We start from the raw sequence: 72,089 nt of genomic DNA on the forward strand, positions 1-72,089 counted from the left end.
CTCCTTCTACTTCTAAGGGCTGTGCTCTCTCCCTTCAGTCCTTTCCTGACTGAATCCTTTTTCATCCCTTACATCTCTGCTCAAATGGCACCTAATTTGAGATGCCCTCTTTAATTATTCTGTCGAAAGTAGGCCCATCAAGCTATTTCTCATCCTCAGACAAGACTATTGTTTACTTCACAGGACTCTTCCACAGTCTGTAATTATTATATTTGTTGACATGGTTATCCCTAATGAGGATGCAAGTTCAAGGACCCTGTCTTCTATACTGGTGACTCTCAAGCTCTTAGCAAAGTGCTTGGTACAGACTAGGCATTTAGTAAACATTTGTTGACTGAAAGGATGAGCCTCGGTAGGCCTCATTACCTTATTCAGTAACCCAGAGATAAAATTACAACCTGCTCCATAGAGTTGTTAATGAGGATTAAATGAGAAAATCTAAGAGATCAATACAGTTAGTCACTGTTATTATTACTAATACTATTCTCCCATATTAATACTACTAGTAGTAATAGTCATACTAGTAGTGCCATTATTCTTTTCAAAAATTGGCAGATATAAGGAAATGAAGATCAGAAATGTAAATAGCCTACTCAGGATCACTTAGTTCGTATGCAGTGAAGCTTGAGTTTTAAGAGTGAAGAGCTGGAAATGACTACAGGCCTCAAGCCTGAGTGATTGGAGGAAAGGTGTTCCCAACGGCATAAGTAAGTTTTGGACGGAGGTGGCTCTACAGGGAAGATGTGCTGTGCTGAGTGGAAAGCTGGATATCTAAAGGAAGCCTAATACACTGTTGATGATATAGAACTTTTACTCAGATGGGAAGTCAGGAGTTCGAGATTTGAGCATCAGAACATATAACCTCTCCATCATGATCACAACACTGTACTTCAAAAGCTGGGCGGGTAGAGTAGGTTAGCAGAAACACACGCACAACCGCACACACTCCTGGAGGCCAAAAGATGTGCACTCTCTTCAGATGGGCCTCTCCTCTCTCTGATCTACCCACCCTTCTCTTCACCCTGCTGCTCACAGAAATTTCCTTCAGTGTTTTCTGGTCGCAGGCTCTTCTGGAAGTATCCCAGATCAGTGTTGGAGGCTCACTATGAGGTCCTCAAGAATGTGATATACTTCAGGACTGTAAAATGGGTCTTTACCATCTAATGTAGGATTGGGCTTAGGTGCTGTGAACTTTTTAGATTGAAACACCAAAACAAACTACAACAAAAAACTCTCTCCTCTTTTACTGATATCTGTAAAAATAACTGAAGATAATATAGCACTTATCATGTGCCAGTCACTATTCTAAGTACTTTACATATATTGACTAATTTGTTCCTTATAAAAGCTCTATGGGGTAGATGCTATTATTTTTTTCTATTTTACAGTGGGGATCGAGGCACAGAACAGCTAAGTAACTTGTCTAATGTCACGAAGCCACTGAGGAGAACTGGGGCTCCTACCCATGCAGTAGGAGTTTAGCACTGTTGTTGTAAGCTACTAGGCTACACAGCCTCATCAGTGGGCTCTGTCTCTCCATTCATCTCCCCAAAGATCCATAGTCCATCTGCGGTGAGGAGGAGAAGGAGAGTTTTAGGGAAAACTCTTCTGCCACAAACATATAAATATTATGCCTGAGTCCCTGAAAAGAAAGAGTAAAATTGGAAAGAGAATCCAAGCACTTGAGGAAAGGGCCAGAAAATGTTTCTACTAGGGAATAAGAAAAAGAAAACTGGTAAATATAGGAGACAGATGAAGAATAAAAGATTAATGAATACAGGAGAACATGAAAAATGTAGTACCCTGGACATCAAGCACCTCAAGAAGGGGAGGAAGTCAACAGTATCCAAGTCTCTTAAATTGGAGGAAGAAAATTACATTCACATATAACTTCAAAGACATGTTTTAATACATTATAAAATGTAGGAGCTGGATCACTAGCAAAATGAGTGATGAAGTGTAAGCTGAAGGTGCACAATCCCTTCCACACATTTGATAGCAAACAGAAACAAGCAAGTATGGTTGCTAGAGAAGACAGCAAGTAAAGGGAAATATTTTCTCCATTTGGGAAACCTGTATATATTTAAAGGTTGAATGTATAAAGCAAAGGGGGTGGAAAGAAAGTGAAGATGTAGCAAGGGGAGAGAATAACCACAGGCCTAAATGCTGAGGTGAGACAAAAGTGACCTAGAGACTTAGTACTTAAACCCGGATGCACTATGGAATTACCTGAGGGCTTTCAAAACAATTGACACCTAGGTTCCACCTCCAGAGTTTCTGATTTCCCTGGTCTGGGGGTGCCTGGGCCTCAAAATCCGTAACATTCCTTACTTGTTCTAACATGCAGCCAAGTTTGAAAATCACTGGTATAGGACACCAAGGGACCCCCTCTTCTTGGAATGTGAAAATAATAATAAAGCAAAAGATGTAGAGAGAGATGATATAAATTGAAGACAAGTTTAATTGATGAAGCTCACACATATTGGCTTGGATCATCTCAGTAAAAAAAAAAAAGGAAAGAAAAAAAACTTAGCTTGATGGTTGGATGATATGTGGAGAGGGAAGGATGGAATGTGAAGACTGATGCCCCTCGGACAGCCCCTGTGAGGACACTGAAGAGGCTCCTTCAGCAGAGAAGCACTAAGCAGCATGGAGGGGAAATGACATGGCTGCGTCTGAGTCTGTCTCAGTCTTCGCTGAGGCCGGACTTTACACTGGTCCTCTCGTAGCTCCACTTCACAGACAGATGGAGATGTTGAGAAAGCTGATGGAGGGTGGTCCACGGTTGGGTTGGGCTGAGGAAGGCCAAAGAAAGAGGAAGTCAATTGAGCCCGGAGTCCAGTGTTGTGCTATGTTGGCTAGAGAACAAGTTGAGTAGATTTGGAAAGTGGGAGGGAGGATCAAGAAGGATGTTGTGGTTAGAGAAAGGAACGCCCACAACTGAGATTCCACATGGGAAGTAGTCCTTTGGGATCCGTAACAATTAGGGCACCTAGAAACATTAAAAATGCAAGTACCTCGGGGACCACTTTGTAAAGTGTGTGATTGCCTAACCACTATGCTGTATACCTGAAACTCATGCAAAATAATATTGACTGTAAACTGTAATTTAAAAATTTTAAAAAATGCAAGTACTATGTTGCCTCTAAAGCTCAATGAAGTTTGGTAAAATGAACAATAGACAAAAATTCTTAACTCAATGAGTGGACATAGCTCTGCCAACAGCAAGCTATGAGATTTTCAGCAAGTTCCTCTGTAGAGCTCCAGGACTCTGGGTCCTCATTTATACTAGGAAGAGGCTTGCCTAGATAACGTCTCCGGACTTGCACACCCGAATTACTACATCAGTAATAATATTAGGTTGCTTAGCTGCATGCCTCATCATCCTGGAAAAAAATGTTCTTCCTTATTATGAGTTTCTTCTTGTCTCTTCCCCACCCCAGACATTGTTTTTTCTGTTGTTGCTGTTCAGATACCTTTTGTCTCCATTTGCCTATCCCCCAAATGGCCTGTAGCCATCTTGATATTAGAAATAGGGATCTTGAAGGGGAAAAACCTGAAGGTTCCCATTTGTTTTCTAGCATTAAACTAGCGCAAAAACTTACTGGTAATACACTTAGAGAGATGGAGCCTTATTAAAACCAAAAACAAGCCCCTCATGGGAAAGCTTTCGTGCACTGAAGCATAACTCCTCATTTGTGTCAGCCAAAAGTTGCACTGCCTTATATTATGAAGCATTTTAACCAAATTAACGTATCACATTACCATTACAAGTTTCACAATTTGTATCCTAGAGTTTTCTTCTTTTTTTCTTTACCGAAAAGCTGAGTTTAAGGTAAGACATTAACCTGCAAAACCAGCAGGCTCATCTAGCACACTGTCAGCCGACCCACTTGTTTCATTTTAAATGAAACTAACCTTTGCTCTTAACTCTCTCTCCTTCTCTCTCCTAGTGGTGCCTGCTTCCTGAAAATGTCATTCAGGTCAGAGTTTTCAGATGCAACTAGAGATGGTTTTTATCTTCCTAACCAGGTGCTGCATTTTGGGGACTGTATGGTATCATAATGTTTAGACACACAGGTTTATGAGTGAGTAGAGTATATAATGACAGAATTTTCTATAAAATGCAGACATCAAAGAGATTTTGAGTTTCTTAGTTACCACTAATCTTGGTTATAAAAATATGTATCTATATGTATATATCCAGCCCACTGATTTGCAAATGAAATCTACTGAAATGCAAAGGAAACCTTATTCAACAGTTATGCTATTACTATCCGTAGCAATGTTGATTTATTTACACTATTCCATATATTTGCACATATGCTGAGTATGTATTCTTCATAGCAATTCTCAGACTGTGCAGGCGCTGGCTGGTCATTCACTCATTCAGTCAGTCAACTGCCCTGTCTCGTGAGAGGGGCAAAAGGCCAAACTGCCCTTTGGGCCAAATGGCCAGGCAGTTTGAGGAAAGGCCAGGTGTTTACAGAGGATAATTGCATAAGTCGTGGGACTCAGAAGGTCAAGAAGTGGTGCACAGGGACTCAGAAGTCTCCGTCATAATTTATGAAACCGATTCACAGTAGTGTGAACAGCCCAAGATCTGCAGAAACCTGGCAGCCGGAGAAGGAGGATGCTGTTTGAGAACCACCCACTGGGCACCCCCTGGGATTCACTGTTGGCAGCTTGCTGGAACAGCATATTCACAACTTGTAAAGGAGAAGGACTCATGTTTAACATCAAAATATTTTGGGGATTCCCATGCTAATTTTTGTCCTCTCTGCATCTCTTAATTGAGAAATGCGTAGTGATAAAAATCAACTAGGAATCGCTAAAGCTTTGAAATGAATTTATACTTGACTAATTCCAGCAGTACCACACCAGTTTTCAATGTGCTTCCATAGCTGCTCTGTGCACATGGATTGGACCCTTTAAACATTTCTCCTTCACAGTGAACACAGTGTAAGCTTTGTCTGGGAGGCCATGCACTGAAATGACTTTGCAGGAGGATAGGAGTTTCTCTTCCCGCTTCCAGTGTGCTCTGTTTTGCTTTCTCTTATTTCTGCTACATGATTAGTCAGTGGTGCCATGTGTAGGGACTTCCAGTGGTGTCCTGCCCTTGCCACACACACAGAGGTACGGTCTTCCAGCCACTATTCAGCCCTAGCCTGGGCTTGTGACCACCTTCGCACGGCTCTCCACAAAGGAGGCCAGCTCCCTCCGTGTGCCCACCCACCAGGCCAGCAGCGCCCTGGAAGATGACTCCCCACAGACCTCCCAACAAATACACCAAACACTCCTGACCTTGCCCTGTCTTAGTTCGGGCTGCTATAACAGAATACATTGACTGGGTGGCTTAAACACTGGACATTTATTTCTAGCAGCTCTGGAGGCTAGAAGTCTGAGATCAGGGTGCCTGCACAGTCAGGTTCTTGATAAAGTACCGTACTTCTTCCTAGTTTATACATGACAGGTTTTCTTAAAGAGAGGAAAAAAATGGCTAGATCTCTTTGTTGTCTTATAAAGATACGAATCCCACCAGCAGGGCTCCATCTGCCTGATCTAATTATCTCCTGATGGCCTCACCTCCAAATACAGTCCTCTGCCACATAGTGACATTTTGGCAAAGGATGGGTCACACACACAACAGTGGTCCCATGAGAAGAAGAACCCCGTGGAAAATTCATAGTAAAGGGTTTAGCTGAAGCTTTCTCAGACCTCAGGGAGCTCCTTAAAAAGTTTAAATTCATGGACCCCAACACCAAATGGTTTTCATTAATAGAGAGGAATGTTTATGGCATATTATCTGTGTACAAGCAAATCTATGACAAAAAAAAGAAACAAACCAAGCAAACCATGGACATATTTCTACAAAGAGTGACACTTCTTCAAGAAAAGACATGGCCAGACCCTTCAGGAAATTTTCCAGAAGAAGCCATTTTCATCATAGGAGATGATAGGTCACCTAATTTCTAAATAGGAATTCCTTTTTATCACACTGCTAATAATATCATCAGGGCTTACTTATTAGGGCTAGGGCAGGAGGATTTTTTTTTTTATCATTTTCTGTGACCTAGAACAGATTAAGCAGCATATAAATCATCTACTTTTAGAAGATATTGATGGAATTAGTCTTTCAAAATATCCACATCTTACTTTAGAAGGATTAGATTTTAGGGAACATACTAAGTTCCTTTTGGATTTTCCACCTGATTTGGGCTGCTTAAAGCCATTCCTTTGTTCTTTCTCAAAATTGGTGAGGGTATCTGTTTTGGCTCCATATAAATTTTTGAAGTATTCATTCTATATCTATGAAGTATGCCATTGGTCTTTTAATAGAAATTGTGTTGAATTTAGAGGTTGCTTTGGGTAGTATGGACATTTTAATGATGTTAATTCTTCCAATCCATGAACAGGTGTATGCTTCCATTTATTAATATCTTCCTCAGTTTCTTTCTTCAGTGTTCTATAGTTTTCCTAACACAGATTTTTTACCTCCTTGATTAAATTTATTCCTAGGTACTTTTGTTGTTGTTGTTGTTGCTACAGTAAATGGGATTTTCTTTTGTAGTTTCTCTTTCTGATAGTTCATTATTAGTGTACAAAAATGCCATCAATTTCTGAATATTGACTTTGTAGCCCACAATTTTACTGAATTCACTTATTAGATTGAGTGATTTTTTTGGTGGAGACTATAGGGTTTTCTATGCACACTATTATGTTGTCTACAGACAATGACAGTTTTACTTCCTTCTTTCCAACTTGGATGCCTTCTATTTCTTCTTCTTGTCTGATCACTGTGGCTAGGACTTCCAATACTATGTTGAGTAACAGAGGTGAAAGTACACACACTTCTCTTGTTCCTGATCTTAAGAGAAACACTTTTAGCTTTTGCTCATTGAATATGATGTTGGCAGTAGGTTTTCTGTATATGGCCTTTATTATGTTGAGGTATGCTCCCTCTATTCCCACTTTGCTGAGTGTTTTTATCATAAATTGGCACTGGATTTTATCAAATGCTTTTTCTGCATCTATTGATATGGCCATAAGACTTTTGTCTTCCATTTTGTTTATGTGATATATCACATTTATTGATTTGCAAATATTGTTGTACCATCCTTGTATCCCTGGAATAAATAAATCTCAGTTGGTCATGATGTTTGATCTTTTTAATGTATGCAGGATCTGGTTTGCTAGTATTTTGTTGAGGATTTTAGCATCTATATTCATCAGAGGTATTGGTCTATAATTTTCTTTCTTTGTTGTGTCTTTACCTGGTTTGGGGATTAGAGTAATATTGGCTTCATAAAAAGATTTTGAGAGTCTTTCTTCTTCTTAAATTTTTTGGAATAGTTTGAGAAATGTAGGAGTTAGCCTTTCCCTAAATGTTTGGTGAAATTCCAGTTTCCCCAGGGCTATATAGAGGAAGTAGGAGGAGCCGATACAAATTACCAAGCCCCAACACCTGGACGGGTGCAAGGGCCTCCCGTGTAAAAGGTCTGTCCAGAAAGTATCCAGTTACACACTGTGAAAAATAGAGACATTTATTGAAGAAGATGCAAGATATAAGAAACATTGTACACAGGACTATCATGCTTCAGTCCTCTTCCAATTAAGCACCTTGGGACCTCACACAGTTCTCCCAACTGCAGCACATTGTTCCTTCTGCTCTGGTAGCAGAAGCCACAGAACGAATTTTGCCATGATATGTTTCATGCCAAGATCCTGCCTCAAAATCTCAGACACAGTAGTTTTTGGAATCCCCAGATCAGCTTCTTGTTCTCACTCTGTCATTTGCCAATATTTGTTGTCTGTAGGTCATACAGGTTCATGATGCACGGGTCAGTGGCCAGCAGTGATCATGGAACACTGCGGATGGCTCCTCGAAACCCGAGAAAAACATACACAGAGACAACCAGGTCCTGTGGGGGAATAGGAACAGCAGGGCCACTCCTCATGTGGGGAGCGCCTTGGCCACCCTCTCTCCTGGAGGGTGCCATGGCCACTCCTCACGTGGGGAGCGCGCTACTTGGCCACCCTCCCTGGTGGGGAGAGCGCCCTGTTCCCCCTCCGGAGAGGCTTTTTATTGGTTTCATTTGAATAAGAATTCAGGTAAAAGCTCATTACTCATTGCTAGGAAGTAAGGATCAAACAATAGATAACAAGGAAGTCTGAGAGCCTATTTTGAGTCAGGATCAAAGAGCTGTAAAACTTTGAGGAACAAACTTACTTCTTCCTTGGACCCTTAACTGAGCGCATTCTAAACAAAGCAGGTTTCACAGGATCTTACATATTCTTTCTTAGGCCTGATCACCCAGGGAACCCACCCTTTTCAGCACAGGGCTGCACCACCCTCTGTCATTGTTTCAGGCTTAGGTGGAGCAAGGGAACTAAGGCAACCAAGAGATAAGGAGATTTTCTCCCCTACGATGAGGACTCAGGCTATGTCAAAGCTGAGGAGTGAGGGTCCATCACCCCCTTTTGCTGTAGTCCCCAAAGTCCTTTCTTGGGGGCCTCCCATGTGATCGTGCCTGTCTTAGGTCATTCCCCCCTTGGGGAATCTTACCCATCATTGGGTAACCAACCAAGCATTGGGGTTCAGTTATGAATGAAGCAGCAGAAACAGCGCTCCTGCCAGGGAGATAAGCTTTTGTCTCCTTGCTGGCTTACGGTCCAAGGCCACTCCCTCAGCCTTAGCCTTGGTGGGGGTTACAGCTTCTGATACCAGCCAGGGCAGTTCCCAACAGGTTCATCTTTCTCAGGTGTTCTGCCTGTTGCAGGCCTTACAGAAAACGGATCACTTTCAAGAGACTCTCGACCATCTTTGTGAAGTATTTGTGCCACATTTTTATTTGAGCTGCACTCAATTGCATCATCCCCAAAGTCTTCTGAATTATCTGAGTAGTTTCTGAGGAGGAATGTCCAAGCTTAAAGCAAAATTTGATGCTTTGCTCTACTCACTCAACCATTTTGAATGTGACGGCCACACAGTACTCACTCAATGCATCTACCACCCCCACTGACTAGTACAATGAAGTCATCATTATTCACACATGTACATTCCAGTCCATTCTCCTTGGCTGCCAGTTTACATCAATGTTGCACAAACCATTCTCCTTATATTAACAATAGCTGGACTTTTTCTGGACAGATCTTGTATATCAATACAAATCCCATGTAAAGATTTTTCACAAGTCCACCCTTGATAGGGGTCATGAAAATGACTTTCCCCACAAGGCCAAAATTCAACTCCATAGCCATGGGCTATATCCAGAACTGTGGCTTGTTGTAGCATTTCTTCAATTATTTCTAGGTTTCTCTCCAAAATGTCTACATCAATTTACACTCCGATCTCCAGTGCACAAAGGTTGTCATTTCCTACTCATTACTGCTAGCACTCGGTGAGAATGGCATATCTTGTTTTATTGCACTTTGCTTTATTGTGCTTCACAGGTGTTGTATTTTTTATAAATGGAGGGCAAGACCCTGCACCAGCAAACAGATTACAACTTGATTTACTGTGATACTTGCTTTATTACAGAGGCCTGGAGCCAACACCACAGTATCTCAGAGGTAGACCTGCACCTGATTTCTAATCTTTATTGTTCCTATGGGGGTAAAATGGTTTCTCACTATTTTTATCAAATTCCTCTATCATCGAGACTCACCATCTGTTAATCTGCTTTTTCCTTCTAGGAATCTGTGTTCATTTTCTTCCAGGATATTTCACTTGTGGTGGTAGTAATTGCTCTTGTTATTTTTACTCATTTGCAGGAGTTCCTGTGATTTCTAGATTTATTACTTGTCAGTTACAACTATTGCAAATATTTTTCTTAACATATTATGTGTCTCTGAAGTTTCCTATGAGGTCTTGTAACAGAAATCTTTCATTTCGACATAGTCAACCTCAACTTTTTACCTTAGAGTTTTCTAATTCGTTAATTTATAAATTTCTTTTTTTCCCTACCTTTTATTTTTGGTTTACTTTGTCTCTTTATTCTTCAGAATCTTGAGTTGAATGCTCACTTAATTCAGTTTTTTTAAATTTACTCAGCAAATGTGGGTTAAATAAATTATTGCTTGGGTGAGAAATATTTTTGAATTAAAAATTTACTTAAAAATTTAATGTATTTTTCTTCAAATCTTTAGACGACATACTTTGATCTGAGTAATATTTCCCACCTAATAATTTGGAGATGTTGGGTGCATTTTCAAAAGAATATTTTGTTGTAATTGTACTAAAATAAATATATTACTGGAAGGCACAGTCTGAATATCATAAAGAAGAAAAGTAGGGTTTCTAATTAGCAAGTGAAAAAAAGTAATTCAAAGTACAAATGAAGCCCAGCCATTTCTTCCTACCTTAATGCTCACTTTCTTACTCTAAGCTGTTAACTTTTAAAACTTGGGATTGTTTGAAGTGTTGGTTTTACTTTATTTACGCATATTTATTTGTTTAATACTGACAACAATTTTGTGGGGACACTTGAAATCATTTGATGTAGAAAAGGTAAGAGTAGAGAGGGAAATTGAAAGTCATTTCCTCAATTCATTGTTATAGAAGTTTTTAATCATTGCAATAAGAAAAACTCAATCATATGGAACCTACATTTCCACCAATGCAGCAGATACAAATTGCAACTTAAGAGAGCATATGAAATATAGAAGGTGAACTATATTTTATTCATTTGTTCATTCCCCAGATATTTATTAAGGGCCTATGAGGGGCCACTCTCTGAAAACTGGGAGTGTAGTATAGCAGATAACAAAGTAGACAAGATCCCCACATAGCTAGAGCTCTTGAGAGAGAAAGCATGCAGCAAACATACAAATGAATAAGGTAATTTTAAATACAGGTAATTGCTGGGAAGAAGATAAAACATGGTGGCCTTTGAGCCCAGAAGCTACTCAGAAGAAGCAGCCAGCACCATAGGGGCCGCCTGGAAGAGCAGCTGGATGGAGTCACAGCAAATGTGAGTGAACCCAGCGGTACCCTCCCTCTTTATCCAAAATGCAACGAGAATAAGCTTAGTAGATTGGATGGCTGTGAAGGAGAGAAGCTGTTTGTTCCACAGACCTGCTCATCACAAAGCAGTGCACAAACGGGACTGTGTATGACACTCCTCAATCATGGTGGGAGACGCAACAGGCAGAAGTGACTTTTGTGCAGAAAAGTTAATTCTGGGAAAATAAAACTGTTTATAGCTTGCTTATGAGGGATCAGGTGTGGTGTGAGAGGAGAAATAAGTGCAGATGAGGATAGGTTCCTCAACCAGTAACGCCCATTTCACGGGGGAGTCAGAGAGGGTTAGCATGGCGCAGGTCTCAATACACGAATTTAAGTGTCTCAATGCAGCATGTTTCTTCCGTCCCTAACTTGCCATCCAGTTAGGGGGTTTTATTCTCAGCCCTTCTCCCTCCAGGTTCCAACCCAGCTGGCTCTAAACTCGTATTTCAGGATCTTTCCCCAAGTACCTAAATTTCTCTTCTATTTCTTACCACAATTTATTCCACCCAATCCACCATTCGCTTAACATTTATGCTCACATCTAGACCCTCAGCAAAACAGAGGACCCTTCAGATACAAAGGTACCTGAAGAGGTACCTTCGAAGGCAGTGAGGAGTTAAAAACTAGAGCAAAACCTGTTCGCAATTATATCTCTAATTGTGCTTTGGCATTCTACCACATCCAATAAAAATACTGCCGTTTCTTTGTGTTGTTAGGAGTTTACAAGCTACACAATCAGCATGTGTTACAGCAACTTTGAGGTCCTGACAAGTGTCTGTCCAAGTCGTATTGACCAAGTTGGTTCTGAAGCTGATTCATTTCGCCTTTCCTTGAGTGACCTTGTAAATTACTTAGTTGGAATATAAGGTTTGTCTCATGGTGCTTCTTAGTGTATTATTTTATTTTTTGTCATTCATGTAATTTCAATTCTTTAATTTTATTCAGTTGAATTTATAAACATGCAGCTGTGAGTGGTCATGAAATGTTCCCTGGCCATGTTTCTATTCCATGTTTCTATTTCATGTATGTAAAGCCCTGATTAATTTCTGCAAAGCCAGTAATTCAAACCTATTGAAGGCTTTTTTCTTCAGAGCACATCATGAAGTAATTTTTACTTTCAAATCACAGCATTAAGAATTGTATAATTGGCCCTGGCTGGCGTAGCTCAGTGGATTGAGCGTGGGCTGCGAACCAAAGCATCGCAGGTTTGATTCCCAGTCAGGGCACATGCCTGGGTTGCAGGCCATGGCCCCCAGCAACTGCACATTGATGTTTCTCTCTCTCTTTCTCCCTCCCTTCCCTCTCTAAAAAATAAATAAAATCTTAAAAAAAGAATTGTATAATTGGTTAAAAGATAGAAAATAATGTGCATACATATATTAACAATGACGTATTTTCTTTCCTGAGTTGTGAGTTGAGAAGGCAATAGATAGTCATATTTCTGAATAGATTTTTATGAGATAAAACATTTTTGAAATGCCTTGTTTAAACAATATCAGCAACAACAACAGATTTTAAGAAGTTTAAATGAAAATCTGGCCAAAGTGTTTACCCACTTTTGGCTTCTAAGTTTTACTTTTGTTTGTAACTGGGATTCTTGAAATATTTAATTTTGTAAAACTAAATTTTGAAATGTGACTATTCTCTTCCTTCACACCACTTCCATGAAGGAGTACATACATTATTTTATGTTTATTTATGTCTATGATTATACATATTTGCACTGCAGAGGTGCACGTGCATTTAATATTTTATTTTTAAATGACAACTAATCTGAAAGTAAAATGAAATTAAAACCATATGTACAGTGCCATCTAAAAAGAGAAACTATCCAGAAAAAAAACTTTAGAAATGTGTAAATTTATATGAGAAAAATTTTAAAGCCCTGCTGAAGAACATAACAATAGACTTTGAAGGGGTTTGGAGTATGCCACTCCAAAATAAGCTACTCTGACATAACGATTATTTGAGGCTAAAGGCTATTGAAAAGAAGCAAACACACAAAAAAACTCTCTGCCCTCCCCCATCTACCAAGAAGGGTAAGATGGTTCTTAATCACCAGACACAATTCTAGACTCTTATCAACTCAGAGAATCTACATAACAAGCCTTACTAACTAGTCCTTATCTTCCATTAGTTTCCCCTATATATTTACCCTCTCACAATTTGCTAACCCTAAAAGCTAAACCCTTTCTTTACGTTTGTTCTGTAACTTCTTGATAAATATATTTTATTGTTGTTGTTGTTAAGATACTACATAAGCTCACATTCTAACCACCCCTTTGAATTACTCATCACTGTGGTTTCTCCCACATGATGAGCTTAGCACGCATTAATAAACGATTTGCTTTTCTCTTGTTAACCTGTCTTTTGTCCGTCTGATTTGCAGGGTCTGGGCTGAGGAACCCAAAGGGGTGGAGGGGAAGTATGTTCCTTCCCTACAGCTTCAGTGACTATAAAGACATATCATGGATATCATGGATAGAAAGGCTCAATAACAAAAGTGTCATTTAAAATCTAAATGTAGCATTATCCTGATAAAAATAACACTATAAAATTTATGTGGAAAAATGTATTTAAATAGCTAAAAAAACAGCCCGGGGCCACAGGATAGCCACTCCCCCCCACCCTTTTAAAATCCAATTATAATCCAGTAAAAGCTCAAAGCTGGTGTATCTCTCCACACCATGCCCCTCTCCTTTCTTGGACAGTGAATAAAAACTTTATTCTCCGATTCCCAGTCAGGACACATGCCTAGGTTGCAGGCCATGACCCCCAGCAACCACACATTGATGTTTCTCTCTCTCTCTTTCTCCCTCCCTTCCCTCTCTAAAAATAAATAAATATATACTACTACTAATCATTTTTTTAAAAAAACCTTTATTCTCTACAAAAAAACAATTTTTTAAACCCTAAAAGATGAAAAGGTATATAGGAAATTCAGTTTACCAAATATTAAAAATACCACAGACTTAGTAATTAAATGTCTGGTATTGATACATAAATAGAAAGACCAGTAGAATAAATTTTAAAAAGTTAAAAAGACACAAATACATTCAGAAATTTGGTATGTAAGAAAGGTGACATATCGGTAAAGATGGATACTTAGATTAAGGGGACACTGATTATCCATTTGAACAAAAGGTAAAATTGGATCTATACCTCACATTATAAATCAGGATGAGACTTCAATTATAGCAAATATTTAGAAGTAAAAATAAATAAATACATTAAATTGTAGAAGAAAATATGGGTGAATTCCTTGCTAAACTTAGAATAAGGAGAGCTCTAATATGATTGATATTTAAGAACTCATAAAATTAAAGAAGATATATTAAAGCACATAATCTCTAAAAAAATATAGCATGGTAAATATACCATAAATAAAGGAAATGACAAAATGATAAACTGGAAACAAATTGAAAATAGTATCAATGACAAACACTGTTCTCCCAAAGAGAGAATTAATTCCTAAAGATCTGCCAGGAATTAAGAGATAACCTAATAGAAAAATGAGCAAAGCAGATGAACAGACATTTCACAGAAAAAGAAATATTCATCGCCAAATTAAAAAAATTAATTTGAGAAATACAAATTAAAACTATATTACCACAAAGGCATAATTGGGCCAGACCAGGTGAAGGGGAATCTCATAATGCCTGCCAAGATTATAGGTTCAGTAGTCCTTGGGCCCGGCAACCACATCTGGGCATCTTTCTTACAATTATATACGCACATATGGTAAATGAAAATGTATAAGCCTACTTATTGCGGTAGGTGGACCCAAATAAACCAGGACTCATCTAAATAATTAATGTACAAAAAATACCTTGAGGACATTTTCTGTACTGCTACACAGAGGTGTTCAGGCTAGCCTCTAAAGCAACAAAAACAACGTGCAAAACAGTGTGTAGTGTAGGCTACCCCCTTTGTAATAAAATGAAGAGGATGGGAAAGAATATATTATGTATGTATCTATTTGTATATACATAAAGAGATACTGAAAACATAGACAAATAGGCCAAAAACCCAAAACTAACACCAAGAGTAGAGAGCGACAGAGGGTAAGACAGACAGGGACAGGTGAGGAGCGAGGTTTCTTTGCATATGCCCTCTTACATCATTTGAAATTACAAACCATGTAAATACATTACCTTGGAAAGAATCCTGTGCTCTTGGAAACAAGAGGTTGTTTTCATTGCAAATGAGAAAGAAACAGCAGGGTCATGAGCCCAAACAAATTCTTAGTTTCCATAATTTACAACATGACTTTTTTAGCTATTTTCTTCTTTGGAATAAGACATTTTGGGCTGTTTTTTTTCTTTTTATGGTATGAGTTATGGTGGATATTTATATTTAACCTCAAAATAGCACCCTCCCTGCTCACTCACACACTCACACTGTGCCCCGCACCTGTCACCACCCCAGGTACCATGTCCCCACTGGGCCAGTGAGGGCCTTCACCTGACAGCTTCCTCCAAAGCTCTGACCCCAACTGTGATCACCACTTCATCAGATTTGTGTTCAGTTTGTACCATGCTGAATCCAAGAAATAAAAACTCATCACTCTCATATATGTTCAAGATATAATAAAAAGGAAAAACACAAATACTTTGATGATGACTTAGAATAAAATTTCGAAGTGAGGAGTGTCGTCATTGATCTTCTTCTGTCTCTCTTTCTAAGAACCATCTGCCACCTTGTGATGCTTTCTTCCCTAGGATACTCAGCTCCCACCCGGTACCCAGAGTCTCTTGTAAGACTATCGTTAGTAAGAACAGCTCCAAGCTTACCGTGTACTCATTTATTCTTTCTCCTTCCCTTATTCCAGCCGCTGCTTTAGAAAGCTGATAGAATTACTTTCAACCTTTTTATGTCAATGGAACCTGAGGCCCAGAGAATTAAGAAAATTTCTAAGGTAATATTCCAAATGATGAAAGTCAAAAACTCAGGTTTAGAACCCAGGAATGCTTCACACCTTAGCGCATCTCTCCTGCCTGACCCATACATGCATCGTCCCCACTTCCTCCTCAAGGAGCAAGAAAGATTTCTCTCGCTCTCTCACCTGTCCAATATTCTAAGGGAGCTATTGCTATGGAAATCCATCTGATAAACTAAATGCATACTAGTGATAATAGCCAATAAAACCTTACTAATGCCCTATCATAATATCTAAGGTTTATCAAGCACTCACAATATGCTAAGCACTGAGTAAAATGCTCTATTTATGCAATATTTTAATCACTATCACATATTTAGGAGGCGGGCATTATTACCTTCATTTTACAAATGAAGACACGTAGGCACAGAGGGCTGAACACTCCTAGGGCACGGTTAGGAAGTGGCAGAGCCTGCAAGTGGCAGGCAGCACATTTTGAACCTGGGGGCTTGGCCATCACACGAGTCTGAGTCCCTCATTAGTACCTCCAAAGACATAACTGAAGAAGACAGTCTTGAAGAGCACAGCTTTAATCACAGGAAATAAGTCTGTATTAGTGACCTTCTTATCTCCAGCTGGGAGAGATTTTAATGCACGAAGGAGCCTTCTTAGTGTTTTTCCAAATATGCAGGCTTCCTCTGTTCTCAGGCTAGTCTTGGATCCCCTGAAATCAGACCCTAGTCGAGTTTTCAGAATGACTCAAAATAAGACCTTCTTTCACCTGAGGTCTCGAATGAGGGATCCATGGTATATGCCCCCCTATAATTCATATCCACACCCTGACAAGCTGCATCTCTACACGATCTGGTCAGTTGGCAGCATCTAGGGCCAGCTAGTACCTTCTTCCTGTTCTAATTTTTTTGAGTGTAGTTTTTCCTATGGGACAGAGAAGGGGTGTAGAAGAAAAAAGCCATGCAAGCATTTTCTCAAGAATGTTCCAAGGAACTTCAAGTCCATAAGATACTTGGCCCCTTCCCAAAATAGCCAGTTACATCATTTGAGAAAGAGATTCTGATAATCATGGTACTGAACATGCATTTTATCTGAAAAGAAGCAACTACACTCACCTCAGAGATCCTTTATATCTTTTATTTTTCTTCTATTTCAAACTCATCAGAGGAACAAAGAGATCACTGCTGAGAAGCAGAGGAAGAAAAACATTTCTTCTTTGCTGTTGAGATTCCACAGGCTCCGCTATACAGGGGTGGGCAAAATAGGTTTATAGTCACGAGAACCAGAAACAGTTTATTCTTCTATTATTACTTATTCATTAATTATTGTATTATTTTTCCTATTATTATTTTGATTACTTCACATCCCTATTTGTGATTATTTACGATTTGTCTCTTAGGTAACGATGGCTGGTAATTTAACCTACTTTCGCTCACCCCTGTGCTGTCCAAAGTTTTCCCCCTCCTTGGAAGCAACTACTGTTATTTGAAGTGCCGTTTTGGCGATACACCACTTTCACATCTTTTTGGTCTCCTTTTAGATCAATCTGTTCTCCTGTTTCTGTAAGTGCAGTTTTATTAGAACACAGCCACACCCATTTGTTTACCTATCATCGGTGGCTGCTTTGGCCTGAAGACAATAAGTGGGGCAGACACCATATGGACCACAAAGCCAAACATATTTACTATCTGACTCTTTACCCCCAAACATTGGCCAACCCCTGTATTAGAACTTCACCCCCCTCAAGGTGTGATCTCACCCCAGTGGTTAAGGGTTTTTCATGCTGGAGCCAGAGCAAGCACTGCAGTTAGAACCCAGTGCCACAGCTCAGTGTCCTAAACTCTTCTGAACCTCAGCTTCTTTATCGGTAGGACGCTTCTGCAAGAACAGCACTGGCTGAGAGGGTTGTGAGGAGTCGGTGACCTTCCACATGTGTTTGAAAAGAAGCAAGTTCACAACAGGTACCAGCTATCATTATAACTATTATTATTGATATTATCATCAAGATTTTTATTGAGATTTACCAGCCTGTTAGCATAATTAAGAATCTAAGAAGAGTTTTAGAAATAGGAAATTTTCCTTTGTTTACTCTACCATTTCCCAAATTTCTATGACAAAAGAACGCTTTTTCAGTGCTCCCTGGGCACCCTCCAGAGACGCTGCCCTACCTCACGTCAAAGGTAAAAGGGTCTGCCTTCCTCCAGGCCCTGCCCCTCCTCCTTTCTCTTCACTTCTCTTTTGCCTCTTGCCCTTTACTCTTTTCCCTTCCGTGGTCTAGCTCTTCCTGTGACGTGCTTAGTGTCTCAAGCTTCAGTGTTTCTCACCCCTGGTTTCCAGTGAATTGGACTTGTCCTGACATTCATTCTCTGGGGATCTAACTTCCAGACAATCGAAAGCCAGCAACATGACAGATGAGCTAGTCCTTCCTACACACTAGCGCCTGATGATGCTGCCGTTGTGCGTTCTAGAGCAGCCTTCTGGACACATAATGCCTAACCCAAAGCAATTGTTCTGATGAATCTGGGAACTTCAGGCATCAGAGCAATCAGCTAAGAAAAAGGTGTTAAGGCAAGGGCTCATTTGGCACTCTTCCAACTCACAATGTATATCTCTCTATAAACAAAACTAGTCTAGGAAAATTGCTGAGGGAAGAGTTGGGCATTTGTTTTGGTTAGGGCAAGTAGGGAGGAGACCTGGAAACAAATACGCCCCCCCACTCGAATGCTAATGAAACTTTAGCATAATTAAGCCTTCCCATGGGATCACTAGCTTCATCATTGTCTCACCCACACTTTCCTCCCCAGCATTCTATCCCATCCTCTCCCATTTAACTAGCCACAGTATGCCCCTCCTCCAGTTCTTAACATTTTAAATTATTTTTCCATGTCCGTGCACCTCCTCTAGACATTACCTCCCTTAGAGCAATGTACATGATAATTATATCATGTACATCTTAGTAAATCCATGCTGTCTGCTACATATTAGACACCAAAGAGATACCTGTAGTAGGAAAGGAGGTAAAAAGGGAGGAAAGTAGTGGGGGAAGAGAGGGAGGTAGGGAAGGAGAGACTGTTTTACTAGCTTTTGGATTCTCTCCTCACTGTTTTTTTTACTTGAGGCTTCCATTGACTTGCTTTCATTTCATAGCTGGGAGTGGGGCAGGGATTAGATGTGAGGTGACATCTGACACAGGTGGTGTAAACAAGTGGCAATTTAAAGTCTCAGGCTTGACCAGAAGCTGGTGAGGACACATGACCTGGAAGGTCCCCAAGATCTGGGATGTAAAGTAGCAATTGCTTCCTTCTGCAGTCAACCCTTGACAGTCTAGCCATAAGGATTCCCGATCCACACTGGGCTTGCATCCGGGAACGTAAACCTTTGGTGGAGATCCCAAGTGCAGACAGTCCGCATGTGAGGAAACCAAAACTGAGCAAGATGAAGTAAGTACCTGCTCCAGTTCCCACAGTCGGTAAATTGGCAGATCTGAATTCAGATTCAAATCTGTTGGAAGCCAAAGCCCCTTCTTTACCTTTTACATGAAGACACTTGAAAAAAAGATGACTTTTCTTGCAAAAGATGGTTTTAACTACCTCTTGAAAAATATGATTTTAGCCACTAGTGAGAGATAACCAGACTTCTTATCCACCTGAAAAACTGAATTTAATAATACAGATACTTCTTTAAGTGTCCATGGTAGCGGGACTAATGCCCAGAACATACTCGCCCAGTGAATCCACACTTTATCATGATCTGGCCCCAGACCGGTAACAAGCTCTGCTCTAGAGCAGACAAAGAGAACTGGCACTGCTGCCCATATGCGTCAGAACACTGTATGGGCCCATTTTCCACATCTGAGCACCTGTGGTGGATGGATAACTCCTTTGAAGTAAGGACCATGCTCTACGTACCTGGAGTTTCCAGGCTCAGAAATCGTAGCCTGGGCCAGGTCTCCTTTCTTCTACAGAGTTTAGAATAACACAGTCTGGAAGAGAAACTACAACATGAAATCTAATAAAAGACCAGGAGATAAGACTACTCAGCTCATTGGATCAGGAAGCCTTTATTCAATGCCTGTTTTGTCCTGGAGACACAGAGAGGAGCAAGACTTTGTGCCCATACTTGAGCTGCTTGGGGGGTATGAAGCTAGATAAAATACTAATAGAATAATGAAATAGAATACAAGGCACAAAGGATGCCGTGGTGTGGAACAGCAGTCTTCACGTTGGTGTGTGTGCCCTGGGGAAATGCAGGCTTCTTGAGGGCGTGCGGGCGGGCGGGTGGGAATAGTTAGGAGTAGATGTCCAGGCCCTCAGCAGTCACACCTCCACTTTCCTCAAGTTGATCTGCCTGGGAGCTGGCTTTTGATAAAAGTATCATACTGTGTTTCTTTTCAGACATAAAATAACCTCCTCCTGTGATAAAAATCCATGGAGATACTAAAATGAGAGTACAGGGTAAAGTAGAAAAAAAGAATTATATAAAATTCCCAATTGTTAAAGAAAACCTTGCCCATGTCTCATTTTTTTCAAAGAATGATGATGAATGTTAAATGATACAGTCCTGATTTCCCGCTGGATACATTTTTTAAAATGATGTGACATTTTATTTAAAAGTCTGTTGTTGATAACAGGTAAGAAGTGAATCCTTTGCCACTATTTAAGCTTTTGATGACAAATTTCAGAAGATGAAACTGAAAATACACAAGGCAGTATGTAGTTTTTAAAATGATTTTAGGGGATCAAAGTAAAAATGTTTGAAGATCAATGTTGGAAGAGGAGGGACACCTGCGTTAATCCCCAGGACTGGGCCAGGGAATGGGGAGGCTTAGCCAGAAAGTGGACTGGAGGCGGTGGGGTCTCGAGGACTTGGGGCAGCTGTCAGGCTGGAGTGAGGAAGAGGTTTCCTGAGGGGAACCAGCCTGTGCCCAGGCCCAGAGGCGAGAGAGAGCCTGGGGAATTTGACTATGACTGTCATACGGCTCGAACACAGGCGAATGGCGGAAAAAGAGACCAAGAAGGATGGCATAGATCCACCTATGGGAAAAGCAACCTCTCCTACCAATGCCATCTTATTAATTTCCTTTGTCATGATTTTGGGCTCAGGGTGATGGTTGAAAGGGACTTGGGTCCAACAGACCTGGGATTGCACCCAAGCTCCACTCCTCTTGTCTGTAAGAAGTTGAACAAATGATCTGTCCCCCCACCATCTCTCCATTGTCCCCAGTCTCATTCTCCTGCAGTACAGTTAATGCCTGGGGGTATCAAACATTTGATGATTTCATTGAAAAATGATGCAAAAAGAGACTTCTGGCCAAGATGGAAGCATAGGTAGATACACTTTGCCTCCTCATACAACCAAAAGAAGGACAACAAAAAATTTAAAAACAAAAAATAACCAGAACTGCAGGAAAATTGAGTTGTAGGGAAGTCCAATAACCAAGGAGTTAAAGAAGAAACATTCATCCAAACCAGCAAAAGGGGCAGAGACAGGCCGCCAGGGTGGAGAGGATGCAGGGCAAGGTGGCAGCTAGAGGACTGCTGCCACTTAGCAGCATAAGTGGTCCCATACTTAGATGCAGATAAGCCAAGAGGAACAACTGGGGAGTGAGACAGACCATGCAAGCCAGGGTTCCAGCAGAGGGAAATAAAGCCTCAAAACCTCTGGCTATAAAAACTTGTGGGGGTTGTAGCAGAGGGAGAAACTCCCAAAAGAATTTGTTGGAGAGATCCATAGCGTCCTAGAATGTATACAAACCTATCCATCCAGGAATCAGTACCAGAAGGGCACAATTTGCTTGTGGGTAGTGGTGGAGGGGACTGCAAGCCAGCAGAGAGCCAAACAAGTGGTGTTGATCCCTCTCACACCCTTCCCCCATATAAAGTGCCACAACACAGCAACGTGGGTTGTCCTGCGCTGGCAAATACTAAGGCCCTGCCCCTTACAATGTAACAGATGCTCAGAGACAAGGAAATATGGGCCAAATGAACAAACAGGTCAAAACTCCAAAAATAGAACTAGGAGATGAAGAGATACCCAACCTATCAGAGGCAGAGTTCAAAACACTGGTAATCAGGATGCTCACAGAAATAGTTGAGCATGGTCACAAAATAGAGGAAAAAGTGCAGGCTACACAAAGTGAAATAAAGGAAAATGTACAGGGAGCCAACAGTGAAGGGAAGGAAACCAGGACTCAGATCAACAGTTTGGACCAGAAGGAAGAAATAAACATTCCAACAGAACAAAATGAAGAAAAAAGAATTCAAAAAAATGAGGAGAGGCTTAGGAACCTCCAGGAGGTCTTTAAATATTCCAACATCCAAATCATAGGGGTGCCAGAAGGAGAAGAGGAAGAGCAAGAAATTAAAAACTTATTTGAACAAATAATGAAGGAGAACTTCCCTAATCTGGCAAAGGAAATAGACTTCCAGGAAGTCCAGGAAGTTGAGTCCCAAAGAAGTTGGACCCAAGGAAGAACACACCAAGGCACATCATAATTACATTAGACAAGATTAAAGATAAGGAGAGAGTCTTAAAAGTAGCAAGAGAAAAGGAGACAGTTACCTCCAAAGGAGTACCCATAAGATTGTCAGCTGATTTCTCAAAAGAAATCTTGCAGGCAAGATGGGGCTGGAAAGGAGTATTTGCAGTCATGAAAGGCAAGAACCTACATCCAAGATTACTCTATCCAGCAAAGGTATCATTTAGAATGAAAGGGCAGATAAAGTGCTTCCCAGATAAGGTCAAGTTAAAGGAGTTCCTTATCACCAAGCCCTTATTATATGAAATGTTAAAGGGACTTATCTAAGAAAAAAGAAGATGATCAGAAATATGAACAGTAAAATGACAGCAAACTCACAACTATCAACAACTGAACCTAAAAAAACAAAAACAAACTAAGCAAATAACTAGAACAGGAATGGAGTCACAGAAATGGAGATCACATGGAGGGTTATCCACGGGGAGGGGCAGTGGGGAGAATAGGGGAAAAGGTACAGGGAATAAGAACCGTAAATGCTAGGTACAAAATAGACAGGGGGAGGTTAAGAATAGTATAGGAAATTGAGAAGCCAAAGAACTTTTATGTCTGACCCATGGACATGAACTAAGGAGGGGGAATGCTGGTAGGAGGTAGGATAAAGGGTGGGGGGAATAAAGGAGAGAAAAAAATGGGACAATTATAATAGCATAATGAATAAAATATACTTAAAAGTCACTTGAAAAAATAATGCAAAATGAGGCAACATAGCGCCATTCTGAAATGATGTTTTTATTGATGGATACTCAGCACAATAGAAGGAAGTTAACAAGTGATTTGGAAATATGTGTTTGGAATTGCCCCAATCAAAATGTCTTTTAGTTCCTTTTTATTGCTTTTTTTTCTGTTTTATTTGATGCTTTTTAAGAGAGAAGACTTTTCCCATGGGAGTGGGAAGGCTGGGAGGGGCAGCTGTTATCATTAGTCTTATCCTGTTTTTTCAACTCCACCTCCCCAGTTTCTTCTCTCTGCTGGCAGGGAGGGGACTAATGGCTTCAGTTCACAGATGGCAAGAAGGCCCTGAACCTAGTGTTTAGGTTCAGTGCGACCCTGATTGCAGCTCTGTGTGTGTGTATGCTCAGGCACAAGGGTGTGTGTGTGTGTGTGTGCTTGTGTGTGTGAGAGAGAGAGAGAGAGAGAGAAAGAGACAGAGGGGTTGCGGGAGGAATGTCACAGAACGCATTATCCCTGCCCCAACAAACACACGTGACACCCAAACTACAACTTAAAAAAAAAATGAAGAGGTAGAGAACACATTTCAGAAACATCTTCAGAGTCTGATCTAAAGGAATTAATGTCTGATGAAATGAGACATATGAGGATAAAAGAGATATCCAAGAAAACTCCCTCATCTCTAGCTCTGGTGATTGAATGGATAGCTATCCCAGTTGCTGAGACAGGTGTTAGGAGTTCAGGTTTTTAACTTTCATATTTGAACTCCCCACAAGATAGTTAAATGGAGATGGTTCACGGTCAACTAGATACACAGGTTTGAAGAACAAGAGTGATACCAGGGCTGCAGATGAAGATAATGTTTGTGATTAAAGCTCCTGTCTATTGATAAGCTTGCCCAAGTAGAGAAGTGTTGAGAACAGAGACAGATGCCTAGGAAATAGCATCACTTAAAGATAAGAAGCCACTCAAGAACTGACAGATGATTAGAATAGAAACCAGAGAGTATTATCTGAGCAACTAATAAAAGAATGGCTTTTTAAAAGGAAGACATGACTGAGTCAAATGTACAAGAGATAAAAAGCAGGGCTTATTCATTCATTCACAGATTCATTCATTCACAGATTCATTCATTCAACAAACACTGGATATCTAATATGTGGCAGAGGTTGTTCCAGGTGCCAGAGACAGAGGTAAATATGAAGCCATCTTTCTTTTAGGGAACTTAGTTTATTGAGAAAGGAAAAAAAAGAGGCAATTTCAACATAATATGTAATGGACAAATGAAGGTGTTATGAGATGACATGGGCATGGCTGGGTCTCAGGGACAGCACTTTCACTGGAGGGACAAGGGCAGGTACAAGCTTGTGCAGGTGTCGTGTTCAGGGAACTTGGTTCTCAGTAAGTGAAAGACCTGGGGTGATAACTACATATGGACATGCGGTGGGGAGAGATATTATTTTTTTAGAAAGTTGGAAACAACTAGGATTTATCTATGAAAAGGAAAGACTGGAGATAAATAAAAAGGGATTCACTCATTCACAAGTTCTCTGGGGGGGTGGGCATCGAGGGAAGAGGGAAGGTACAGGGTGGGGAGGGGATTGGAAATCAGAGTACAGGTGGTCAGACTAGCCTTGTAGGAAGGAAAGATAGCTATCAAGAAGAGGATGGATGGATGAATGAATGGATGGATAGATGGATGGATATGCAGACAAACTCCAGAACCAGAAGGATAAGGTTTTAAGTAGCAGAAATAATCAATTAGCAGATAGAATTATTAATCTCATCCTTTCCTCCACTTATGAGTGAAAAAAAATAGTGAGTAAAAGGAGTCACTTGAATGAGCAACCTCAAAGGCCTTTCAAAGAATCGGGTAGAATTTGCTGGAAATACTTTAATCAGCAGCCTGATGCTTGAGAACTGGGTTTGTGGGGCTCTGCTGGGAAGCGCTCGATTGCCTGGGCACAGCCTGCCAGAGGTGGGGGGCTTGCTCATATCAGCAACCATGAGGCACAAAGGTCACCGGGCCTGAGGAAGCGATACATCCATTTCCTCCCCCACACGTTTCCTCTATAACACTCGTACTCAGCCTCCTGCCCGACTGCTTCATCGAAACTTGTCCCTTGAAGGTCACCAATGACATATTTATTGCTAACTCAAATGGCCTTTTCTTCCACCCCGCTCTCATCATCCCCCGTAGTCTATTGTTTATCAAAGTCATTTCACTGACAGCTGACACAAATGGCCTCTTTTTGAAACTCTCTCTGGCTTCCATGACACTGCACTACTGTGATTTTCCTCCTACTCATGAGTAAAGGGTAATACCTAGAGGTTGGAAAAACAAAGTTTACCGTATAACTCAGTGAAGGACAGAGTGGTGTTAGTATTACAAAGCTCTTACAATGGCTGTAAGGCCCTGAACATCTGACCCTCTTTCCCACTAGTTCCCACCCAACCATGCTGCCCTTGCCGACCTGGAAGCATGTTGGGTACACTGCCACCTTTGTTATACTCTGCCTGGCGTGCCCTCTCTCTGAAAGCCTTGTGGTTACCTCCCTCGCCTCTGGAATGTGTGTTTAAGGCGTTATTTGAGAACACTCAAGTCTACTCTGAAAGATGAGAAAAACAATGGGATGGATAAAACTCCTAAGATATGTTAAAAATAGGAAGTGTGTCTCAGTGGATTGGGTGCTGGCCTGCGAACCAAAGGGTCGCCAGTTTGATTCCCAGTCAGGGCGCATGCCTGGTTTACAAGCCAGGTCCCCAGTAGGGGGTTCTTGAAAGTCAACCACACATTGGTGTTTCTCTCCCTCTCTTCCTCCCTCCCTTCTCCTCTCTAAAAATAAATAAATAAATAAAATCTTAAAAAACATAGGAAGTATCCTATGAGACAGGTTAAAGACAGGTGTAATGAATGAGATAAAGGATATTAAAAGCATGGAATAATCAAGACTGTTATTTCTGCAAAGAAAGGGATGGAAGGGCCAAGTAGTAAGGTACAGATCCTGCCACCTCCATCCAGGTCGATGGCTACGTCATCTCAAATTGGCCACCCTCTGGTGATAGGTATTATGGTCCTCACCCCGGCTCCATGTGTGTTCTGCCCAAGAGAACAAGATAAAGCTCATGGTTACTCATCAGATTAACAGACAAGCCCTAGCTGTTAGCCAAGAGTACTTGGCCCTGAGTCTCTCAGGTAGAGCAAATATTTTTTGGCCCCAGGTACCTTTTGTCTGCTGAGTCCCTGGGTTAAGTTCAAGTGTGGTCCTTTCAATCTCACTATCAAATAGAAGGTTGGTGTGTTTTTGTGTTGGGGGAGTAGAGGGGAGAGAGAGAATATATTAACATTGCATAACCTAGGATTCGCATAGTGTGAGCCTTCTACCTGCTTATATATTATCTTAAGTAGGTAAACCAATATCATTTCTCTCCTCTTGCTCCTCACCATGTGTTTTAGGCTGATTCTACATGATTTGAGCATTCTAACTGGGTCTGCTAGCCTTTCTGTTCTACTACAGAACAGTTCGCCTGGTACTTGGAGGTTCCCACTACATCAAGGTCATTTCCCACAACAACCTCTTTCAAGGCTTTTTTTAAAATGTCACCTTCTCAATGAAGCTTAGCCTGACCATTCTATTTAAAATTACAATCCCTGTTACTAGCCCCCTTACTCCACTGTACTCTTCTAATCCTTCACAGCTACCATTTTCCAACATGTATAATTTATTTGCTTGTTCATTGTTTATTGTATATCTCTCCCACTAGAATATAAATCCTCTTGTTCTTAGTCTGTTATTCAGTGATAGCCCACATTCATAAAAAAGTGCCTGAGCCATTGTAGGCACTCAACAATATGTATTGTCACACTGAGTTGTCACAGACCAGGCCTGTGCAAAGGAAATGGCCTCAGTGCCGGTGCATACGGGCTGGTGCTCAGAGTTTACAAAGACACGAGAATCCACATCAGCTCCAGCACTGGGGAAGAATGATAAGGAAAGTGCACAGTCACCGGAAAAGGCTAAACCCTGAGGGATCATTTCAGTAGAGAAGACAGAAATGAAACGAAAATCTAAGAACCATCTGTGGACAAATGAAGAATTATTAAATTGAGAATTGGCTCTTGTCTTCCATTGCTAGTAGACTGCTAGAAGAAAGAATAGATTTTAACTGGTATTATCAGTTTAATCTTTTGAAAACACCCATTTCTAAATTTAAGGGCAAATTCCACTGTCTAAGGGAATAAACAGGGGCTAAGCAGATGACTAAGTGAAGCAAGAGGAGGGTAAAGAACGGGGCACGGTGCCAACTTCAGTGAACTTGGAGAGCCATAGCAGCCCCTCCGAGGCCACGAGTTGAGATACGGAGATATAGGCCCAGAGTTGTCCCATTCAGGAATGTTCAGAATCCACTTGTTTTTAATTTTTTTAAAAATATTTTATTTATTTATTTTTTTAGAGAGAGAAGGGAGGGAGATAGAGAGAGAGAGAGAGAGAAACATCAATGTGCGGTTGCTGGGGGTTATGGCCTGCAACCCAGGCATGTACTCTGGCTGGGAATCGAACCTGGGACACTTTGGTTCCCAGCCCGCGCTCAATCCACTGAGCTACGCCAGCCAGGTCTGTTTTTAATTTTTAAAACTCTGAGCTAAACAAAATCCATTCATTTGGCCTTCCAGTTTATTGCATCTGCATCAGCTTCAAGTCACCTGCCATCCAATTCAAGGCCCTTCCTTTTCCACCTGTGTGACCTCTCTTTCTCAGCATGGGTCTTCCACTCCTTTTAGCCATCTCCACTCTCCCCTGCTCTCCCAGCACCCCCATGCAGTCCTGGTGCTCCCCTGTGTAGCCTCGCACCCATCCTTCCGTCTCGCTAACCCTCCGTTCTTTAAAGACACACAGATCAAAACCTATCACATCCTAACAATTTCTCAGCTCACTCTAGTCTATAGCAGTCTCTCGTAATTTTTTTGGCTTTTGTAACACTGCTTATGAAATTAGATGTGTTTCCTATGTACATGCATTATTCCCCCAACTAGCTTTGTAAAATTCTCAAGAATTCTCAAAGTCTTAGTGTTTGGTACTAGAGTATACACAGTCCTTGGTGTTAGAAAGATCAAGTTTTAATCTGGCCTTTGCCACCTATTATTAATGTGACATTGTGCTGGTGACTAAACTTTTCTTAACTTCCGTTTTTCACCTATAAAATGTAAGTAATATTTCTTCACAGAGATGATGCAAGGTTTAAATGAGAGAAATAGAAAGTGGACATTGTCAATGGATTAAAATAGAACATAATAAGGATTCAACCAGCATTGATTGATTTTATTTCTATACAAACTCTTTTGCTTGCCCTGCAGTGCTTGGTTGTAGATTTTTGCTCGATAGAACATTGACAGTTAATAATTGTTTGTTCCTCGTAGAAATAATTGCCCTGGCTCTAAAAACAGGCATTTTATATCTAGATTTAATACTTGGAAATCTCTAACAAAGATCTGAGAGCACATGAGTTTTGCCCATGAACAGGATAAGAATATAAACGAAAGTTTGAGGCATTCTCTTATTCCTGTAATTAGAGTGTATCTAAAGCAGGCATCCTCAGGGAGATGGGGGCAAGTCTGCTCCCAGGGGACAACTGGAGATGTCCGGAGAAGAGTTTGGAGGTCACAGCTGATGAGTATTACCAGCATCTGAGGGTACATGCCAGGGATGTTGCCAAATACCCTAAAAAGGAACAGACGACCCTTAGCCCCTCCCCCCCTAAAAACAATTATGTGGCCAAAAGAGCTATTAGTGCCAAGGTTTAAAAAACCTCAACCTAAAGATTTTCAATGCTGGAGGCCACCCCCATTCCTAACATCTCTTCCTGTGCACAACCCCCTGCTATCAGTAGCCCCACTGAGTGGTGGGTGGTCAGGAGAATCAAAGAGACGACTCCAGAAGAATTCTCCTCAGTTCCAGGAGCACTAAACCCACGGCAACCCTTTCATTTCCTTCACCTCAAGGCATCGCTGTCAATGTGTCTCTGAATACAGTTTATTCTCTTCTCGATTAATCTCTCTTATTTCCCCCCCCCCACAATTAAAAATGAAAACCAATGTGAAAGACCTGTCCAAAAGGTACTGAGAAAAATAAATCTGGAATCCAAGCTACTTATTTCGCTAATATGAGACTTAAAAGGATGATAGCCCTTTGTAAATGTAAATTCATTCTTGTAGTTTCCCAAAGAGACAGCTGCTTTTCTAAAGAAGGTCAAATGTCTGTCTTATGCTCACACATCGAGGCTGTGAACAAATGCGGTTATAACGCTGGTTTCCTCCTTCGGAAATTTCCTGCCCCGGTGGCTGAGTTATTTTCTTTTTTTCTAGTTAAATATAATCTAGCTCAATGTGAATTTTTTGTTTGTTTGTTCTTTTCCTTTTTTCTTTGCCTCTCCTCCCTCCTTCCCTCCACTTCTTTTTTTTTCTTTCCTTCTTCCCTTGGTTACTTCCTTCCATGCTGTGTTCCTTCCTGTCTTTCCATTACAGGGACAAGAAGAGAAATTCTTAGTTATGGCTCCTCCCACCGGGATCTGAGCTCTGAAATGTCATCTACTTTAAAAATATATATTGTGCTGCCATCTTGTGGTAAGTTGAGATATTCAGCTACTCAAATGCAAAGTTCAAAATTACCGAAATGCCTGAAAATGCACAGCCCTGCTGTTGGGGCCCTCGTTAAAGGAGAATTGATGTTATCTCACTTCCCGGTTTAAGAACCAGGGCCGAAAGCTCAAGCCCCCTCAAGCTCCACACTCCTCCTCCCTCCCCAAGTCAGTGATTTCTCCCAGGAAGGAGGCCAGCTCAATGTTCCCAAAATGAGTATAGGAAACTCAAATATAGAAAAACCTTGAACATAGGTCTATGGCAATTTTTAGGTCTTTAGAAGGAACTTCTCAGGTTTTGAGTATTCAAAATGATTTTCTCTGAAGTCATCCCTGTAGACCTACTGACTAACATCGGGAATCGGTACTACCGCGTTAACTTGTTAGATCTATTTGTGTGCGCACAGGGAAATGGCCCAGTTAAATCATCCTGTTGACATTAACCTAGACGAGCAACCAAAAGTCAAACACTTCGAAAAAGACAGAACATAACGCAAAAAGTTGGCATAGTATTATTAAAGGTCAAAGTCATACTTGTTCAGTAAAACAGTGCAAATGTCCATTCCCTTGTTGTGGCGGGTGAGTTACACAAAACACAAAGCTGATCTTTAATGAAAGTGCTGAACAATCTGGATCCCTCAGGTAGTGCTAGGACCTAAAACTCAGCAGACCCAAAGCAGGAGTCATCCGGCCATTGTCTCGGCGCCTGCGCCCAACACTCCTCGCCACGCACTCACATGCACACTGCGGTCTTCGGGCTGCAGCCAGAAGAACTAACTCTCTGAGCACAGATCTGACCACATCACCATCTTCTTCTTCAGTTGACATACAATATCCCACTCCTTCCAGGGGTACACCACAGTGATTCTACATTTATGTACATTACAGGTGATTTCCATAATAGGTCCAGTTACCATCTGTTACCACGTGAAGTTATTACGAGACTACTGACTATACTGCCCATGTTGCACGTTGCATCCCCATGGCTTAGTTACTTCATAACTAGGAGCTGTGACCGTCATTTATGTCCCCACCCCCTCTCCCCTCTCTGGTAACCACTAGTTTGTTTTCTGTATCTATGGGCCCATTCCTGTTCTGCTTTGTTTGGTCATTTGTTTTGATTTTCAGATTCCACATATAAATGAACTTATATGGTATTTGTCTTTCCCTGTATGACTTATTACACTTAGCATGATACCTTTTAGGTTTATCCATGTTATTGCAAAGGACAAGATTTTACTCTTTTTATGGTTGAGTAAAATTCCATTGAACATAAATAATTATATGTATAACTTTATATGTACATAAATTCACATGGAACTACAAAAGACCCTGAATAGCTGACGAAATTTCGGGAAAGAAGAACAAAGCTGGAGGTGTCACACTCCCTGATTTTGTACTACCCTACAAAGTTACAGTAATCCAACAGTTTGGGGCTGGCATAAAAAACACATAGATGAATAGAATAGAATAGAATCCCATGATGTGGTTTGAGAAAGGCCGTTAAAGGGTAATTTTGAGGTGCTATGGAGAATGTAAAAGGAAAGAAAGCTAATGTGCATATTTCCAGCATTTACAGCTGCTCTGTAAAATATCCTTACTCTCTCCCAATTTGAAGATGAGGAAACTTAGGTCCAGGGAAGTTAAACACCTTGACTGAGAACCCCGTGGGGAAATGAGCTGTGGTTACCGAGGTATCTAGCAGTGCGGATCTCGACTTCTAGGGAGGGGAAGCACCAGCCCTCAGAGCTGGAACAGGGGCTCCTAGGAGGTATTGGGGAGAGGAAGGAGACCTCCCTGTTGTTGATGGTGAATTCAGCATTAGGAATTAAGTAGAAGTTCCCACTTCCCATCTGTGATATTGTGAATTATAATAAGAAATATACATGTGGCCTCATTCTGGTTTCTGAAACCCTTGTAAGTTCCTAAGCGATAAAGGCACTAGGAGCATCTTTTGTTCTAATGAGGGGGCCCCGGGTGGGCTCCTGGTGAGAGGCTGGTCATCACCAGACCAAGCCAGGATTAGAAGTTTCGAGCCCCACCTCCCCAACCCCCAAATTTCTCTATAGAAAAGAGAGGGCCTGGAAATGGAGTTAACAATTCACTATGACTACATGATGAAGTCTGCATAAAAATCCCAAATTATGGGGTTCATAGAGCTCCTACGTTGGGGAACATACCCATGTCCTGGGAGGGTGATACACCCCAACCCCATGGGGCCAGAAGCTCCTGTGTTTGAGGCCCCATAGACCTCACACTATGCATCTCCCTTCATCTAGCTGTTCATCTGCATTCATTATCATAACTTTTAATAAACTGGTAAACCTAAGTGTTCCCTTGACTTCAGTGAATGAGTCTGGCAAATAACCAAAGCCAAGGGTGAGGGGATCATGGGAACCTCTGATGTGTAGCAAAGTTGGAAAAAAGTCGTGGGTGACCTGGGAACCTACTGCCTGTGACTGGCTCCTGCAGTGGCAGAGGGGCAGTCTCATGGGACAGAGCCCCTCACCTCCGGGATCTGACGCTGCCTCCAGGAAGATAGCATCAGAATTGAATTAAACTGTAGAATACCCAGCTGGCGTGACACGGAATTGCTCAGGGTGGGAAAAACCCACACACATTTGGTGACCAGACGTGTCAGGAGTGTTCTGAATGTGATAAGTGTGCGAGAGTAAAGGAGGGACACCCAGGAGGGAAGACGGGGTGGTATTCTCATGCGCCACCACAGGCAGGGGCGCAAAGGGTACATTGGACCATACTCTCATAAATTTTGTTGGGATTCTAGAAGCTCTGTATTATGCCAATTTTAGTTACCTGTGATATATTGGCTATTTGTCTTACACATTTGTGAGATGCAATACATCTTTTAAAGTCAAAAGGTCCCGATGGCTTATCTTCAGAGATGACTAGGAAGGGAGGAAGCCGGGCAGGGGCGGAGAGGGCCTGGCTCTCAGGGGACAGCAGGGGTCGGGAAGCAGGCTGAGTCACTGGAGCCTGCAGTAAAGGAAGCACGAAAGAACCCAGAGGTGTGTGTGCTTGAAAAGAGGCCCTGGAATGAGTAAGAAGTAGAGAAGCCGTACAAAGTTCTCTGGCAGGTGCAGGGCTGGAGAGGGTGGGGCTGGCGCTCACACCTGGGAGGGTGGGAACACTCACAAACTTCTCAGAACCTATTTCCCAGAAAGGCAGGGCTGGCGGACGCCAGGTTTTCTATGTGAACGGTGGACTGATGGTAAAGGGTCAGGGATATTTGAAAGCACGATTGTTCCCCTTCATGGCCATGTGGACCACTGTCTGATAAAGCTGCAGCGACCTGTCCGTAGCTCTTTGTCTTCAAAACTGAGGACTGGGGGCCACCAGGCTGTGCACCTGGTTCAAAAGTGAATCACAGTCAACAAAAGCAATAGTGTGCATTTTACAGGTTAATCTTGTACGCTTTGTGATTTATTGCACAATATACTGAGCATTTAAAGGAAATAACTTTCAAGGCACTCCAGTATCAACTTTTCTGCTGCACAAACCTCCAAGGAAGACTTAGAAGGTTGTCCCACAATAATCTATCTCCCTTTGTAAACAAACTCCCTCAAGTCTACCCCAACATCTGCACCACTTTGTCTCTTCCTCACACCTGCCGGGCAGAACCCTGTCCTGGTGAAATCCAGCCCCCTGTCACTCGGTGCCTGCAGACCTGCCGCTTACCATGGCTGGAAAACCCACCCGGCCATGGCCACCGGTCTCATTTTAAATGTATGGCAGCAAATGTCTGAGTTTCTCTCAGGCCCGTAGGAGCCCAAGCATTTCTACCACATTCCCCCAATCCGCTCCCTCTTAGGACCTTTCAGTGTCACACACCTCCTCTCTCCAATCCTCCATGATCTTCCACCTCTTTCTCACTTTCAGCTGAAAGCATTGCCTCCCGTTCACAACAAGAGGTGACGCAACAGAAGAGAAATTCCACACACAGCCACCGGCTCCTCCACCTGCCCACCCACCCCATCTGTGCTCAAATCATTTCCCTTCTACTCCATAACTCTGGATGCAAAGCACATGGTCTAATCTATGACCTGCTTGTATACTGTGCCCCCTTCCTTGTCACCTACTCAAGGACACCATTTCCCCCTGCACCTCAAACACCAGTAATTTCCTTCCTCTGGGGGATCAGTCCCATCAGCACATACACATGCTGTAATATCTCCCATGTTAAATACCCATAGCTTTTGAAATTCACCTTCCCCTCTAGCTATTATTCCGTGTCTCTTCTTCCTTCTACACCAGAACTCCCGGAGAGTTTTCACCGATCCGTGCTCTGCACCTCCTCTCCTCTCGTGCAATCTGGAACCCCCTCCCATCAGGCCTCTGCCTGAGCACTGCACTGAGACAGTCCTCATTAAAGCCAGCAGCCTCCCCCGTGGTTAAGGGTGCAGCCTGCTTGTCTGACCTCCCAGCGGTATCTGTGGTTCATTGCTGCCTTCTGGAAACACTCCACTTGGCTTGTAGGGCATGACTTCCTCCTCCTCTGAACTCACTGGCCTCTCTTTCTTAGTGTCCACTAACCTTCGCCCTCAGACACCACACCTCTGGGTGCTGGAGTGCCCCAGAACGCGGTCCTCCGACCTCTTTCATTCTCAGTGTATGTCCGCTGCCTACGTGAACTTAGCTCTCAGTGTCACATAGGCCCGCAACTCCCACGCTGCCCCCTCCAGCCAGACCCCTGCCCTGAATTCCAGCCTCCTAACTACGGCTGCTGGGCGTCTCCGATAACCCATAGACTGCAGTGGTTCTGTGTTTGGCATCCAGAATCTACCTGGGAGGGAAGCCCAGCTCTTCCACTCAGCACACATATGTGGGGAAAAGTGTGGACATAGAAAGCCTGATTTCCATTCTTAGAAAGGGCTCCCTGCAAGGCTGGTTCTTGGTTGGCATTTGGGAACTTGAGTTTCAAGAAGGTTTCCTCCAAATCGGTAAAAGCAGCTCCCTGTGCCTAAACTGCAAACAATATGAGTCCTGCTGGACGCCTGCTTTCCTTCTGGGAGCTGGAATTTTGATTCATGCTGGGCAGAGGCTGCTGAGGTGACCAGGCTCCAATGAAACTCCTGGGTGTGGCGTCTCTGATGAGTCACTTTTCACACAACTCATTGCTGGGGAAATTAAGTACATCCTGGTGACTGCCTGGGAGAGGACGCTTGGAAGCTTGTGCCTGGTTTTCCCTCAACCTCACCTTTTCCCTTTGTGCATTTGCTTTGTATCTTTTCATTGTAATAAATCACAGCCATGAGGATGACCACATGCTGAGTCTGTGAGTTGTCCCAGCAATCCATCGGTGCTGGGATGGTCTCGGGATGATGGTCACTCATGCATCTCTGGACAAGTCACTTCGCCTTTCTGAGCTCTGGTTTCCTCACCTGTAAATTGGAACAATAATGACATCCAACTCCTAGGGCTGTCAGGATGATTGAGTTAATGCACGTAAAGAACTTGGAAGGGTGCCTGGCTCATGGTAAACACCCAATAAATACCATGTTATCTCAAACACAAATGTCCAAGTTAGTTAGCACAGGCTCTTGGGTGAGAGCTTGAATATCCCTGACTTTTGTATCTTATTGTGAAAGTTATAGTTTTGCCATTTCTTAAACACTGAAGTTACTTGAGATTCCACCCTTATATATATTCGCCTGTCTGAAATAATTGGATTCTGTAAGCCATGTACTGGTTTACCTACAGAAAAAAAAGTGGTTAGAAGCTCATCAGTCAGTTTGTTCTCCTGAATAGTCATATAACTATGTACATATGGTAAATTCAATCTACAGTATGATTGCAAGACATTTTATTGACTATGACTTACTGAACATTTCTCTTCTGTAGGGCACTGTGCTGTTGACAAAGCTCAGAGATACACATTTAAAGGATTTACAACAGAGCCTTCCATCTCTGCCATCGAGCATTTGTGCAGGCTCCTCCGTGCAACGCTCTGTGGAGCCACAACGCTGCTGAGAACAGTCCCTCAGTGCTTAGAGTGTCCGCCATTGACCTTGCAGCGTGGCAATGGCAGCCACCCATCAGGCAGCAGGCAGCTTCCCCCAGACTTCAGGAGATTCTGGACGGGACGTCTAGCTCACACACGGGTCAGGGAGCATGAACAAGCAGGGAGTGAGGCTCGTGGCTCCCGGTTCGGCTGGCACCGCTCTCCCTCTCTGTCCCCCTCAGTCCCTCTCCAGGGCTCGCTCACCTTCATGGCCAATGCCAGGCATGTTGCAATCTACATGGCCCATCTTCTCACTTCTCCGTGTAAAACATTTGAGAACATTTACTCTGAGACTCCACTCTCCTTGACACCCTTCTGTGATTGGGGGAGCGGGCCGACCAGATTCTCAAACTTATTCTCCAGGGAAGCCCTATCAGAGTGGTCATTTGTTCCTGGCTCTCAAATAAGGAATCCCAGTCCGCGAGTTTCCCTCTACCTTGAATCCCTCTCTTTCTGCTGCTCGTGTGTTAGGCAGGTGGATGGATGCACAGAACCTGGGCTCTGAAATCAGTGTGCTGGAGCCCTTCAGTTCAGTTTACGGTCACTAGGGGGCGCCTGGGAGGCGAAGAAAGGAGTTCAGGAGTCAAACTGTGGATGGCCTTATTTACACAACATGGTGGTCATCTCCAGAGGTAAGATGCTAGTGACAGCTGAGTTTAGAGACTACAGTGTTTTGAGTAACAAATCAAAGATAACTTTGCACTGGTTCTAGCAGGTCCTGATTCTGGCCGTTTGCCACGCCCATGTGTTCTCAGCACTGCAGCCAACGACTCTTTACAAACGTAAGTTGCAACGTGTCACGCCTGTGTTCCCAGCTTGGCAACGGCTCTCATATGATTCTGAGTAAAAGCCCAAGGCCTTGGGAAGCCCCTGCATGACCCGCCCCCACTTACTCTGACCTCTCAGCTCTGTCCTGCTCCGGCTGCTGCAGCCCGTGCTGTCCCTCAGACGCACCAGGCAGGCGGCTGCCTCGGGTTTTGTTCGAGCTGCTCACTCCTCCGCGTCTCAGTACACACGGAGCAGCCCCCTCACTTCCCAAGGTCTGCGCTCACCCCTGGCACTGCTGATTCACTTCGCCCGCTTCATTGTTCCCCACGGCGCTTAACACCGTGGGACATGCTGTTTATTTACTGAGTGATTTGTTTGTTGCCATGCTTCCTCCCTAGAACGTCAGCCCTGAGAGGGAGGGACGCTGCCTCTGTGTTCATTGTTCGATCCCTAGAACCTGGAACAGCGCGGAGTCCCCGATCGGTGCTCTGGGAGTGTTTACGAGACGAATAATGAATAGGTGGGTATCCAAACCCTCACAGATACACAACGTAATTCCTGTTTCAAAGTGGCCTCGTAGTCCCAAATTGACTCCCAAGCACTTAGCACCCAAACCAGGGCAAGAAGCAAGCCAGGGGAAGAGCTGGAGGAAAACAGACATCCCCTGAGAAGGACGCTGTGTGCAGATCCACAAACACCTTCCGAAGCTGAGCTGGGAACTGACCGTGTCCAAGGATCCTAAAATCACGGCAACAGGAAGCTGCGAACCCAGAGAGGTCCAGCTTCACGTGGGCACCCAGGTGCTGGTGCCAGAAATTCAGTTCAGGCAGCCTCCCGTTGGAAAATCCAGTTTACCCTTTGGTTGCAGTGAAGGATTCGTAGGAGCAGGGCAGATTTCAAACATCCTCTCCCACCATTCCCATATCTGTCACATGAAGGCCTTTGATCTAGACATGGGAAAGTCATAACTGTAGAAATGACACGACTTTGAGGCTAGGTTTGGGTGGGGAGTGGGTGAGGGATGGAAAGAACGGGAGGAACTGTGTATCACAACTAGAAAAAAGAAGCAGATGTCGCCTTCGTCAGTTCTGTCTGGTTCAGTGAGTGTGTATTAATCATGTTCAGTGTATCAGACACCACTCGAGGCACGGGGGTAGATTAGCAACGAGGTATGAGGAGAAACATAAGCAGATCATGTCGATAAGGGGTCAGTGCGGTGCGAGTCACATTGCCCTGGATGAGGAGGAGGTAATTTCCCTGTCCCTGGTGCTCTGGGCTGAAATATCATGTCCAAAATGGTTTTATTGGCCCCATCTTTTGCTAAGACAAGCACAGGCTTTAAAAGCAAAAGGATTTGGGTATGAATACAGGTATCATTGTCATTAGCTGGGCAACCTTGGGCAGTTTATTGAACCATCCTGAGTGCAGGTGCCTCGTCTTTAAAGTGGGGACAGTTGACACTCAGCCTTACCAGTGGAGGAGATACAGCCTAAGAGTTAAGACGCTGCACCTTGGGTGTCTGTGTCTCTATCCCAGTTCTGTGACTTACTAGCCATGTACCTGTGGAACTTCTCAATATGTATATAGATGCAAATCAGGTTATGCACCTGTAAAGTGGGGATAGTTATAGTATCTACCTCATCATGATTTTGAAACTTAAATTACATTTCAATTTATGTTTTCAGAGCACTTTTAGGTTCACAGCAAGATTGAACTGAAAGTACAAAGAGTTCCCATACACTTCCTACTGCCTGCCCTGCCCCCCGCCATGCTCAGTCTCCCCCTGCTACCAACATCCCTCAGCAGAGTGGTGTACTTGTTACAACAGGTGAACCTCCACTGACACATCGTAGGCCCCTGGAGTCCACAGTCTGCATTGCAGTTTACTCTTGGTGGTGTACATTCTGTGGGTCCTGACAAATGTATAATGCTACGTATCCATCATTATAGCATCATAGGGAAGAGTTTCGCCACCCTAAAAATCCACCGTGCTTTGCTATTCATCCCTTCCTCCCTCCAACAGGAAACCCCTGATCATTTTGCTCTCTCCATAGTTCTGCCTTTCCCAGAAAGTCATGCAATTGGAATCATAGAGCCATGCAGCCTTTCACACTGACTTCTTCCACTTAGTAGTATGCATTTACGTTTCCTCCACATCTGCTCATGGCTTGATAGCTCATTTCTTTTCAGCACCGAATTATATTCCATTGGCTGGATATACTGCAGTTTATTTTATCCACTCACCTACTGACAGACACTGCAGTTGCTTCCAAGTTTTGGAAACTATGAGTAAAGCTGAGGTAACACCTACAGGAAGGCTTCTGTGTGGACATAAATTTTCAGCTCATCTGGGTAAACACCAAGGAGCATGATTGCTGGATTGTGTGATATGTCCCTCTTTTTTTAAAGAAAAAAATGCTGTCCCCTCTTTTCCCAGAGATGAGCATTTGTTATCAAATATAGATACATCTTCAACCTAATATATATATATATATAATTACAGTAGGGAAGAATGAGAAATATCCTTCTTTTTAAAAATATATCTTCATTTTAGCCTTGTGATAGTGACTATAGTTAATAGAATAATAACTCATTATATGCTTACTTACATTCTTTCTTTTCTACAACAGCTGATCTCCATGGCCAGCCCTCAGATGGCAACAGCCAGCGGAGCTTTCGGCACATCCCCCAGGCTTGCGGTTATCCACCGAGGCAGTAAACTATGCTGGTGCGATTGCTGAGCCATCATGGTGGCGCTGCACTTAATGCACTGCCAGTGGTAGTGGCTGTGCCCTGATGCTTTGAAAATTGGCATTCCATCTGTGTTTGAATGATGATTTTTATTAACCAGAATATTTAATAAACTAAAATACTGATTTTCCTATTAGAATACTAAGTTTAATGCCTACAATGTCTAATAAAGAGAAAGCTGATGACATTTTTGTATCACAGGTGTTGGTGAGTTCCACCATCTCTCAAGACAGGAGGCTCAGGAACTTTCTTGGTGTAAAGCAGGTCATATCTGTAGTGGCCCAAGATCCAGAAATGTCAAATTAGCTGATGAATTTGAGGCCAGAACTTATTCCCCCCAAATTATTTTGTTTAAATTAATATGTACATTAAGTATTACATGCTGTTTTACATTACAGAAAGTTTCCTCTGAACCCAAGACTATCTCTCAACCAGATACAGATGTGCATAGTCCTTTACAAAGGACAGTACACATTTTCCTAGCGGAAAACCACAACCCTATCGGCTCTCCCTCCACCCATGAACGCCGACCATGCTCAGTAGCTGCATTCAGAGAACAGTGTGCTGAGTCCTTGTGGATGGAGAGGATTCCACGGAAGCACTAAACATACGCACGTTTCATGAATATACTTACCTCCTGGAAGCCTAAAGCCTGGCAATTCATTTATTCATCCATTTATTTAACACTAAGTTTGGCTGTATTTTCTTTTTTTTGAGATATAGTTAACATTACATTGTAGAGTATATCATAACATTTCCAGTGTTATAAACTCTGCAAATATATAAATTATGCTGGAAGTAAAACTGTGTCTCAGAATAGGTGCCCAAGGATGTTTGGAAGAATCCATGATCTTCCTTAACGTTCTCTTCTACTGACTACTCTCTTTGGAAAATATGTTCTCTAGAACTGATTCTCGTTTAACACGCCCAGGTCAGAATTCCCTACTGTTTTTTAAAAAGTGACTTGATGAACAGAAGTAAAGCAGTTGGTCCAATTACAGTTGAAACTATTTTTGTCCTTCTCAGCTTGGCGCCAAGCTGCCTCCAGATGGCGCCAGAGGACCGCGGATTTCGACCAACAAGCCGGCAAGCTGAATCAAAAAGGGTTTTCCCGACAAGCCTATGCAGAGTGCAGTTACCTACGTAGAGACATAGTGGTTAATTCATCTCTGCATTATTTTCACCATCTTTAAAAATAGAATTTTAGTATATTCAATAATCTGGCTCCTTTGCCCAATTGTTAGAGGAAGGAATTGTGAATGGTATTTTTCTGACAATCACTTCCTATAAGTATCAGCTATTCACAGGCATATTCCTCGTGGTCCAAGGTAAAAGATAAGCTCCTTGAGGGCAATTTCCACTTCTCTTTGTGTGTTTCCCCAACTCCTAGCTAAATATAGTAAGGGCTCAGAAATCCTCGATACATTTTTCAAAGTTGCAGAGAAAGGACGCCGCACAATTTAAAACTAAAAAACCAGGGGCTTTTGTGATTACGGAAACCACAGCCAAGTGAAATACAGGTGAGCGTGAAATACTCAATGAATTCGAAGTGTGTAAATCGGATCGTGAAATTTAAAATGCCCTTGACGTGGTGGCGGTCATTGTATCTCATTTTTAAATGTTGTTTGTATAGCAATAGTCTCTGCAGCGCTCCTAGGAGTTCACTTTCCAGCTGACGGCAAAAATCCGGAGGCTGCGCTCGTGCGGGCAGTGCCCAGCGCCGAGCAGGCCCGCGATACACGGCGGGTGAATAAGTGATAAGAACGTCTTCAGTGTCCGTTTGAACTAGGAAGTGTTAAGTCTTTAAACAAGTCGCCAGGCGTCTGTCCTTATGCATTGCTATATACATACTAACCTAAGTATTTGTATTACCAAACATCTTTCTTACATTACCTACAGTCGCTCGCTGTCTATACAGTAGGTATCTATCTGTATCTATCGAGCGCAGACAGAGTAGATAATCGCATTGACCCACAAGTTACACACTTTCTGCTTCGAGTGGTTCATATCTTCTCAGAGGGTCATCTAATTAGTGAGACTTTAGAAAAATTCAGAACCACCTTTTTAAAGAATAATTTTTACTATATATTATAGTGCATAATACAAATTTCACAGATTAACAAACTATGCAAACATATAAATTACACTGCATGTAAAACTGTATTTAAACATACTATGTCTGACCAAGTGTATTTAGAACAATTCCTGATACATTCTTTTATGTTGAACATGTTCTCTTCACTCATTACATCCCTAAAAGACCATTTGCTACTGGCCGGCTAGGGTGGGGAAGGGTGTGGGGTTAATCACTTAATAAACTATGAATCAGACTCCAGGCTCAAATTAGCTGAGCTCTTCTTTCTATTGTAAATTGAGATTTATGCTGCAGCAGCAAATGTGGATCCGGCTGCCTTCCCATATTAAGTATTTTTCCTCTGGGATGGAACCCTAGGAAACACTGGTAACCAACCGTAACTCCTGGCCACACAGGTTCAAAACCGAGTGAGTGAAGTACCCGTGAAATGTGGGGCGAGGCGATGCAGCGGTGGAGTGCTTCGTGCACGGAAGTGCACTGGGTGGGGCCGCTGGGGAGGCGTGGATTGCTCTGGGAGAGAAACGCGTCATAAATGAGAAACGAATATTTTGGTTACTTTCAGAGAATTCCTGAACCATGCAGCCTAATTCAGATTAGCACCAAATTAAAGGATCTTTAGAACACATCCTCTAACCAGCCTTTCTTCCTGTTTAATTTAATATTTTAATATTAACTATACTGTCTTTTATTGTTGTTATATAGTCTTGGTTTGGGGGTGGTAGGGGCGGGGGTGGGGGGGAGAAACCCTGTCACTAAGTCCTGCTTGAAATGGACACAGTTTCACGGGGTTTTTCAAAAGGCATCTCTCCCTCAAACCGTCCTGCTCCCCGCCTGGCAAGGATATTACAAGAAATGCACAGAAGAATACATAGTGTTGAAAATGCTGAGGAGAGACTGACACCTGCTGGTGGAGATACTTAGTGAATAAGAGCACAGCTTTCCCCCGCCCCCATGTGCATTTATTTTTTTTCACATGATTTTTATTGTTGTTCAAGTAGAGTTGTTTCCATTTCCCCCCACTACTGCCCCCCACCCCAGCCATCCCCACTTCCCACCCTCGATCCTAGCCCCCTTTGGTTTTGTCCATGTGTCCTTTATACATGTTCCTGAAAACCCCCTTTCTCCCCCCATTATCTCCTCCCCCCTTCCCACTGGTTACTGTCAGTTTGTTCTTAATCTCACCGTCTCTGGTGATATTTTGCTTGTTTGTTGGAGAGCACAGCTTTTAAACAGGAGAGCTGGGTGAGGTCATCGTGTGCATTGTGGGTACTTCCTCCAGATTATGTGGCTTCCACATAAGGCTCAGGGTCACTGAAAGCCTGATTAGTCAAAAAAAAAAAAGACAAAAAGAAAAACCCACATTCTTTACCTGAGAGAACTTTCTCAGTTAATCGTTAGAATGCAGGCTTTTCCTGCCAGCACAGGTGCTGTAGTTTTCTTCCTGCTGTGGCCTCTCCCGTGTGGTGTGATATCAACCCCGGCCTTTCCACCTTCCCTTCCTCGTGAGCACGGACTGGGCTCAGCCTTGCAGGCTCCTCAGACATTGGGAGGGCACTTGTGAAAGACACAGACGCCTGGCTTGCTCTTAGACCCGTGAAGGGGATGCGCTGGCGGTGGGTCTGGAAATCTCCCCGCGGGACAAGCTGCAGGCTCACTTTCAAAGTCTAAAGATCTCTGAGAGCAGCAGCCTATTTTTCCTCCTACTCTCCGTTCACCTGTCAACTGCTCTTGACAAAGGAAGGAGTGATTTGCAGGGATGCTTCTCAAGTTTTATTGTCAATTCAATCACCAGGAATATTACTAAAATGCAGACTTAGGTTTCATTGGTCTGGGGGCCTAAGCTTCTGCATTTCCAACGAGCTCCCAGTTGGGGCTGAGGCTACTGGTCCTTGTACCACCTTGGGTAAAAAAGATTTAGGGCAAGAAATCTGCGACCTTTCACAGACTTTGGCCCAACTGCCCCCCCCCACACACACACACACATTACCATGCCCACTCTCTACCCCACCCCACCCCCACTGGGGACAAGCCCATCCTACCTAATGTAACACCGAAAAATGTCCTTACTCAGACGTTTTTAAACTGTGGATTTGCATGTTGAGCAATAAAGTCTGAAGCCTAACAGTTGTTTACAGTACACTCTTGCAATCAAATAAAACTTACTGCAAAATTATCTTTGTTTCATAATATGTCATCAATAATATACTTTATTAGTATGATAATTAGACATAACTGCTAAGCAGGCCACATAATTGTCATAATTAATAATGCTTTTATACAAATCACATCTTTAGGTTTCTCTTCTCATTTGGCTATTTTTCTCCCAATACATAACCAGGTTCTCCCTCACCTGATGATGTAAGATTAAACCTGAGTACAGATAATTTTGTGATGTTACTTTGTTTTTGACATGCAAACAGTTTAGGAAAATAGAGGTGTTTGAAAAGTAAATCATTAAAGAGGAGAACACAGAGTCTGAAAAAGTTGAAATCAAAACTTCCCAGATTCATCATTTCATCTGGGCTGACTTTCTCCTCCTGAGTGTCCTTGATGATGCTACTTCTGTGATACGCAGTGAACTTGAACATCTTCAGAAAAACAGGCCAACAGACTTGGGCACTGCTGCCAACACATAGCAGGGACGGGGCCAGGGGTTGAGGAAAAGGGTATCGATGGTGAAACACCCACAATAAAAAGAAACGTTGCCCACATGTATTTTGTGTCTTACATGGAGGTGTACGGCTGGGAGGGGAGGAAGGAGAAAAGTTCACCTCAGAAACAAAACATCGAGGTTCTGCCTAGACCCACAGTGGGTGGAGGGCTGAAAGGATGCAGGCACACCAGTGCTAGGGGAGGACGTTTCCAAGTAGCATCCAAGGAAATGGTAATCTTCATCTTATTTGTAGTATTTTTTTCTCCAGGTCTCTCCTTCAGCAACGACTCTGGCCAGCGGATTAGAACAAGAAGACATGAATGGTTTACCCAGCCGAAGGGTAGCAGAACGTTGTTGTGGCAGTTGCTATGACAAGCCGATGACTCGGCACTGACTCCCGGTGTCCCTAAGGATGAGTCAGGTCCACAGGGCCCTGTCTTCACAGCCTGCTCAGCCCCTGCAGATCCCTGCCTGTGGCTTCTTGTATGGAGTTGGTCCACCTTACCCTCGACCCTCCTCCTTTCCTGCTGCCTTCTCCTTTCCCAGCACCGTCTCTTTCCCAAAGACCCCTGCCTCTTCACGACAGGCTCAAAGTAGGCCAGCTTCCATTTCATCACTCTTGTCTCCAGCAACGTTTCAGGCTGAGTTTGCTCTAGGGCCCACTTACTTGTCTCTCTGGAGGTCGGAGGTAGCCTCAGAGCTCTGCTCTAACGCCACATGTCAAATGGATCAGTCTTTCCCACCAGTCTTCTTCACTGTTTGACTTTTGCCTGGATCCACAGTACCTGGGAATGTGCCACCCCCAAATGTGCCACCTTGAGGTATTGTTTATTTTGAGCTGAAGGCAATTAAGAAAAAGCAGATGCAAGAGAAGCTCTCTACTCTCCTGCGATGGTCTAAAAGTAAGACATACATTTCTAAAGGGGTCTTCCACCCCCTTTCTACTAGAAGTACAGAAGTTAATCACCAGAGACAACTGTAGATCTTAACAGCCCAGAGATCACCCCTTGGGAACCTCCACAACAAACTTTATTAACCATCTCTTATCTGCCATTGGTTTACCTTCTGCAATTTGTTGCTCTGGAAACTCAAAGTCCTTTTTCTTTGCCTGTCACGTGTCCACAGAGTCATTGTTCTTTTGTTAAGATGCTCTACCAGCCCTGATTCGGACCACACCTCTGAGTTACTCATCAGATAGCTCTCACGCTGCACATGTTAATAAACTTGTTAAGCTGTCTTTCGTTAGTCTGATTTATGGGGCCCCGGCCAGAGAATCTAACATGAGTAAAAGCAAAAAAACTTACTAATATAAGTTATCCCCTTACAGAAATAGAGACTGAACAGCACAAAATGATTGCTAAAATGCACGCAGAGATAGTAGTTCAAATGTGTTTCATTTTCTTAAGAGAACAGAGAGCCTGGAAAAAAGAAAGTAGGAACAACAGCCCAGAAACAAGAAAAAATTCCATCATAAATTAGTGGTATTTGATGGTGTGTAGACAGACGAGGAAGGACACGTTTCCCTAAGGGCCCATCTTGCAAAGGGCAGCATTTTACTTGGCCATTTCTGGGCCCCCTGCCTAGGCGCTGATGAGAGGGGATGTGATAACATTTACAAGGCACTAGAAACCATTCATTAAACAGTTAAGGCCTCATATTAGAAACTCCCTCACTTCCATAATTGTAGTCAGTGTCCAGATCTATTCCATTTATTGTCACAAAAACATTCTTTAAAAGTCTCTACAAATTCCTTCCTGCGCAATATATTTTAATTTGTAAGTTTATTATTTTTCATCCTCCCTAAGCACAACGTTTTCAGATAAGAAAAACATTTTAAGAGGAATTTCCTGTTAGGTTATTCAGGGTGGTGTTTGGACAACAAAGCTCAGACAGACGTCCAGGGGTGTCCAACATGCAGCCCGCGGGCCACACACGTCCCAGGCTGGCTACGAATGCAGCCCAACACAAAGTCATAAATTTACTTAAAACATGATAAGATTTTGTTTGTGATTATGTGTCGTAACATAATTAATGTGTGGCCCAAGACAACTCTTCTTCTTCCAGTGTGGCCCAGAGATGCCAACACCCCTGACAGAGCATTTGAAACCATCTCCAGGCGCAGTCTGGCTCCCCCAAAGAGCCCCGGTACCTGCACATGAACTGGGGTGGTTCAAGTGCCCCCGCCCCATCCCAGGAATGGACCCTGTTCAGACCCCCATCCTGAGCACATGCAGTGGAGAACAGCCCTCCGGCTTCCTTCTCTTCTGCCTCCTTTGGCAACGACCAACGTTGCCTACCCGCTCTGAGTGGGTTTTTTGGTCCTGTATCACTTTTGAAAGAGAGCACCTCCTGGCTCTTCACAGTCCTCTCTGTCCCTGGAATTTCCAGGTGGCCACGGGCATTGCTGGTTTGCCGAATCAGCATCTCTCAGGTCAGACGTGTACATCACGTGGTGGCAGTTTCCTTGAGTTAACGCTGTAGGCTGTGGCTACGCCACCCAGAGGGTCACTAACGTGACCTAAGAGAGAGGAACAAAGGGTCATTTTGTAGTGTTCTTTGTGCTGCAGAGAAGTCCCTCTGAGTTGTTCTTCCACTGTGAGAGTGTGGCAATGCGCTTAGAAACACACGGGTTCTGGACTACCTAGGTGCGAATCCATTTACTTACTGTGTGACATTAGGAAAGCTACAGAACCTCTCTGTGTCTGGGGCCTGTCTATACACTGAGGGAGTGTGTGTGCGTGCGTGTGTGTGTGTGTGTGTGTGTGTGTAGAAAAGCAGTCTGATGTGCAGTAGCTGTAGTGAAACTACCCAAGGATGGGGTGGAGCCACTCTACTCAAATCAGATCCAGCCAAGGAAGGCAGACCCAGCAAATTTCACCACAGAAAATTATGTCTCTAAACAAGAAATTATAATCTCAGGAGGGAGTAATTAAGGTTCCCAATTGCACAGCATTATTCAGAGGTTCCCCTGTCCCTCAATGTATTAGCATGCCTCTGTAGATCCAGCCCTACAGGTGTACTGAGAGAGCTGCGGCTAGATTTAAAAGAAATCGAGTAGTACGCAAAAACACACAGTAACAACTAAAAATGGAACCACATTTCTCCTCTGTCTTCTGCATGTCACTGTGGCCCAGTGACACGATACAGGGGCGCCAGCCCGCAGGCAGGATTAGGCCAAAGAAGGAACCCAGGACGCTCTTTGGTAGGAAACTTCAGGCCCCAAGATGAGTTTACTTGTGACCAGTAGCACGGTAGTGCTGAAACTTGGCTGCGCATTGGGAGCATCTGAGGGGTTATTTAAATGACCAACAGCGGTGGGTCTGTAAACCAGTCCTTAGGGAAGGCCGGATTTGCGATCTGTACTTCTTGCCCATTGTGATGGGGGAAATGCTACAGGGTGGCCAGTTTTAAGCCACCAGCATAATGTCACTGAACACAGAGTTGGGAAGCGAAGCCCAGTGGGGACCATCCAGCTCCAGGCCACTGCAGTGACTGGGCCTCCCTGGAGATTTTGTTTTAGACGGCGAGGGGTGAGACTGGAACCGGGGACCTTGAAAACCAGCCCCAGGTGATTCTAACGTGCAGCCATGTTTGAGACCCACTGACCTAGTTCATTTGGCTTTCCGCCGGGCTGCTTCTGCTCACAGCTTTTCACCACCTGCTTACCAGTCGCCAGGTCGGTTCCTGACTTTGAAAACATTGCTGTTGTTTTAGGGTAACGTGCTTAGGGGCAGCTTGCCCACTCTTGGTTGCTCATTGGAGGTGCAGCGCAGAGGTCTCTAAAATAGTTCACTTACTCAAAAACAAGTATTAAATAATGGGTATGAGGCACATGCTGGGCCCTCTGGTAACAGGTTGAAAAACACTCTTTCTAACCTCAGGAGGCTTAGAGTCTGGAGAGGGAATGGTGCCCATCAGCAGTGCCTGGAGATTGGGGGTGGGGGGATGGGAGGTGGGGGGAGGAGTGCAGAGAAGGGTGTGGGGAGACAGTGTTTAGGGGCCAACCCAGCAGTCTCCCCGGCCCTTTGTTGCCTTCAGTACGGTGACCAGAAATGAAATGATCTTTTCCCCAGCCTCCCCTGAGGCTGGGAGTGGCGAAGAGGCTGTTCTCCCCAATGAAAGGAATATAGGCCAAAACCAACTGGGACTTCCAAAAAGGCTCTTTGTTTTTCTATTTTTTAAAAAATTAAATCTAAAAAAAATTTTTAAAAAAATAAACAAGGCTGGTACAGCCTCTTTGCCCACAGTCTGCCTTATTTCTATTTGGATGCCAAGGCTGTCACAGCCACTTTATAACCAGGAGTTAAAAGCCAAAAGAATCACCAATGCAGTAGCTCTGGCATCTCTAAGTCATTAAACTAATACTAGGAGCTTTCTCTGTTTGTAGACAGGCTTGTAAGTCAAGTTGTCTTTGATTAGCGGCTGAACGTAGTCTAAACTGGCAAGTGGGTGCAACTACATACCCAAACTGGAAGATGCCAGTGGGATGCTTCCTAGGATCAGTGACAGTTGAGCCAAATCTTAGAGGATGAGACAGATTAGTAGTGGGGCGGGAATGGGGAGAAAAGGGCTCTAAGCAGAAGAACAGTGTGAGCATGGCTCCTGGGGTTAACCACAGGCAGCAGAGGCTGAGAGGAGCTGGGGGTGGGGCAGGGGACATCTGAGGGCGTGGAGGAGAGGGGCTGCAGAAGCAGGCAGACCCCAGGCCTGAGCGTTCTGTGTGATAACCAAAGGAATTAGAACTTTATCCTGCAGACAAATGTTCGATTCAGAAGCATTTTAGGCTAAGAAGACACACGGTCAAATTTGTATATTAGAAAGATAACATGGTCCTTTAATGTAAGATGTTACTTCTAGGAATTTTTTTTACTCCTTTTAATTTATGGTAGAGGAAAAATTGGAAACAATCTAAATGTCACCAGTAGGACATGGCACTGTAACAGCACCCTGTGATAGAATTTTTTTGCAACCATATTTTTAGGGAATATATGATTATACCAAGTGGCATAGTAACTAAAGAAGAATGCGCAGTATAAAAACTATGTAGCACAAACTGTCTTTTTGTTTCAGGAAAAAACATGGAGGAAAAGACTAGAAAAAAATATGAAATAGTAACAGCAGTTCTTGTTATGTAGTAAAAATATCAATGATTTTTTTCTTTTGTCATTTTTATTTTCCAAATTTTCTAAGTAGGCATTTTTATAATCAGGGGGAAAACTGTTACCTAAATGTAAGACTGTCAGCCAGGGGGGTCAGGCCAAAAGTGAAAGATCAGCCTGTTGGCACTTAGTGCCCATTTGATTCCCGAGTCTTTGTGCGAGGCAACTCCAACGTAAAAACAGTATTCTAGGAAATTCTCTGGACTTGCCCCTCTCCCAGTAGCCTACTGTGGTCCCGCATCGAGATGCCCTGATTTTCCAGAATCCCCTGCTGTCAGTTACAATTTCAACACTCCTAACTGAATTTTCACTTTGCTGGCTTTGGCAGCTTCAGCTTTTCCCACTGCCTCAGGTGGTCCTCCACCTCGCTCACGCTGAGGGTAAGAATTCCCCCTTTTTTTATATGCCCAGAATTGATGTGATCACATGTTTGTGTTCTCACGTTAGTCACAGTTTCTGCTGTGACCATGGCTGCTACCAAACGCAGCCCCAGACAGCCGCGGTTTATGTCACAGGACTCACTGTTAGCTGTGAACGGTGACAAACGGACTGCAGTGGCTAGGTTGGGCACCTGCCCATGGGCAGCTAATCGGTGGGCTGGCATTTTACACCTGAGCCAGGCCCGTCAAGTTCTTCCCTCAGGACTTGAATGGGGAGGTACAGAGAGAACCAGGCAGTGGGCAGGCACTGGAGTTGAAGGGATCCATAGTTCAAGTAAGCCAGGAGGGAAGGCTGCAGTCATGATAAGTCATGGCCAACCAGTCATGAGAAAGCAGAAACTATGACTAGGCAGATTCGGTGATGCAGGGAACAGGTGTGCAGAGGAGAGCCAAGAAGGGAGAGGTGAGCAGAGCAAACACCCAGAAAATAGCAGACCTGCACAAATGGAGGAGCATTAGAACAAGTTTCAGAAACTCCAGCTGTTGAGCTTGTTAGACGTTGTTGCCTTACCCAAGGCTGGCTGATCTACTGTTCTGTTGTTTTTTATTTTGGCCCATTGCCCTTTGCTCCTTGTGTTTCCTTATAAGAATAAACACTGATGCCCCATTTTCCTTTGTCCTTTGGTTGAGTTATGTTATGAAAGTCTCATTTCTTGAAATCAGAAGGGCTGAACCTGAATGGTAAATGATTTCCATATTTATTGAATCATTTACTCACTTATGAATTCTTTCATATATTCTACATAATATATTGGAATCGTGCCAGTATTCTATGCACTAGGGATGTAGGGATCATAAAAAGATGTATGATACAAACCTGCCCTTACTGATTATTCGTTATTAGATCCCATGAGGGTGGTGGATAGAAGGTAAACAGAAAAGGGAAGGACAGAATGGCTATGACTGAACATGGAGTATGAATAACAGAAGGCACAAAAAGAGGGCAGGAGGAAAAAATGATGTTTCAGGCTTCTGCCGGGGTCATTGAGAAAATGACAGTGTCATTCTCCATTATGAGAAATGTTGAGTTTAAGGACGGCCAGGTCTGTATCCAATACGAAGCTATAGAAAAAAGAAATTAAGCATAGATTTAGGAACAATAAGTATCGCCAGTAATGTCTGGATCTGTGACTTTTACAGTGAGAAGAAGGCTGAGACCAAAATTCTGGGCAACCCTAACATTTAAGGGGAAGCCAGAGGATATGTTCATAGGAAGGGAGCCCTGTGGGGTGATCCGTCAGTAGGGAAACCAGGGAAGCAATGTATTGTGGGCACTGAAGCGTAGGTCATTTCAAGGAGGATGTGATCAACAATGCAAATGCCACAGCAATGGTGAGAGATAGACTGAAAAGTGCGTGTTTTATTTATAATACAGAAGTTACTGGTGACCTAGATGAGAGGGTTTAATGAGAGAATGCCTAAGACATCAATGAGCTGAGGATCAAACAGTAAGCATAAATTAATCATGAAGTCAGCTACACTCTAACAGGTAGGAGGGAGGCAGAGGAGCACCCCAAAGTGCATATGTGAGGGGATGTATAGTCAGGAATTAATGGAGTCTGTTTATGGAGCGCCCCCACCCATCTCCACCTTTTGAGCATAAGGTGGGAAATTTAATGCTCAGATTCTGAATGCCCACACAGAACCGCTCCTCTGTGTTCTGGGCTCCTCCCCACGTCTCCCACGTCCACTGTGAGCCCCTGCATGAGCTCCTAGGTGCTGCCTCTTCTACCCAGACCCCTCTTCCTGCAGCACCAGAAAGAACCAACCACCCTTCCAACTTATGCCCTGTCTCTGGTCTCAACTCCCATAATTTTCAAGATTCCTTTCTGCAAGGATTCAAAACACCATACTATAATTCCTCAGTTACACCAGAGAAATTTCGAGATGAGATACTTAAAAAGAATTCACTTAAACTTTGGTGAGGATTCTCCTTACTTTCCACATGGAGAAATGGAAGGGAGGCCTTCATGCCTAGCCTGGCTACCTTGCTAGGAAAGGACTGAATGGTTAGTGAGGCCAAGTTTCTGAGCAAGTGGAAGGGGTGGGGCTTGGAACACAGGTGAGGAAAGCTCTGCTAGTGGAGCAGGAGGATGGATGGAAGGATTGGGTGCAGGTGCACATGCATTTGTATATGTGGGAACAGGACGAGAAAGAGTTCTTGTGAGTGGTTTATTTTCTCAGTATATTGTAAACACAACCTTTTGCTTAGCAACACGAGTTGAGGAAATGGGTACTGCCACTACAAATAATAGCAGAAATGTATGCTGGGGATGAAAGTCAGGTCAGGACCTTGATATGCACCATCTTACTGAGGCCCCATCACAGTCTTCTAAAGTATTCTGAACTTGGTTTTACATTGGAAGAGTATGGGGCTTAAGATGCTTGTTCTTGTCACCCCACTGGTAAGTGGTAATAGGGAGAATGAGAAAAAATGGCAATGAGGTCAGCAGGGAAGGATTTCTGGGGTTTTGAGAAGAATATAGATACCACAAATCTGCAGACATTGGTCTGAGGGCGCAGTGATTTTCTCCAACTCTGTGTTGGAGCTGGTGTGCAGGAGGAGCAGGGCAGGAGGGTGAGCGGACTGAGTTAGGGCTGAATGTGTGAACAGCATGAATATCACGGAACGACAAAGGGGTCGGCCAAAGCGTGGTTGAGAGAGAGAGACCATGGGATCGAGGCTGGAGAAGAGGTGGGCAGAGTGTGTGTGTGGGTGGGGGGGGGTGGGGAGTGGAATACAAGTTGAGGAAATCATTTCAAAGTCTGCAGACAATCACAGAGTAAAAGAAAGTCTAAGGGTTGTAGAAATAGAATTTGAAATGATGTTTAAAAGCAAGTATTGGGAATTCAGAAAGTAAAAAAAAATCTGAAATACTATGAGGCTGATAAACTTAGGATCAAAGAATAGAAAATTGTGGTTGTAGATTTGGAAGTGTGAAGCAGTTCTGAAAAATTGTCAGAGTCAACATTTCCAACCTGGGGTGGAGTTGAATGTCATCATACTTGAAAAGCACAAGGAATTAAAGAACTAGGATATAAAATGAGGTGACTATTTATTTATTTATTGCTTCATTCTAAAAAAAATGAGGTATAGACTTTTAATTTTTCTGGAATGATAGGAAATCAGGCAAGAAGAAAATACTATAAACCAAAACATATATCTTCCATAGCTTTTCCTGGTGCTCACATATTTGGCACGTAAAAACGGCGAGGAGTAGACAGTTTTACAAGAAGCAGCAACAGAAAATAAGAAAAACCCTGACTCGCCACATGGCTTAGTGCTCAGTGTGGTGAAGAAGACACAGCCCCCACCAGAGAGGGCCCCAGAGAAGCGTGGCATCCCGAAAGGAAAAGGCGAGTCTCCTCTAAAACCAGAAGGCATAATAATCACTGAGTGATGCCCCTAACTCTTGGAGGAGACTGGGGTCCTGCCCGAAGGGTTTGGGCGGTGTTGGGAGAGGGCACAGAGTGGGAAGATAAGTGACAGTGGACGGGGCCAGGACAGGAATTACAAAGTAGTAAAGAAAAGGTAGTGAAATATTTAATTGGTTGATTTCTTTTGTCTCTCCTTTCATGTACTTATTCAGTCATTTATTTTATCAGTGTGGTCTCATGAACTTTGTACTTTAGGTTATAATCCAATACTTCACTATTTATTTTGTTGCTCAAATTGTTGGGCTTTCGCCATGAGGGCCTCTTTTGGCCCTCATGGCGAACTTTGACACATCCCCATTGTCTGGTTTGTTCAGCACCAGCTCACGCTCTGGCATTACTATGTTCTGCAGGCTTATGTTCTGTATTTCCTGCACCGTCCCTAGAATCAGCCCTTTCTCCCAGGAGCCCTAGTTCCTCATATTAGAGGATGGAACTATGCTATTAGAAAATGAGATCTGGGTGCTGTGTGTGCTGCTTGTTACTGGGGGTCACTGATCATAGGACCTCTCAACAGACTACACTAGGAGATATGTAGATACAGAAATTATAGATATGTGTGTGTGTGTGATGGTATATATAGATATGTGACCCACTACACACACATATCTATAATTTCTGTATCTATCTGTCTGAGTCTTTAAGCTAGACATTAGTTCATTCTGATGTCTCCAAATCTAATTCAAGTCAACATGGTCATTCCAGCCTTCTCCCTAGCTCACCTGAAATTCCCCGCTCAGCAGGGAGAAACCTCACTCCCACAACCCATCACTCATTTACTTATTTGTTCTGTCTCCGGGTATATGTATAGAAGTTTCAGAATCACTCACTTGTACCCCCATGAAATACAACTATAGCAATTGGAGCATAGTGCTTATTTACAGTTCTTTTTATCTTTACTCTTATAATTTCCTGTTAAAACATCATTTTCCAATGTTCTTTAGGTCACCTTTCTCTCCACACTCCCACTGGTTAATTTTAAAATTTCTCAATTTATGTTTGGCTATGTTATTATGGAACCACTTTCCATTTTATAAATGCTGGTACCTATAATTGTAATGAGCCTAACATTTTAGCTTAATATTTTAAAAAGCAACAACATGTTCCTTTATTTTCCATTCTTTTCTTTAAATACATACTGTGAAGATACCCAGCATTAAATTATATTTTTCTTACTTCAAAATATAAATATAAACAAAGTTGTATTGTAGCGAGACAGGTAGTATGTGATAGAAGTTGGCTGGAGAGCGTGATCCACAGGTACCACGTGCAGGCACAAAGTGACTCCCTAAGGGACAGAGAACAAGGGTGAAGAACCAGGAAGAGATTGTCAGTGACGGCTGAGAGTGAAAATAATGCAGTGCCTTGTTTTGTGCCTTGGGAGGAAAATGTGGCTCAATGTTAATCGCCTTGGGAGGAAATGAGGCAATGGAGAAAGTGAGTGACCCTTGGCTTTCCAGAAAGCCTGGGGGAACAATAGAGGTTTGGTCAGTACCATCGAGAGAGTGTGGTAGAGATTCAGTTCTTCAGTTTTTATCTACCAAAGGGGAATTCCTGGCCACTTGCAAGACTTAGCACATGGTGTGGTTGCCTGGGAGGCTGGGGCACACGTACCAGCAGATGCACATCACCGTTTTGCAGAGTCCTTTGGGAAGATGGCAGGTATATAGGCAGTCTGCCAAACTAAGGTTTGGTCTGTGTTTTAAGTGGTGCTTTCAGGGTAAACCCTTAAATATAAGTTTGTTAACAGAGGGTTTGTCCAGTAATTTTGCTATTGCCCAGCCTTGCCAGGAAAATGGGAAATGCTATACAGCAATATTCTACTGAATTCTGTGGAAGTTACATGGAAAACTGTACTTATGGGTATGCTACCATACATTTGAAGTAACCTATTGATACACAGATTTTGCTGTTCCAGTCATTTCTCTGCATTCCATAGAGACCCTGGGTTCCAGGATTGCAATCAAATTAATGTCCAAGAAGTCAGCATAAAAATCTTCTTTACATGTTATAACTTGAAGGGAGTGTTGTAGCTTGACTTTCCGGTTTCTGATCATGAGACCAGCTGGGAAGGAACTTGTAAAAGCACTTCAGGAGAACTAAATTATTGGGACTTATCAGATGTTTGGGGAAAGATAGAAATGGACAGTCACACCTTTTAGCGTCGTGTCTTTAGACTGGCACATCAAATGCTCTGGAATTCCTTTCAACTGAATATATATTAATGAGTTCCTGTAACACATGAGCGTTATGCTAAGCAGGCTTCAAGGCTTTCATATAAAGATGATTCAAACACATTCAATGCCCATAGGAGTTTGCTATCAGTGCAACAGGAAAAACATACACCGAGATAATGGCTGCATCAACTTTGTGGTGGAGGTAGCCTCAGGGACAGGCCTTAAGGATGAGTAGGACTTCACAGGGTAAAGATGAGAAGAAAAGCACTTCAGACCAAGTGACCAACAAGATATGAAAGATGTCAAAGACATTTTTGACACAGATGTCAAAGATTCAGGGTATTTGAGGGAAGACTTACTAGTCCAGTTTGGCAAGTGCAGTAATTTTCAGAATGTGGTTCCTGGACCATCAGCTTCAGCATCATCTGGGAACTTGGTGGAAATGCAAATGCTCAGGTGTCAACATAGAGTGACCAGTAATTTCACACCCAGGTGTATATTCCAAGAGAATGAAAAACCTATGCCCACACAAAAACTTGTACATGAATATTTATAGCGGCATCATTCATAATAGGCAAAAAGTAGAGACAACCCAAGTGTCCATCAACTGATGAGTGGATAAATAAAATGTGGTATATCCATTCAGCAGAATATTATTCAGCCATAAGGAGGAAGGAAACAGAGATGCGCATTATAACATGGATGAACCTTGACAATGTGGCAAGTAGCCCTGGCCAGCGTGGCTCAGTTGGTTGAGCGTCATCCCGCAGAGAGGAAATGTTGGTAAGAGAAAGAACTCAAGTTACAAAAAACCCTGCATTGTATAACTGAGTTTACACAAAATATCCAAAAATAGGTGAATTTATAGAGACTAAAAGTACAATAGATCACTGGTCTCTAAGGATTTGGGAGAAAGAGCAATGGAAAGTGACTGCTAACAGGTTTCTTTTTGGGTGATGGAAACATTCTGTAATTAGATAGTCCTAATGGTTCCACCACCTTGGGATAAACTAAAAACCACTGAACTGTGCACTTGAAAAGAGTCACTGTTGTGAGGTATATGGAGTAGATCTCAATTAAATATAAAAGAAATAAAAAATTCTCAAGTTTCATCCCAGGTCTATGGAATGAGAAGCCCTGGGCTGGGACCCAACCATCTGGGTTTGAACCGGCCCTCTCGGGGATTCTGATGTGCACTCACGTTCAAGAACCAGCAGTTATCTCTGTCCTGGATAGATGTTATTATCACTTCAGGGACCTAAAAATTATCTATTGCCTGGGCGCCATGCCTGGAGAGTCTAACTAGACCAGGGAATCATGTGACTCCCCCATGCATCACAGTGGAGAACCCTTGGCCTGGCGCCTAAGGCACATGCATGTGGATGAATGAGTGATGGCACAGAAGGGGACAGGAGGGAGAGACTGGGGCCTCGCTGTAAAGGACTTTGACAAACGGCCTTGAGAGCAAGGAGAAGGGGGTTATTAGATCTGCATGGTAAGATCATTCTGGCAAAAGTGGGAGTGGAAGAGTTGGTTTAGGTAGGCACTGAAGGCCAGGTTGTCAGCAGGGAAGTCTGGATAGGCGAGAGGAACAAACCCAGGATCAAAGCAGAATTTTGATGGGAGGCATGGAAAGGAGGGATTTGAGTGAGAGAGAGATACATGGCAGTTGACTATAGGATGTGAATGCTAACAAGGCCGAGACCGGAGAATGGGGTAGAAGAGACAGGAGCTGGCAGCTGTCTTCAGAGATTTATGTGTAGATGATTGGATCAACGTGATGCCATTCAAATAAATAAGAAAACTAAATAGTCTACTGTTGTTTTGGTGTAAAGGAAAGAAAGATGCAGGAGTTAAGGGAAAGGTCACAGAGCAAAGTTGAAGATAAAGATAAGGAAGAGATAATCCAGGGTACATTTACCTTTTGAAAAAGCAGGAAAGCTACAACTATTCCAGGAGCAAATGAGTTTCTGCCATGTTTTTCTAAAATTATCATAGCAAATATGTTTGCTCAATTATCGGAGCTTTTGTCAGTTTCCCATTGCTGCCGTGACAAATTACCTCACACATAGCAGCTTAAAACCAATACGACTGTATTATCTTACCAGTTCTTTAAGTCAGATGTCTGGATTGGCTCTCACTCAGCTAAAATTTAGGCATTGGCAGGGCTGCATTTCTGTCTGAAGGCTCCAAGAGATAATCTGTTTTCTTGTATTTCTAGCTGCTGGAGGTTGTATCTTCTTCGGCTGGGGGAACCTTCCATTTTCAAAGCCAGTAAACATGAGTTGAGTTTTTTCATATTATATCACTCTGACTTCTTCTGCCTCCTTCTTTCATTTTTAAGGGACCTTGTGATCACATTGAACCCACCCAGACAATCCACAATAATCTCCTTATTTTAAGATCAGCCAATTATCAACCTTAATTCCAGCCACTTCCATTTTCATTTGACATGTAACATATTCACGGGGCCCTGAGATTCTGACATGGACATATTTGGGGGGCTGTTATTCTGTTGATGAAAGAGACATTTCCTATTTTTAGAGTCATGATACAAATTCAATTTAAGACTTCCAAGTCTGTCCTACTATGCTATAAAATATAAAGTTTTGTTCCTTTTCACAGAGTCCTTGCTTTATAGTATTGGAACTAACTACCACAAGCCAGATAACACTGGGGGTATTTATAGCTTATAATTCAACACAGAGGAATAAAATTAAATTAAGAGTATGAGTATAGGCAAATTGCAAACATTCTTTTCTGTCATCACAGAAATTAAGAAGTTTCTTAATCACTTCCACTATGTGGCATCTACTTTCATTCTCTGTGTGAGATTTGTTCTAGTTTGCTGATGCCACAGTAGCAAAGCTCCACAGACTGGGTGGCTTAGATGACAGAAATTTGTTTTCTCATAGTTCTGGAGGCCAGCCGTCTGATAAGGAGGCCTTGGCAGAGGTGTTTTTTTCCCAGGCCACCGGGGGAGGCTCTCTTCCAGGCCTCGCTCCTTGGCTGGGAGATGCCTGTCTCATGTCTGTGTCTTCAGTCATCTTCTCTCTGTATGTGTTTGTGTCAAAATTTCCTCTCACAAGGACATCAGTCGTATTGGTTTAGGGCCCACCCCCATGCCCTCATTTTAATGTCATCACCTCTTTGAAAACTGTCTCTAAATACACTGCACATTCTGTGAGGTGCTTGGTGTTAAAATTTCAAACTATGAATTTTTTCTTTTTCTTTTCTTTTTTCAACATATGAATATTTTAAGGAGACACAGTCAGCCCATAATATAATAAGATAATTGTGTTATCCCATAAGAGGGTTAACCTATTACAAAATGAATCTCATGCTCCACCTCTGGTGGCCGGTGGCTGCCTCAGAGCATCTTTTGGGAAGGATTTGGAAGGCATCTCTGGGCTTGGATGGAACACAGTGATTAACTAGCAGCAATGGCCTTGGTCAGCAGCTGGTGGAGTGGCATGGCCCGTCCCAGGTTTGCAAACCTTCTCAGTGACGATTACCACATAGAGGATGAGAGATCCTCGCTAAGTACAGAGTAGATTACCATCCAGGCAGAATATTGTTGGATGCTGGTGTACTGAGCCATCATTTAAATGATAACCTAGAATTTATTGCCCCACCTCCACCAGAAGTGCTTAAGTGATAATTAGAGAAACTACCTGTTTAGTGTGAAGTCTCAGCCCCAACTATACAGAATTTATTAAAAATCGTGTATTTATTCTTACATGCTTAAACTTCAGTCACCTTCAAAATACTCTCCATGTGATGCAATACACCTGTCAATAGGTTTTTTCCACTGCTCAGAACAGTTTTTGAACTCGTCGATTTTGATGCCTTTTAGTGCTTCTAAAGTTTTTTGTTTCACCTGTTCCACATCGACAAAACATTTGTCTTTGAAGACGTTTTTCATCTGGAGAAACAAAAAAAAGTCACTCAGGGGAGAGTGCCTGAATAGGGAGGGTGGAGCAGGAGCTCATGCCGTTTTTGGTCAAAAACTGTTATACACTCAGCACAGTGTGGATAGGTGCTCTGGTAAATCACCCACCATGCAATGGGTGAATGTGTTGAAAGAACTTTCAAAATAAAATTCACTGAAGCTGAACACAGCCTCTCACAGCAACACCAGCTGGTACATGGATACAGATGGGTTCCTAGAACTCTCAGCCAGTGGGGGAGCCTATATTAGAAGGGGCCTTGCCTCCAGAAGATAACTCCGATTTTTGGGGGGTTCTCCCTCATTTCAGCTACAAATGCCTAGGGGCACTCACCTGCCAGTGAGCTTCACAGACCTCTCTCATTTCCGAGCCAGTGTTATACTGGACTGACCCTTGTCATTCTTAATATGACTGCAAGGCTCCTTCAGCAACGATCATTAGGAAACATCAAAGAAAAAAAAAGAGTTTATTATTTGAAGGCCCTGGAGTATATACGAGGCATGCCAGGGGCACGCAGCTAGGTTGGGGGCAGAGAGGGAGAGAGAGCGCATGGGCCTGGGCATCTGCTTTTACTGTGATCAAGGATGGGGCTTAAGGTTTCGTAGGCTTGCTCTTTATTGCTCTTTAAAATGTAAGAGCAGGAGTTTAAAAGCACAGGAAGAGGAAAGACACAAGTGGCCCAAATAATTAGTTTTCAAAATCAACCAAGATTTCTAACCCAGAGGAGATGCGGTTGGGGGAGGAAGCCTGGCTCTTCATCTCCTCATGTGGCGGGCCACGTGTTGAGATAAACTTCCTTGAAGGTGATGCCTCTTTAGAATGGATGCTGGCAATCAAAGCTCGTCAGGCACTTGTATTGCAAAAAGAAGAGCCAACTTTCGGGACTAACACCACACTGCCTGCGTAGTCCAGGTCATGGGCAAGCCATTAATATGAATGATCTATTCACGAAGGATGCGTTTTATAGGAAAAGTGAATCATTAGAGAAGAGAGCCAGCCATTATTTTGACGCTACTACAGATAGCATGGATTCTTTCAACAATAATATTTAGACAGTGTCCACAAAAAAGGAATTGGTCAGAAAACTGTCCGAGGACCTGATACTATTTTTACTGAAAGTGACAAACTATCGTTATTCAAGGATTAATATGGTTTTAATAAGATTAACCCTGTGAAAAAAATTGATTGGGCTAATAGTTCCTAGGATGGTCCAATATGCTCCCGCATTATCAAAACCCTGCTTGAAGACCACAGCTTCGGGCCAGCCACTTATAAGGCAGACTGCCTGGCAGGATCAGTTCTGAGAGTCAATCTGCCATTGAACTTCAGAAAATCGGTACTGGAGCCTTATCCAAGTCATCCCCAGTCACACGTCTCCATTCTCACATCACCGTCAGGCTGAAATGTGGTGCAGACAGGTAAAGGTGTTCCGACAGAGAAGGCTAAAGGGGCATGCTGAGACTAGGCGTTATTCAGTAACCGTAGTCAGTTCCACTGGGATTACTGATGTCTCTAGACTCGCATCAGCCGCCTCCCAGAGATTTTACAAGATAAACTAGAATGTACGCCGACGGGCTCTGCACATTGTTTATCTTTACCACAAAAGTTAGTCTTTGCTGAGAACTGTGGAGTGGGCCCAAGCTGGCTCCCTGCCACTCGGCTTCAGATCATGGGGAGGTGTCATGTGAGGCTGGAGCACAAAAGGACCAGTGTGACGCTGCCAGACCTACAGGCATCAAAGCCTTCCACTCAGTGTGACGTGACAACAGTGGTAAAACCAGGACTTACTAGCGTTACCAAGAAATGGCATAAATAATGACTCCTCTCTGTTCTCAAAGGAATGGAGAGAAATTGCCTGGAACTTCTCATTATAATTGTCAAGTGCTCAACTAATATGTGAATATGAATTATTTTTAAAGTGTAAGTATATGAATCATTTTAGAAATAGCAATATATGTACAAGTTGTAAAAAATTGTAAAAAAATATATATAGATACAGATGTGTATCTCAAACATTTTACCTACTATTCAGCCACTTGCTTATTTTTCACTTATCATTTTGCCATATTAATCCATAGATGTACCTCTACTTTTAAATTGCTTCATAGTATCATAATATAATACTTTATTTAATCATTTTTTCCCATTGCTTGCCATACGGTCAGCTCCCAACTCTCTGATACTGAAAACGCTGCTGTGCATGAACCCCCTTTTCTATGTCTCATTCTGACTTCAAGAGGGCATTTTCTCTGTGGCAGATGCAAGACAGAGCGAATGTTGGAGAAAGCCTGTTTTCCTTTGATTTTAATGAATACTGACAAATTGTGCCCCTTCATGCTTCTATTGTAGTATCATCAGCACTGCGAGCGAAAACCATTTTCCCTACACACTTAACATTTTATATAGCCAGTGTTTCATATCTTTTATTTGTGGTCCAAAATGGTATATCCCTGTTATTTTAACTTGTATTTCTCTCATCTAGTGTTTGTATATTTGCTCATATAAAACAGAAACATCCTTGCATGTGTGTCTGTCTGCGTGCACACGTGTGGGAGTTGGTGTGGGGAGAGATGTATACGTGAGGTTTGGAGGTCAGGTCTGGAAGTGACTGGGACCTCACATTTGTTCATCTGCAATCCTTTGGCCAGAATTCAGCTGCGAATGATAGGAAGGCTAGGAAAAAGAGTCTTTCGCTGTGTCCAGAAACACACGTATTGGTGACCTTGTGGTTTTCTATGCTATAATCACCCCCAGATTACCTAGCAGTGGACCAGCAACCATACAAAGGAATCATGCTACCATGGAAGTAATTGACTGTGATTAATATGAAGTTCTAGGGTTTCTTCCACACGCAGGTCAGGAAGAAGCACATTTAAAATTGACAAGATGTATTGGAGGATCTCTTGGTTACTCCATACCCTTTGGGAATGATAAAGGGGAAATTGCAGCTATTGTAGCCCAGTGGAAGCAAGACAACTTAAAGGCTCACATCCCTTGGAGATAAAGATCTGGGTCAACTATCAGGCAGATCATCCAGGTCAGCTGGGTAAAGGTTGAGTAAAAGGGGATTCTAGAGTAGATGGTGAAGCAAGACGAAGATGGAAATCAATTACGGCCAAAGGACCAGTTGCAGCTTCAGGAACATGATGTATTTCCCTGGTCCTCTTGCTTTCAGTCTCCTCAGACACATAGCTCGCCACCACCTTGGTGTAGACTCTGACTGATTGAACTTATATTTCCTTTCATGAAGAATAAGTGAGAAAGTCTTGTTCACAACTGAATCTGAGTGGTGCAAATCATGGACTGTATCAAAACTTTTTATTTAAAGATTTTACTTATTTATTTTTAGAGGAAGGGGGAGGGAGGGAGAAAGAGAGGGAGAGAAACCTGACCATGCAGTTGCCTCTTGTGCACCCCCAACCGGGGACCTGGCCCACAACCCAGGCATGCTCCCTGACTGGGAATCAAACCAGAGAGCCTTTGGTTCACAGGCCAGCACTCAATCCACTCAGCCACGACAACCAGGGCTATATCAACCACTGCTTAGCTGCTACTTCAGGTCCTTGGCCTCGCCTGTCTCTGAGGTCTTTATCATGTGTTTCATGTCTCTGCATGTGCCCTAGACAATTCCAAGCTGCCACTGCCCAGGAATACCTGTCTCATGCTGGTGCCACACACTTTTTGCTTTCTGCCCTGGCTTTCCTCTTGAGGCCGAGGAATTAAGCACCAAGAGAACTTCTCAGGGGACTCATGCAATCATGACCTAGAAGTTCAGGAGAATTAATGTCCCATGGGACCAACATGCAGCCAACAGGAAAAGGAATCTGAATGAATAAATTCTTCACTATCTGTCTTCCATCCCTCAACCTCCACACACTCCAACAATTGATACTGACAATGTCACTCACTTGAGGAAAAATCCCAGATGAGCCTCCCCACCACCCTATGTAGCCTTGGTGGCTTGCCTCTGTCTTTGAGCAACAAATAATTGTGGTAATTACGTCAGAGTACAATGGTCCCTAACAGACTCTAATGCTCCCACACACCAAAGCCCCCTAGGCACAGCAGGATCAAGCAAAGAGCTTGTTATTCAAGTTTTTTCCAGTTATGGGGAGTGTCCAATAGATTCTCCCCCAAATAGCCCACAAAAATCTTCCCTGAGTGTCCTACACTGTGGGCAGCAAATCAGTACTCTATTTCTTCCAGCTCTGGCCTTGCTTGATCTTCTTTCAGCTTTTCTCTTGGTGCTGATGGTTAGACAGGGATTCTCAGTGAACGCCCCAGACTCCCTGAGCCATCAGACAGGTAAAGCCAGCAGCACAGCAAGTGGAGCTTCCCAGCCCTGGAGCCAGTGACCCACTCCCATCCACCTGTCCCGCCTATCCAATGACACCACAGGTCCCGCTCCCTAGGGGCCACACCTTGTTCCATTTGGAATGAAAGCCAGGCACTTCTGCTCATTGTGATTTATTTCATGTGGAGCAGGTGAGCACAGTTCTGGACTTGACATTTCTTATCAGCTTCACTCCCCCAATGGATCCTAGAATTCCTCTTTGATGAGTTCCTCTTTGTTTCACAGAATGAAAAAATGGTGAAAACTATGGTTAAGTGAAAATGATGCTTTTGGGGGGAGGAGAAGGTCATAACTTAATAATTATTTTTAGCAAAGCACTTAAGGCATCAGAGGACTTGCAAAGGTTGTCAGTGACCAGCTCACAGCCCAGGGTCCAACAGAATGGTGAACTTGAAGACCTGTTCCGCCAAAATCTGATTCCAGCAACTGCCTCTCAATAGTGATTCCCAGGCTAGCAGAACGTCAGAAACAAAACAAAACCTTAGGGAATGGCAGGACTTATTTTATTAAGTATAGACATTACAAACAAATAAACAAAATACCCTGGCATTTATCCTCACCAGTGTTTCTTAAGTGAAAGGATATTTTTTAACATGTGAAGATGGGAAGAACATAACTGAAGCAAAGAAGAGCTTTTAAACAAAATAACTGTGAGGAAAAAAATTTGCTGCTTTGGAAAAAACAGTATTAACTTATGATAATGTGTTTTTAATAACAAAAACTATGAACCTACTAAGAAAACTCGATATTAAAGAAAATTGTTAGAATTGCAAGAGCCCATGAAAAGCCATCAAGCCCACCGTAAGATCAAAAACCGTGCTGTCGCCCACCGCAGCCCCCACGTGGTGCCGCGCAGTCTCCCTGGCACCCAGGGCTGTTCTCAGCTCTCCCAGCGTCTCTGAGCACAGCCAGCGCCCCTTGCCAGGATCTGAAATCTCAAGAAGAAAAGTACCACCATATTAGTTTCAACTCAGAATTAGAGGAAGTGCAGACCTCATTCCCATGTCTTCCCACCCTCCCTGCCCCCCGAAATCTCTTTCCTCCACCTTGAATTACAAAATGAAACCTCACATGTATATCTGACTGATAATAGATGTGGGAAAAGGAAATGGTGTGGAGGAGGAAGAAGGGCCCCAGCTCAGCCACCAAAATTCCCTGTTGCATCTCGGATTTTATATGCTCTCTATCCGTTGAAAATCTCCAGTAGCTACCACCATGAGAAAATTAATTTCAAAGTAGCAAAGTAAAGAAAAAAAGTGCCCTGGCTGGCGTAGCTCAGTGGATTGAGTGCGGGCTGCAAACCAAAGTGTCTCAGGTTCGATTCCCAGTCAGGGCACATGCCTGGGTTGCAGGCCACGGCCCCCAGCAACCGCACATTGATGTTTCTCTCTCTCTCTCTTTCTCCTTCCCTTCCCTCTCTAAAAAATAAATAAATAAAATCTTTAAAAAGAGAGAGAGATTGTAAAAAAAAAGGAAGAAAAAAAGCAATGAAGAGTAAAGTTAGGGTTTTGGCTAGGTGTTTGGAAGGCTAAGGCCCTCCTAGGTTGGATTATGTGACAGAGGGTGTGATGGGGGGAGGCTGTGCCAGGGAGGAGAGGGGGAAGGAGGGCAGGGCGAGGTCACAGAGGCCGTGGTTACTGTTATTTGCAATTGGTTGAGTGGCTGACTGGTTTTGCCCTCGTGCAGAATTGTTTAGAAACAACGTGCACTTTTTAAATTTCTGCAATCATTAGCCAGTAATACACTTATTTTAAAGGATAATTGAGACCATTTTTCTGTGTTTTCCACAGTATCATGAGGCAGTGTTTTTCTTAGCTGAATTAATTGGCTCCCTTTTGTACCTGGTTGTTTTGCAATACATTTGCTTACCAGCACAAAACCCAGAAGTCTGAACAAAATGGGTTTTGAAAATAGCCTTTCCCATGAATTGCATGTTGAAGGGGGAAAAGTTGAGCTATAAAGTGTCTCCTAGAACCTAGCTCTGTATTTGGCCTGATGTTAGTGAGAGAATTAGAATGTAAGTCTTGCTTATGATGAACTAATTTGGAATTCCTGAGTGATGCAGACAGATACCGTGGGGCAGAACTGGGCAGGTCCACACACACCACTTACCAGTAGGAACAGAAAGTTCCCAGGAGAAGGGAGATACGACTGAGAAAACATAGCTAAAGAGCAGTGCTATTTTGAGAAGGAAGAAAGAGAAGACTATCTGAAAACTTGTTGACAATTCCCCATTCCCTGAACACACTTGGGTTTGGGCTGTGATGATCCCAGAGAGCTTCTAAGCTAAACCAACACATTCTATATGAATGGAAAAAATTCTTTTTCGCTTGTTTCTCCATCAAGTTTACCAAGAGCTAAAGAATGAGCTTTGCAGGCAGTAACAGGACTCGAGGCCACATTCAGGTGACTTGAAGAAGGACAGTTTCTGGGACAGAGACCTTTACACATTATTGTGAGGCACTGATCTGAGCGCCTGCGAGCAAGCCACGCCTTCAGGTTCTTCATGTTTCTGCGAACTGAGCTGTGCCACTTGGAAGAGAGCTGCAGTGCGAGGTAACTGAATGACGCTTTCAAGAGGAAACAAGTTTCGGCAGCAATTTGTTCCTGCAGAGCATCACGGCCACGACCAAGTCAGGCAAGAAATGCCGCCGCCATGCAGCAAGGCACATAGGGGCTTCCCAGCGGGTCCTGGCTTTCAGACACCCATCGTTTCAAAGCCCTCCACTATTGTTCTTCCTCACCTTACCTTTTCAAGGTGGGGTCCTTTGTTTCACTCATTATTTTATTGCCCATAATGTCGGAACCATATATTTAAAAAATACCCTATGCTAATTGTTTGTGACCGGACCCTTGAAAGAGGCTGAGCTTATTAAGAGCTGAGAGCATTGGGAACAAGCTCAAGAACAGTGATGGCAAAGACAGCACAGGAGTAAAATGCAGCTGAGCTAGAAAATTATTTTACAAACTGGCAGAAAGTGAGTCCTTCAAGGGTGCCATGCCTGCATCATTCAAAGGGCAATTTACAAAGAAATAAGATTTGATTTAAAAAAAACTTTGTGCCCTCAATATTAATATCCTAACATAAACACCACACTCAAATCTGACTCTAAAATAACTCAGTCATGTGACAGTCACCTTCACAGAATAGACATCATCCCTGAAATGCAAATCGCATGAGGCACTTATGTGGAAGGGCCAGTGTGTCCTTGAAACACGTTGTTGAGTGCAGGGCGCACGGGACCCTCCAGTGGACCTCAGAACCGGCAGTCGCTGACGAGCTCTGTCTTGAACTACAGCTCCTGGGGTTGTTCTTTCTCAGCGAATGTCTTCGGAACTTCAAAACGGGCTAGATAAGGGCCTCTGGGCTAGATAGATCAAACTGCTTCAGAACACACCCAGCAAGTCGAATCCAGCCAAGGCAGGATTTTAACAGGGAGGAGAGATAATATAAGGGGAAAAAAGTGCTGCTGATTGTGCCCAACTCTCTGCCCCAGTGTGCTGAACTCAGTATCCATCTAGGAAAGAGCTGGATGCTACCCTTGGTGTGGCCTGCCCTCCATAAATATGGACAAGACCTATCAAACACACAAGGGAAAGGATGGCTATCCTTCCCTCTTTCCATCTCTGCCATTTAAAACTCACCCTAGTGTCACGACTGAAGCAGAGTTAGAGCACTCCTAGGGCTGTCTCTTTGGGACGTAAGAACGCAGGGGCCATCAGCAAACAGCACAGACTATTCTGGGCCAGGAGTGGTGCTCGGATTTGGGTGCCAGAGAGAAGCTCCACCGGTGACGGAGGCCAAGAGTGGCCAGGCGGCTTTGTGAAGCAGGCTGGTCCCCTGTGAAACTGCTCCACAGTGAACCTCAACCAGGGACAATGTTACCCCCAGGACACACTTGCTAGTGTATGGAGATGTTTTCAGTTGTCACAAATGGGAGGATGCTGCTGGAGCCGAGCGGGTAGAGGCCGGGGATGCTGCTAAACATCCCGCCACATAGGGCAGCCCCCTCAATAAGGAATTACCTGGCACAGAATGTCAGTAATGCCAAGGCGGAGAAACCCTGTGCTAGAGTATGCCACCAACCCCGCAGTGAGTAAAAGGGAGGAAGAAAAGATCACAAAGTAATCACCGGCTCTCTAGAAAGCAGAGCGTTATTCATGCTTAGCAGTTGGCTCTAAGGAAGTTTGTCGTGGGTATCGGTGCTTCCCAAAAGGAGTCACGATGTTGTCGGCTCTGTCCTGGCTGAGGCTTTTGCATTGTGCTTAGTGTCTGCCACGTCAATCCTTGTAAACAATTATACAGGGAAGGGAGGGAGGGAGGGGAGAGAGAAAGGAAGAAGGAAGGAAGGAAGGAAGGAAGGAAGGAAGGAAGGAAGGAAGGAAGGAAGGAAGGAAGGAAGGAAGGAAGGAAGGAAGGGGGGGAAGGAAGGAAGGAAGGAAGGAAGGAAGGAAGGAAGAGGGAAGGAAGGAAGAGGGAAGGAAGGAAGGAAGGAAGAAAGGAAGGAAGAAAGAAAAGAAAGGAAATTCTTGCTGCTCCCCTAGAGAACAATTCTGTAAATCTAATTTTTGTTTCAGAGTCACCAGAAAAAGATGACACTAGAGGGCACCAGTGACTAATATCCCTAATAACAGAAAATAAGAAAGCACACCCTGACCTAGAATCAAGCCCTGAAATTATGATAAAGATGCAAGTCCAGAAAAGGAAGGCATTGAATCACTCCTAAATTCTGGAGGAACTAGAGGAGTCTTTGATGCTGGGGGGATGAGTGTGCGAGGAGACAGCAATGACTCGCCCGCACTCTCCCCAGCTTCCTGAGCCTTCATCTTTTACCATCAGCCAGTCTCCTCCCCTCAGCACCCACTCCTCCAACTCATCGCAGATGAGAGGCCCTGCTTCCAGCAACTCAGCCTCACTGAGGTGTTAACCTGAACGTCAGGTTTTTCCTGACTCTGCACTCCAAATAACCCCCAGCTGCATCCGGCCCCTGGTGGCCAATAACCTCAGCTCCTATCAGTTGCTTCTCTCCCTCCCAGGATGAGATCTTTCCTCTTAAATCCTGTGTTTCAGTTATATCTGGTCAGCTTCCATCAGCTACACCACAGTGCTACAGGTTATCTTCGCTCAGTGCCTGCATCCTCATACTCTGCACCCCCGCCAGCACCCTAATCTGCCTGGCTGGACCTTCCTGATGCCATCACCTGCCTGGACTGCCGCCTGGCATTAGTTCCCATCCTTGTCACATGCCATCCTCTGCCTGCATGGACTTCTCACTGCTTGCAGCTGAGTCTGCCCCAGACTCGGCCCTGCCCCACTAGGACAGGTGTGACCGGTCTGGTCTCCGTCCGGATTCTCTTGTCTGATCTGCCTGGGGCAACCACCTCCTGAGAGCTGGAATCTCAGCTACATCACTGCTTAGAATGAAAGCTTGACCCTGCTGAAGTCAGCAAAACTGTACTATCCTCCACCCCACATAGGGCTGTGTTAGCTAGCGCCTTACAGTTGTGAAGGTTTCCTTAAATTCCCCAGGACAAGCTGACCTTCACCCTTGGTGAACCCAAAGTATGCTGGATAGGTCCCTGTGGGGACACCTGTCCCTATAATAACTTTTTACAAATACACACACACACACACACACACATATACATACCAGGGTGCTGGATAGGTCCCTGTGGGGACACCTGTCCCTATAATAACTTTTTACAAACATACACACACACACACACACACACACATACACACATACATACCAGGGTGCTGGATAGGTACCTGTGAGGACACCTGTCCCTATAATAACTTTTTACAAATATATATATATATGTGTGTGTGTGTGTGTGTGTATGTGTGTATGTATATATATACACATACATACATACATACCAGGGTAGAGAACATTCTCTTACCTAGTAGCAGGCATGATATTTCTCTTCGGGCAAGGACCATTTTTGTTGGGAATATTTTTCTTAAGGTCACTTAGGTTGAGTGTGATCCTGCAATAAATATCGTCTGGCTTCAGTTCAAAGTCAAGATGTAGACAAGGAGAGGCATTTGTTTAATCCTCAGAGTGAGTAGGGAGAATAAAGGAAGGAGAAACCGGGGTCAGGAGAGAAAGCATAGAACCTACAAGCTACAAAAGGTCACACAATCTATTATTCTTTCCTCTGGAAAAGCCAGCCAACCTGGTCATAAGTAGATTATTGTGGAAAAGCAGCAATGGGTTTGAGTTTGGCATTTAAGTGTATTTGAGAGGAATCATAAGCAACCTGTGGAGATATATGGACCCAGAGACAGAGGAATTGTGGAAGTGGAAGTCCTTTGGAATTAGTTGTATATAGAGATATACCTTTTTCTGTTAATATACATACTGATATATAGAGATAGATGGTATCTTGCGGAGGAGTAGGGCTTCCAAGCCCTACATGAGTTGGAGGTCGAGTCCCTGCCACCTAGATGTCAGAGGTGTGCAGAGACTAGCACATGCCTCCTCTATCAAGTATGACACCCCTCAACAGCAAAGATCACATCTGATTTATCTTTGCTCAGCCTTTATCTAACCCAGTGCCTGCCTGGCGACCAGGGGTGCTCGGCAAATATGTCGTGAATTGGTAAGTTCTATCCTGAGAGCAAGTTGGGCTGAAGCAAGTTGTCTTTGTATCTTCTTCCACCCCTGAGAGTCTGGAAACTACCGTCTGCATAATCCTCATCATGCCTGGTGAGAAATCATCTCAAGAGAGTTACCAAGCCAGTGAATTAGGTTTGGCTGCCTTGCTTATTTGGGCAGAGGACTCCGAGCCCTGGGCATGGAGGCCGCCATACTCCCAGGCCTCCAGACATTTCCGAGGCCAGCCTTCCTGAGTCAGCTCAAGGGCGTGGCCCACCTGGAGGGCCCCAGGGGAAGGGCGAGAACGTGTCAAAGTCTGGGTGGGGAAGGGTGAGGTGGGGTGGGGTGGAATCATTTCAGCTTCTGTGTGTGCACATTTAGTTAGTTCTCACAATTATCTCCTAGAGTCGAGTCTGAGTGAGAGCTACATACTCTAAAAGAAACAGAGAGGGCTCCGGATGAGCCGGAAGAGCTATGAGAGCTTTGGGATCATCAACACAACACTAAGGCTTACACTAGGCCCTCCTTTGGCGGAACCGCCCCTGTAGCTGACTTTTGAGACTCTCCTCAACCTGGCCTAATTTACCTAGTCAAGGGATTTCCCAGCATCAAAGAGAGGCCTCCTGAAGCTGACTTTATGGAAGACATGTCGCTTGGTCCCAATTCACAACATTTCCACAGAAACCACAACAGCAGGGATTCTGAGAGACAAAACCCTGGCCCTGTACTTGGATGAGCCACCCATTTATTGCTGGGCTTGTTAATCACTTGCTCTGTGTTCTAACCAACAGACAAAGCAGCCTCTATCCAAGGAGCCAGTTCATCTGATTTCTCAGCAGCTGGTCTGTGTGCAGTTACACAAATGAGTATTTACGTACTTTCTAGACCACATCACTGTCACATAAAAAGCTCAAACAATACTTATACATGTTATGTACTAGAGCACATTATTTTCCTGGAACCAATTATAATAAGTGCTACTTACTCCCTCTGATGAAAACATGTCAGCCAGTATATCATCTAGGAGTGGGGGGTGGTAAGGAGCTTTTAAAATGCCCTGCAGGAGGCTCTGTGACTCTGGCCACCTGGTCTCTTCACAGTCAACTGAGTTTATGGAAAAAATAAACAATCACTCCAGGTTTTCCTTGAACCAGCAGCTGATGTCATGGCTATTTAGGCTGCATTGGGGTAACGTTCAAGTGACAGTAACTGGAGTCACATGAGAAATATTTGTACTCTACAGCCTAAAGAGATACCCATATTAATGAAGCTCTGGGAGCTCTAAGTCTGCACACTGCCTTGCCACTCAACCCCCATCCTCACCGCCGGGTATTGATCACTGAGGTCCCTGAGCACTCACTCCCAGCGGGCACTGCGGCTCGGGCTCCTGTGGATCGACTCATTGAATCCTCACAACCCTATGGTGTAGGCACATTTGCCGTATTCTTTTGACAATCAAGGAAACTGAGGCTTGTGCATATTAAGTAGTTTGCCCCAGGGGACAGTTAATAAATTGTAGAACCTGGATTTGAACTCGAGAAGTTTGACTCCAAGAATGATGGACCTAAGTGGTATGCTACCCCAAAATCAGAGAACAAGAAACCTGAGACCAAGGGAAGAATAATGTATGAATGGAATATATACCCAATGTGAATTAAACTGTCTGAGCTAGGGAAAACAACAAAAATTTCAGAGAAAAATCCAAGTGGTTATCCGCTCCCATCCTTTTCTGTAGTTCTCGCCATTTAAGTCTGATCTTGGCCTGCACTACCTCAGGGAAATGGAGGCCACAATTAAATACAAAGAAAAACCAAGAGTTTGCTGTGGAGTTTTAGTGTTAAGATAATGCAGGAAATGCTCAAGGGTCATTTGATGCCCCAGTGTTTTTCCTTGTGCGCTGAGTTTAGACCTTAACACCCTAGTAAAATGTGGCTCCATTCAATT

The 72,089-nt window shown here is 43.3% G+C and overlaps 1 long non-coding RNA gene across 1 annotated transcript; it reads left to right on the plus strand.

Moving 5' to 3' along the window:
* Positions 1-36,481: 36,481 nt before the first annotated feature.
* Positions 36,482-39,372, plus strand: LOC123821306. Its single transcript, XR_006786105.1, has 3 exons — positions 36,482-36,543; positions 36,928-37,049; positions 39,160-39,372. It is a non-coding gene; the product is annotated as an uncharacterized LOC123821306 (long non-coding RNA).
* The last annotated feature ends 32,717 nt before the right edge of the window (positions 39,373-72,089 follow it).

This window comes from Phyllostomus hastatus, unplaced genomic scaffold, assembly GCF_019186645.2.
Source record: "Phyllostomus hastatus isolate PE091 unplaced genomic scaffold, TTU_PhHast_1.1 phas_contig_40, whole genome shotgun sequence".
Lineage (NCBI taxonomy): Eukaryota > Metazoa > Chordata > Mammalia > Chiroptera > Phyllostomidae > Phyllostomus > Phyllostomus hastatus.